Raw genomic sequence first — 56614 nt, 5'->3', positions numbered from 1 at the left:
CAACACCCATCCCTCCCCTTGAGAGATGGGTCTCCCTCTCAATCTAAAGGGACAATCACATTTTCTTGTCCTAGATAAACTCGGTTCTGCATCACACTTGTATTTTCTATATTTTCCACCTCTTTGACAACCTAATAATACATGGGTCTTTCTTCCTGGTTGTCCATTATATTTATCCGATCTTAGAATAATAACGACAAATCCAAGATTATAAGCAACCCCTCTAACCCATTTAATTAAATCTTCACGTGTTGCGAAAATATCATCGGTTGCAAAATGAGATGTATAATCTTGTTCGCAGATATCATGAACAAAATCAGAAAACTCTGACATGAGACTACAATTTAGCTGAGATTCCGCTTGAGAATCCAAGAAACTCAAATAACTAAAATGATGATCTTCCATAATGAACTATAATAAAAAAAGAAATTTTAATACGTAAATAACCCATCCAGGGTAACCACATAAATGCATAAAGAATGCAACACGTATCACAGAAAATGAGTGAATGCAACACGTATCAAAAATTGAAAACTAATTGCATGCTGATATTCATTGCATGATTTACGTTAGAAAATTCACCAATCACACAGTATACATTCACTCACATTAAAAATTCACCAATAACACAATATACACACCAACATACAAAATCTAAGTATGAAACGAAATACCTATTCTGTTTCACAAACATATGGCAAATTGGTGAAACGGGTTACAAATTCCGTTTCACATCTTTAACACACGGATTATGTAATCCGTTTGGAAAAACAAAATTTTGGTTTCTATTTGATGTTCAAGTGTTTGGTCTGTCAAACAAAACATCCATGCAAATAAGGAAAGGGAATTTGAACGAAATAAGTGATTCAATTCTATTTCTAAGACGAGGACAACACGTACACCAATCTTATTCACGACTTCTTTTCTTTGCACATTTTTGTCGGAACTCGAAATGGAATCAAGAAGAAAAAAATGGGGTGTGGGTGTGTGGGTGTAATTTTGAACAGATTATTATGCAAGGTTTATTTACCATTAACGTTTAAAAGTAAGGTTTAAAAGTAATGGGGTGAGGGTGTTATTTTTTTATGAATGGGGTGGAAGCGAAAAAATCATAATTTATGGGAAACGGCATACACTTTCCGTTTCATAAAATATTGTGAAACGGATTCCTTATCAACTCTCATTTATCATCTAACAAACGTACAACAAAAACACCAAATGTATTCTTAAATTAGGTGACTTACAGCATCCCCACAACTAGCTACGAACATGAGTCATGAACATATATATATATATATATATATATATATATATATATATATATATATATATATATATATATATATATATATATAAAATTTTGTAATGATGCGAAAATCACAATTTATGGGAAACGGAATACAGAAACTGTTTCAAAACGTTATGAAACGGATTCTGTAATCCGTTTCATAAAAAAAATTGCAATTTTTTTTATGAAACAGATTACAGAATCCGTTTCATAACGTTTTGAAACGGCTTCTGTATTCCGTTTCATAAAAAAATTGCAATTTTTTTATGAAACGGATTACAGATTCCGTTTCATAACATTCTGAAACGGATTCTGTATTCCGTTTCCCTTACATTTTTACTTTTATCGTGAACCAGCTTTTGTATTCCGTTTGGTAAAATTTTGAAACGCATTAGAGAATCCGTTCTATAAAACATTTCGTTATATAGTTTATCAAACGTAAAACAAATTCCGTTTCACATCAGAAGCAAACAGAAACAACTTAAAACAACTTAAGGTGGTATGAAGGCTAACCTGGATTGACGGAAGTACCACTTAGAGAGGAGATAACGCAGTTACTCACAACCACCTTCCTTCAAAGAACCAACCTTCAATCACAATAACGACAATGCAAAATTAAGACACTCAGAGAATAAACAGGATTCCTTAACAAAAATTAATTGAAAGTCATACAAACCAGAAGAGGGACCACCACAGAGACAATGAACGAATGAAGGACAGCTCTCAGGACCACGGACCACAATGAAACTGAGCAAAATTTTAATAAAAGCAGACACTGGCATGGAGAAGAAACGGGATTAGAACGAATATTAATAGTAACGTTGGGGATGCAGGGACGTTGACGCAGTAAATGAAATTTACTGCGTCCCTACCCACTTTCACCCATTCTCACGGTATATTAAATAAGGGCATAAGCGTCAATTTTGGGGGTACAGGAGAACTCTTGGAGGTGCAGGGAGAAGGCCCCCTATCTTTGATCTAGTCGCTACTTGGGACTACCGACTTCCTATTCTCTCACGTCCTATCCCTAAAATTTAGGCCTTTATCCAGGAGCACTACTCAAGAGTACTCTCTTGAACTAATTTTCCATGGGCCACACTTAATCACTTCCACATATTGGGCCCATCCTGAATGAGTTAGGTCTTGGGGCAGCTAGGACACCCAACCCAACGGGTCAAACCAACTGGACTAAATCCCCACCTTTGGTCAGCTCGGGTCGGAATCTGACCTCAGATCTTGATCGGTACATAACCCTATCCTAACTCTCTGCCGAGGAGCTTGGCCCAAATCCTGCTCAGATTTCTTGTTCGTCACCTCGGTCTATAACAAATATTTAATGAAACTTATGATAAATATTTATCAGGTCAGAATCAAAATAAGCACGTTGAGATCGACCATTTTATAGACAGAACAATTAGATATGTCAAAATGTAGGAGAATACATGGATTCATCAACTTTTTAGCCTTACAAAAAAGTTAGTCGAGTTAGACTTACTATTTTTAACCTAATCCGTGATAAACAAATTTGTGTAAGTTAGGTCGGATATCCCTAATGTTTATTAAAATCTTTTTCAAAATTTTTTTCATTAAATTGTTTGGAAGGGCCGACTAAATTGCCGTGGGTGGTTGTAGGTGGTTGTAATTTATTAATCTAATGATTATATATATATATATATATATATATATATATATATATATATATATATATATATATATATGCGCATGTGGGTACATAGTCATTTTTTATAATAAAAACTCTCGTCTTATTCTATATGTTATTTTATTTGGGACACAGGTCGGTGAACACGAGTTTATAGAAAAGCCAAGGTGATTCTATTAGCTAACCTACATATATCTCCAAAAACTATCAATATGTATAGAAAATCAACCTACACTTTTTATTTGAAGGAGTGAGGAATAACTAAATTGGAATGCCCATTATTTTTCTTTTCATATATTGATTATATTGAGTTAAGAAATGATAAGATAAAGATACGAGTTAATGTGGGAATAATGTATACAGAAAAGAGAATGATTTATTTAAGGAAAAGTTTATTTATTAACGGTTTAGGGTCATTATATATAGAAAAAATTATATATTGTTTACTTCATTGAAAATGATGCTTTACTTCATTGAAAATGATGCTTTACAAGAATAATTTAAATTTGAGACTTTTTTGTGGTGTAAATTTATTATTATATATCATTCATAGATTTAATAGATTAATAATTTAGGTAGGAATAGTTCTTAGTGTAATACATATATAAATAGGGCTCTTTTTTTTTTATTGATTTGTATCTCGAGAAGTCATAAAAGATGCTTCACCTTTCAGCTTTTGTCGAGCAATGGTGGTGTATTATGTAACCTATTTTTTATTTTTTTCGAAAATTAAGGACTGATTTTGTTGGAAGTGAATTGTTGGGAAGGAATAGGATTTGCAGCTTCCATAATATTTGGTTTTAAACCAAAACAAAACTTCCTTTATTCATTACAACTACCTTTCACTCAAACTTACATTATCACCTTATCATACACCATTTTCCAACTAATTAGTAATATACTTTCTTAAATACTTTAACTTAAATCTTACATTTAGGCTTGTGTAGTTGGATCGATAATAGCATACTATTCCTCAACCCATCACAGTATACATAAGTTTATTTATTTTATTTTTTTTGTTAAATATGTTTTTGGTCTCAAGTTTTAGTGAATTTTGAAATTAGTCTCCTTTCGAAACTTTATACCAATTTAGTCTTTCATCTTTAGAAATACATAGATTTAGTCTTTCTTACCAAATTTTGTTAAGTTTATTTAATATTTTAAACGTATTTTATGATAATATTTGAGTTAACATTGAAGCAAAAATGTGTCAAACATTATAAACAATTCAAATACTATCATGAAATACGCTTGAAACGTGAGATAAACTTAACAAAATTTGCTTAAAAGGATTAAATTTACGCATTTTTAATGATAAATGACTAAATTGATATAAAATTTCAAAGAGAAACTAATTCTAATTTTCACTAAAACTTGGAGGAGAAAACATATTTAATTTTTTTTTCATATATGAATTTAAGTGATATATATATATATATATATATATATATATATATATATATATATATATATATATATATATATATAAGTGCGAACTTAAAATTGAATATAATGTATATCATCATCATCCGTATATATGAGAGATAAGATTTAGATTTGTACAATAATTTTCAAAAACAATATATATATATATATATATATATATATATATATATTATTACATTTTTTTAGAAGGACAGATTACATAAAATATTGATAAAATATAAATATAGTTCCAATTGAATTAAAAAAATTACATTGCACGAATGCTTGTGAAAAGGTGAATCTCGTACTCCGAGACGTTTCAGTGAATTATTTGCCAATATACGATAAAAAAAAATGAATATGATCATGTGCTTTAAGCGCAAACCTCGCACCTTAAAAGTAGCGAAGAACAAAAAAACATGACTAGAGGCAACATTTCAGAATCTTTTTGAGAGGTTAATAATTTATTTTGCTAATGATTCTGTGCCGATATACGCATGTCGGGTACATAGTCGTTTTTATGATTTTATCACTTTCTCTTTTATAATAAACTCTCATCTTTTATACTAAATAATCTTCATTTTATACGTCGGGTACATATGTCGGTGGTTTGTGTCCAGAAAATCCGCACAAAATTACTTTCTTTATACCGAAGGAGAGAGAAGAATAAAATAAATGGTGTTGATAAATATGTCGGAATATCAATAAATTTTTGCCCATGTATTAATAACTAGACTGATTGATGTTAAGTTATAAAGAATGAAAATGAATTTTAGAGTGACTAAAAAAATTAAAATTATCCAGATAAAGGTATATTGACGTAGGAATTATATATATATATATATATATATATATATATATATATATACTATGAAATAAAGCGAATAATAGAGAGAATAGAGAATAAAGAATAGGGAGCAACTCATCTGTGTGTATTATTATTGTTAGAAAGAGTCCTATTTATAGATACAATATGTAATCCATAAAAGAAACAAATCAACTTAGTTAATACAAATATTTACCATAAAGAGTAATGAATCATATGAGTAAATGTATCAAATCAATGGACAATCATTAATTCATAACACTCCCCCTTGAGTGTCCATTGATAAAGAATGTGCCTCGTTAAAACCTTACTAGGAAAAACTCTTTGGGATAAAAAAACCTAGTGAAGGAAAAAGAGTACAACATTCTGTATTCTTTAATACAATATTGTTCATCACATATTCTATTTCTCCCCCTCATGTAAACTTACATCATTAAGGTGACATAGTCCGAATTTGTGAGTCATTTGCTCAAAAGTTTTTCTTGGCAAAAACTTTACAAATAGACTTGTCATATTTTCAGATGAACGAATTTTTGGATATCTATATCATCTTTTCAATTGAACAATACACTATTGTCTTCATATATGGTTGTTGATTCCATCTTTCTCGGGGATAGTCACAAGTTTCTTGCACATATTGAATTAGAAACCTTAACCAAACATATTCACAACTTTCCTCGTAATTTTGTATGATTAGACGATGTTGCTACTATGGTTTGTTTCATATACCTTCATGAAACCATTGTGCTACCACATGTGAACAAACATCTTGTTTGTGATCAACCATTGTGACATTGTAAGAATATGTAAAATAACATGCATATCCATAACCCATTGGTCTGAATCTGAATCATTTGGATGGAATAAGCTCATATTCGTAGTACCCTTAAAGTAACGAAGTATATGTTTTACTCTAAACCATTTTCTTCTTGTAGTTGAAGAACTATATCTTGCTTAACAAATTTATAGCAAATGCAATATTAGATCGGGTATAATTCACAAGATACATTAGTGTTTCTATGACACTAAGATATGGTGCTTCTAGACCAAGAAGATCTTCATCATTTTCTTGAGGTCTAAGAAGAGTCTTTATCAACATCTAACGACCTCACAACTATTGAAGTGCATAATGGACATGACTTGTCCATTTAGAACATTTTAAGCACCTTAATTATATAAGCTTCTTGACGTATAAAAAACACCTTTATTTAAATACTCAATTTCTAATTTCAAATAAGACTACCCTTCAAAGATCATTCATCTCAAATTATTTCTTTGAGTAATCAATTTCCTTTGTGAGCTCATTAGGAATTCCAACGATGTTTATGTCATCTACATAAACAATAATTACGGAAAATTCATTATTTGGATCTTTTCATATAAATACAAGAACAAATAGGATCATTTTTATATCCTTCTTTTAATAAGTACTCAATAAGACGGTTATGCCACACACGTCTTGATTTCTTTAATCAATAAAAGAGCATGTTCAATTTTATTGAATAACCCTCTTTAGAATTTGTCTTGTTGGGCAAATAAAATCCTTCAAGGATTTTCATATAAATATGATTCTCAAAAGAACCGTATGAATAGGTTGTAACATCATCCATTAGATGTAAATGCAAACCTTATTGTGCAACTAGGATAATCGAATATTGTAATGTTGTTGCATCCAATACTAGTGAACATGTTTTTTCACTAATCAATACAAGGTTTTGTGAACAACCTTGAGCAACCAATTATGCTTTGTATCTAACAATTTCATCATTTTTAATTTGATTTTTGCGCAAAAATCCATATGTACCCAACGGGTTTCATAACTTGAGGTGTGCGAACTATATGTTCAAAAACCTTTCGTTTAGCAAACAAATATAATTATGCTTCTTTGCATATTTTCATTTTGGCCAATCTTTTCTTTGCCGACAATCTTCGATGATCATTGCTTATTGATCCTCATTGTCATTCATAGCATTCATCGCTATGTTATAAGTAAAAGTTTCGTCAATGTTAACTTTATTTTGGTTCCATATTCTATGATTCACGACATATTTTATTGAGATCTCATCATTTCAACCATTTCAAGTACTTGAGGTTCTTCTGGAACCGAACCATTAATTATGTCAAATGAATCTTTTGGGATTTCAACCTTTTCGATTAGGTCATTTTGCATATTAACTCACTTTCTCATTCAAGAGTTTTTATCTTTGGAACCAATAGATCTGCCACGCTTCAAACATGTCCACATGAGTTTTTCAACCTTTTTTTTTCGTATCATAATAACTGATCATGTCAAACAAGGCAATCATTTTGGTTTGTAAGCTTCTAGTTTACCATGACATGCATTTCAATTGTACTAATAAACTTGTAATACAAACTATAAGAGAATGTTGATAATTTCTCCAATACACTTTCTTTTTCAACTCAATCATAGAGATATAAAGATATTTCATATCTTTTTCATTGTTTGTCTCAATTTAATATCCATTTAGACAAATATCATTGAAACTTAATAAGTTTCTATTCAACTTCTTAGTAGAAGTATAATAGCTCTTCTAGAGTCTTCAAATATATTTGTAGGACTATAAATAATACTAATATCGATGTCTCACATTATCAAACAAAAGAAAAATTTATTACTCTTGAGAATTGTATAAGTTGTTGCACTATCAATAAGACGCATATCTTTTGGTACTAGTGCAAACATTCGTTTTTCATATAAACGTAAATATCAATATGAGATTTTTTTTAACACTCTCATAATCAATGAGGTGATCAATGCTTCCATTTGCTTTAGCAAAGAAAATAACAATATCAAGATGAGTAGCATCCATATGGCCATAATCAGAATCACCATCTTCATAAGCAAAGTGTGTTTCTATGTTCTTCTCATTATTTGTAAGATGCTCTGGTGTACAATAAGTACAACTCAAATGGCCTTTACCATCGTAATGATAATATATACCTTCATCTTTTTGTCAATATTTTCACATTTTCCTTTTCCTTTTTTCACATTATCGTGCCACTTCTGGTGACAACATGTGTCTTTGAAATTTTCTTTATAACCATGTCCAAGATCAAGATCATGATCGATCATGAAAATATAAATAAAATGTTGTTGCATTCACTTCTGGGAATGGAGCAGAACCAATTTGGACAGATTTCATGATTTTTTATCAAAAGCTCATTGCTTTGTTCAGCCATACAAAGGCATGAAATAAATTCATAATATTGATTGCTGCATTCACTTCTGGGAATGGAGCAGATTAGGCGGATCTCATGATTTTTCATCAAAAGCTTTATTGCTTTGTCCAGCCAGCCATACATAGGCATGAAATAAATTCACAATATTTGTGAAATCTCTTTTCACAATATTTTTGTTATGAGCAAATTAGTTGCTTAGATGCTTTATTTCTTTATTTAATGGTATCCCAATATCCATTGCATCTAAATATATTTCAAAATTTAAAATCCAATATTAGGAATTCTTCCTTGTAATATCAAAGGTCACAAATCCAAATTTTGCAACGTTTCGCGTGTTTAGAATTAACACATAAAATAATAATATTATTAATAATAATAATCATCATCAAAATAATCATAATAATCACCGTCATAATAAAAATAAAAATAATAAGACGGAGATGAAAATTGATAAAGTTAAACAATTCTTATCGCAAGAGGAAGAATATAAGTTAAAATTATAATTTGAGAAAGGATTAGAAAAAGCTTGGATTGAGACACACAGAGCACTGTCGTTATAGAGAAAAAGCTTCCACTAGTCCTCAATTGGTTGAAGCATCGTGTTGATAACGTATTATGAAATAAAGCTAATAACAAAGAGAATAGATAAGAGAGAGAATAGAGAATAGAGAATAGGGAGTAACTCATTTGTGTGTATTATTATTGTTAGGAAGAGTCCTATTTATAGATACAATATGTAATCCATTAAGGAAACAAATCAACTTAGTTAATACAAATATTTACCATAAAGAGTAATGAATCATATGAGTAAATGTAGCAAATCAATGGACAATCATTAATTCATAACAATATATATATATATATATATATATATATATATATATATATATATATATATATATATATATATATATTAATCATAAGATAATAAGATATTTACTATTATTTTCTAATTCAATTTATAAGTGAATAAATAACATAAAACAATTATATAACTTTTAATCATTAACAATATTAATATTGATATAAAACAATTATCGTTTTCAAAAGTAATGAATGTAACTATGAAAATCAAAGATACTTCTTCTTCTCAAAAATCAGTTCACGTCGAGACTAAAACAAATAATTCATTTAAAGATATAAAGTTATTAATTAAGCAAAAATTTGTAAAAGAAATGACTACATTATTTATAGAAAAAAGTGTAGAAAAAAACATAGAATGGTAGAGTATAGAAGAGATGTTATTTGTCAAAACAAATTGAAAAGGTATAACTCTTCTATTCATCAAATTAAAGAGATATTTGAGTGAGCGAATTATATTAACTAAGACAATCAATATGATTAGAAGAGGTTGGATCGTTATTAGGTTGTACCTAATCAAAATCCTTTGCAAGTAATACTAATAGTAATAATAAAAATAAGAATAATATAATAATTATTAGAACAATCATAAATATATATGAATCAAAGAATATTAATAACAACTTGTTAAATCAATCAAATATAAATAAGAAACAAGAAAGAAAATGAGGGAAGGAGTAGAAATATACGCTTCTCTTCCAATATACAACAATCTGTCAGATCAATCGAGTAGAGCAAATAATCTATGAACCTTATATGAGTACAGAGATGAGGACAAAATACTTTTATATGAGCTCTATTGTTTTTTTTTATTCTCTTGAAAATAGGGGTATATATAGATAGTATAGCATTTATCCATAAAAATAGTAGTAATCGTATAATAACATTTTAATTATATATTTTTAAATTATATTAAATATGCATTCAAAATTGTTTTAATTCATTAGATAGTATCTTTAACAGGATACCTTAGCAAAGAGAAGAATATTAGGAAGTGAAGATAGACAAATTGGATAAGAGAATGTTGGTCCCTTTTTACCCAAAACAAAAATCAAGTTACTTTCTCTTCTTATAAACTAGCTCACATTGAGACTAAGATAAATAATTCATTTAAAGATATAAAGTTATAAGATTGGTTCGGTGGGGTTTAGTAGGGAGGATAGGAGAGGTTGTGGATTCAACTCTCCCGCTAACAAAAAATTAACAACTAACAATTATTGATAATAGAAAATTTTAAAAGTATAACTATAACTATATATAACATTTCTTACTCTTATCTTGTGGAGACAAAAATGATTTTCTACTAGATTTTGTAATCTTGAAACTAGAAATAGAAGATAAAAGAATGTTAAAATTCGCGATGAATAGTTGATACTTGCAGGTAGCAGGTATTTGAATACTTGTGTATAAACATGTTAGATTGCGATATCATACTATCTGTACCCACGAACGGGTACCCGTTACTCGCAAAAAATTAAAATTTAATTTATGATTTATTAAACTAAATTTAATTAAAATTAAAGTTATATTTTATTAGATTAAATTTAATTAAAATTAAAATTTAATTTAATTTATATTTTTTATATATTGTTTTGTAATTTTATTTAAATTTTATTTTAAAAATTTATAAAATATCATTTTTTAAATATTTGTAAGTATCCACGAATTCCCACAAGTATTTTCTAGGCGGGCTATCTGACGAGTAAACAGACAGGTTGTGGGTGGATTTTTTGGTTTTGAGTAAACACTATCTGTATCCGATCTGACCCGTTGTCATCCCTAGTATTAATCATAGTATTTGATATTTCTTGTGCATATTAATTTTTTATGCATGGTTATATATCTAGTCCGGTTTCTCTACTATCTTTTTTTTTATGTTATCATCGGCTAAACATTAAAAATATATTATTTTGATATTTTAAAAATATTTTAAAATTTTAAAATTAATGACCATCGATATATTTTAATGACCATAAATGTATTTTTAAAATTTTAATATAGTTGACACTCTTTTACCTACGAAGACCTCTGCACTATCAAACTTGATGAATTTGAAATATCTCACGTGACTTTTTGGGATGTCGTTGTCCAGTATTATAAAAAATATATTGATGTACATTAGTTTTAACATTTTTAAAATGTATTAATAATATTTTTAATATATCAAAATTAATCTATTTTAAGGATATGACATATGGACAACATTATTAAATTAACAGACAATTTAGACTTTAAACTCGACACTTTTTTACCATAGAAAATTTTATAATAATTAACAATTATATGGGAGTGAAACGAAATAGTGATAGATAGAAAGAAATTAATAAAAACATTATTAAAATACAAGAGATAGTTACTCGCAACTAGCTAAAAGTTAACTGAAGTAGTTACTACTTCATAAACTAAAAGCTTATAAAATAATACTCTAATGTTTATACAGAAGATTTTGTTATGAATTAATGATCGTCCATTAATTTGATATAATTATTCATATAATTGATATAATTGATTCTCATATAATTAATTTATTACTCTTTGTGTAAATATCTATATTAACTAGTTGATTTATTTTCTTTATGAATTATATGTTATATCTATAAATAGGACTTTTTCTATCAATAATAATACATAGAAAAGTTACTCCACATTCTCTCTCTTATTCTCTGTTCTTCCTTTCCTTCTTCTCTCTATTATTATCTAGTATTAGCTTTATTTTATAATACGTTATCAGCACGCACGATGCTCCAACCAACTGAGGATTCTATGGACTAGTGGAAATTTTTTCTCTCTAACGATAGTGCTCTGCGTGTCTCAATCCAGGCTTTTCCTAATCCTTTCTCCATTTACAATTTTACCTTATATTTTTTTTCTTGTGATAAGGATTGTTTGACTTTATCAAATCTCATCTTCGTCTTATTATTTTTATTTATTATGACAATGACAATGATTATTATTATTATTTTATGGTGATTATTACTATTATGATCACTAATTTTAAACATGTCAAATCTTACAAATTTTGAATTTGTCATCTTGATATTACAAGGAAGAATTCCTTATATTGGATTTTAAATGTTGAAATACATTTAGATGCAATGAATCTTGGAATACCATTAAAGAAAGAAATAAAGCATCTAAGCAATTAATTTGTTCATGCGACAAGAATATTGTGAAAAGAGCTGGACAAAGCAATAAAGTTTTTTATGAAAAATTATGAGATCCGCCTAATCTGCTCCATTCCCAAAAGTGAATGCAGCAATAAATATTATGAATTTATTTGATGCCTTTGTATGGCTGAACAAAGCAATGAGCTTTTGATAGAAAATCATGAAACATATCCAATTGGTTCTGCTCCATTCCCAAAAGTGAATGCATCAACATTTGATTTATATTTTCATGACCGTGATCATGATATTGATATTGATTATGGACATAGTTATAAAGGAAATTTCAAAGACACGTTTTGCCACTAAAAGTGGCACAGTAATGTGAAAAAGGGAAAAGGAAAATGTGAAAATATTGACAAAAAAGATGAAATTATATATTATCATTACGGTGGTAAAGGCCATTTGAGTTGTACTTATTGTACACCAAAACATCTTACAAATAATGAGAAGAACAAAGAAACACATTTTGCTTATGATGGTGATTTTAATTATGGCCATAGGGATGCTACTCATGATATTATTATTTTCTTTGCTAAATCAAATTGAAGCGTTGATCACCTCATTGGTTATGAGAGTGTTAAAAAAAATCTCATATTGATATTTATGTTTATATGAAGAGGATATGTTTGCACTAGTACCAAAAAATATGTGTCTTATTGATAGTGCAACAACTTATACAATTTTCAAGAGTAATAAAATTTTCTCTTGTTTGATAATACTAGATATCAATGTTAATATTATTTATAGTACTACAAATATATGTGAAGGCTCTGAAAGAGCTATTATACTTCTACCAAGAAGTTGAATATAAATTTATTAAGTTTCAAGGATATTTGTCTAATTGAGACAAATAATGAAAAAATATATGAAATATCTTTATATCTCTACGATTGAGTTGAAAAAAAAAGTGTATTAGAGAAATTATCAAACTTCTCTCATGGTTTACACATATATTAGTACAATTGAGATGCATGTCATGGTAAACTAGAAGTTTACGAATCAATATGAATGCCTTGTTTGGCATGATCAATTGGATGGTTTGTACTACACATATATCAGTACAATTAAAATGCATCTCATAATAAACTAGAAGTATACTAATCAGAATGAATTCCTTGGTTGGCATGATCAGTTATTATGATGCAAAAAAAAGGGTTGAAAAACTCATGTGGACGCACGTTTAAGAGTCAAAAGACTTCTTCAGACCAATGAGTTCTCATGTACTATACGTTCACAAAGTTGATAATAAAACCATCACAAGAAAAATTAGAAATAAGTCAATCTCATTTTCAAAACGAATGTAGGGTGGTATTTGTCATCCAATACACCCACCTTGTGAATCATTTCATGGTTTTGATTGGTGCATCAACTAGATGGTCACATATTTGTTTATTATCAACTCACAATCAAGTATTTGCAAAGTTATTAGTACAATTAAGAGCTCACTTCCCAAATTATCCGATTAAGAAAATATGTTTTGATAATACTAGTGAAATTAAATCTCATGTCTTTCATGAGTATTGTATATCAATTGGAATTAAAGTTGAGTATCCAGTAGCACATGTTCATACTCAAAATCGGTTTACGGAATCATTACTAAAACGTCTAAAATTGGTTGCAAGACTAGTACTTATGAGAGCTAATCTTCTAATGGCTACTTGGGGATATACTATTTTGCATGTTGCATTATTGATTCATATCAAACCAACAAGTTATCACAAATACTCTATTATGCAGTTGGTTTTTGTCAATGACCTAATATTCTCATGTAATAATTTTTGGGTGTGGTGTATATGTTTTTCCCACCAAAAAGGACTATGATGGGTCCTTAAAGACAATTGAGAATATATGTTTGATATGATTCTCCCTCAATACTAAAATATCTTAAACTACCAATATTTTGACCTATTTACAATTCAATTTTTCGACTGTCACTTTGATAAATAAGTTTTTCCAACATTAGGGGGAGAAAGAAAATAATTGGAAAAGAATATTGGTTGGAATGAATTATCATTATCTTATCTTGATCCTCATACAAAAGAATGTGAATTGGAAGTTCAAAGGATAATTCATTTACAAAAATTAGTCAATCAATTACCAAATATTCTTACTGATAGAAAGGGTAATCAAATCATATAATCAAATCATTTACAAGTATATTTGATATTATTTCATAACACGCTTGAAGCGTGGTAGGCCTGTTAGTTCCAAAGACATGTTTGAAGCGTGGTACGCCTATTGGTTCCAAAGATAAAAACTCTTGAATGAGAAAGAGAGCTAAAATGCAAGATGACCTAATCGAAAATGTTGAAATCCCAAAAGATTCATTTGACATAATTAATGATTCAGTTCCAAAAGAACCTCAGTACTTGAAATTGTTGAAAGTGATGAGATCTCAATAAATTATGTCATGAATCATATATCATGGAACCAAAATGAAGTCAACATTGACGAAACTTTTACATATAATATATCAATGAATGTTATGAATGACAATGAGGATCAATTATAAATGACCATTGAAGATTGTTGACAAAGAAATGATTGAACAAAATGAAAATATGCAAATAAGCATAACTAGATTTGCTTGCTAAACAAAAGGTTTTTGAACCTATGGTTCGCACACATGGTAGTGTGAAACCCGTTGGGTACATATGGATTTTTGTGCAAAAATCAAATTAAAAATGATGAAATTGTTAGATATAAAACACAATTTGCTCAAGGTTTTTCACTAAACCTGATATTGATTTGTGAAAAGACATATTCTCTAGTATTGAATGCAACAACATTGCAATATTTGATTATCCTAGTTGCATACAAGGTTTGCATTTACATATAATGGATGATGTTACAACCTATTTGTAGGGTTCTCTTGAGAATCATATTTATATGAAAATCCCTGAAGGATTTTATTTGTCCAACAAGGCAAATTCTAAAGAGGGTTATTCAATAAAATTGAACAAGCCCTTTTATTGATTAAAGCAATCAGGACATGTGTAACATAACCGTCTTATTGCATACTTATTAAAAGAAGGATATAGAAATGATCCTATATGTTCTTGTACTTATATGAAAAGATCCAAAAATGAATTTGCCATAATTATTATTTATGTATATGACATAAAGATCGTTGGAACTCCTAATGAGCTCATGAAAGCAATTGATTATTTAAAGAAAGAATTTGAGATAAAGGATCTTGAAAAGGCAAAATTTTTGTTTGAGATTACAAATTGGTTAAACAAAAGTGTTTTTTATACATCAAGAGGCTTATAAAATTAATGTGCGTAAAATGTTCTAAATGGACAAGTCACATCTATTATGCACTCTAATAGTTGTGAGGTCGTTAGATGTTGATAGATGTTCTTCTTAGACCCCAAGAAAATGATGAAGATTTTCTTGGTCTAGAAGCACCATATCTTAGTGTCATAGAAACACTAATGTATCTTGTTAATTATACTCGACCTGGTATTACATTTGTTGTAAATTTGTTAAGCAAAATATAGTTCTTCAACTACAAGAAGAAAATGGTTTGGAATAAAACATATATTTCGTTACATTAAGGGTACTACGAATATGAACTTATTTCATCCAAATGATTCAGAATCAGACCTAATGAGTGATGTATATACATGTTGTTTTACATATTTTTAAAGTGTCACAATGGTCGATAACAAATAAGATATTTGTTCACATGTGATAAAATAAAAATAATGTGTTGGATTTCCTTCTCTCCTTCAATTGATCCCAAATCCGCTTAAACAAAACAAGGAAGCACTCACCTTTTCATCCGAAGAGAGTTCATACGGGCGGAAAGAAACACAGCGTTACAGTTAAAACTTTGCTTTCAGTTAAGGAGTAAAGACATAAAATGTGACGTGGAAAGTAGATGCATGCAGCTACAGCTTACAGCTACACATAATCCAAATATTTCCTAATAAATAACGTGAATCACTACCCGTACAACTATTTATTTTCTATAAAAGAGTGCAGTAAAACTTGTTTCTTTTAGAAACCACCAACTGCACCAAAACCTTTTGGATTCTTCTAAACAATCTTTTAAATAATCCTAAACCTTTCTCTCTCCACAATCGCAATCAACACCAACCTAAAGCACAATTTTTTTATTAGCGCACCGAATAGAAAAATTCGCATTTTCTTTTACAATAACTTTAATTCGTACGTTATTAAGATTTTTTATTTCTATAATATTTTTCTATAAATTTTAAAACCAATATTTTTATTTCTTTCCAATTTTTTAGTTTTTTTAAATGGGTAAATAATATTTATTTATAAATGTTTTATTTTCAATTTTATAGGAATTAAAATAACTCTTTTTTTGCAAATATCAAAACTAAAATTTATTAAATAATACGAGAGTATTGAATCTGTCCAAAAACAAATAATTCAGATCATTCACCTTTGGAGTTACTTGTCATTTTTTCTGTAAAATTTCTATTGTAGGCATCACTTTTATTTTCACGTACAAAATAAATGTTTTCATCTCAAATCTCTTGAACTAGTATCACTAGGTAAATAATCACATTTGGTTTTAACTCAAGATCAATCATAATTTTATCTTATAAAAATAATTCAAAAGATAGAAAAGAAATATATATCTAAATTATCCTAAATCTAATTTCTAATCAACACCCCACATGTAAGAAGTCTACTCTTTTAATCTAAGATTTAATACACGAATTTGATTTTTCTGCTGAACTTTGTTGTGTATATTCTATTGAGTATTAAAAATATATTATTTTGATAATTTAAAAAATAATTTTAATATATTTTAAAATTTTAAAATTAATAGTTATTAATGTATTTTGGAAGCAAAGGAACAACAGAAAATCAAACTCTGAAGTACACATATTTCTGATAAGAACAAAAATATACACATTTATGATGAATATGAAGTAGACACGTTTTAAAACTTAATATACAAATAACTATATTTTAAAGTTTTAGATATAATATTATATTAAAGTTTGACCTCAGCGCATGCGTCATCTCTACGTAGAGTACCCATCCTAATCCGAAGTATACATCGTCATAACTTTTAAATGAGTTAAGACTAAATATTGAATAAAATATAAATTTAATCTACACAGAAGTTTCTCTATCAGGAAAACCATGAACGTAACCAAATCTTACATGTTACGGGTCAATGCAAGTATTTGAATTTCTTTCTTGCATCTCTGTACAATGTTTCTAATATTTAAAAACAAAAAAGAAATTATGTAAATTTTAAATATAAGAAAAACCCTCTGAAAACTCGAAAAACAAAATTATCTAACTCACAATGAAAAATAGCAATCTGCAAAGTGGAGATATCTTACCTAAAATCAACCATTTATTTAGCTTCTTCCCACCGTACTTTTGGGTCGCATTCTACAAATGTCAATTTATGTATATCCTCTCAGCCACGTCTCTTCCATAGATTTTTTTCTTTTATTTTAAAGAACAAAATATATTTTTTAATTTCTTAATTTTAAGTTAAAATTAGATTTTTTAAGATTTAATCTAATTTAATCAATCAACTTTATAAATAAATAAATTTAATTTTTTTAATTAATTTTGTTAAATTTATTTAATATTTTTTACATTTTATAATATTTTTTTGAGTAATTAATTAAGAAACATATTTTAAAAAAATTATTAAAAAAATTAAATTGATACAAATTCATATATTTTTTAAAGTTAAAAAACTAAATTGAATTAAAATTTAGGAAAAAAAATTTATTACCATTAAAATCATATTTAAAGTCATCTTCACCGCAAAAGTTATACAAATACCAAATACATGCATACATGTTCTTAACTTTAGTTTTCTGAATTTGGTCATGGCTCTTCTAATGCAATATACCTATAATACGTGCATTTTAATTAATGTCAATAAAAGTATTTTTTATTTTTAAGATGCTGGTTCAAAGTTCATATTTTTAAATTTTATATCGCGATACGTGTTATCTTATGATACTCCTATTTAATATTATGATTTGGATCTGTCACTTAATTGCAAATGGCCCACTAACACTTATTCAAATTGAAATTTCCCCGGTAATACCTTTCCAAATTGAAAACGCAATCCATTTTGCTTCTTTAAAAGCTCACTCCGAGATCGGAGTGAACACAACACTGAACACAGAGTATCAGCTCAAAGCAGAACAAACAACATAATCCAGAATGAGCACCGGCGCCGGACAAGTAGTGTGTGTTACCGGAGCTTCCGGTTACATTGCTTCCTGGGTCGTTAAGTTTCTTCTCGAACGCGGCTACACCGTGAAGGCCACCGTTCGCGACACAAGTATGTGTTTTTTTTTTCTTGTCTTCTATAATTTTTGTTTCCGTCGGTGATTATTGTGGTGATGCATTACTATTTGGAAGACTGAAGATTGGGTAATGTGTGATGTGCAGGTGATCCCAAAAAGGTAGATCACTTGCTTAGCCTCGATGGTGCTAAGGAAAGGCTGCATCTCGTCAAGGCGAATCTTCTAGAAGAAGGTTCCTTTGACTCTGCCGTTGAAGGTTGTCACGCTGTGTTCCACACTGCTTCTCCCTTTTTCGACGATGCCAAGGACCCGCAGGTTTGTTTCGATTGCAGTTCGATTTATTCATTTGTTTTTCTCTATGGCTGTGTAATAATTTGTTTTTACTTTTATGTATTTCAGACTGAGTTGTTGGATCCAGCTTTGAAGGGGACTCTGAATGTTCTGAAATCGTGCGTGAACTCGCCCACGCTGAAGCGCGTGGTTGTCACTTCTTCTATTGCTGCAGTTTCGTTCAACGACAGGCCCAAAAACCCTGATGTAGTGGTTGACGAGACTTGGTATTCCGACCCAGAATACTGTAAGAGAAATGGGGTATGTTCTGTTTCCTCTCATAAACTTTCATTATATCTTAATCCTTACTACTATACTATATTATATCACCTTGTTCTTCACATTTTTTGCTATTTCTTGTTTATGTTTTAGATATGGTATAACCTCTCAAAGACTTTGGCCGAAGATGCTGCCTGGAAATTTGCGAAAGAAAACAATATTGACTTGGTTACAGCCAACCCTGCATTGGTTGTTGGACCTCTCTTGCAACCAGTTCTTAACACTAGTTCTGCAGCAGTTTTAAATTTAATTAATGGTAATTTTACTATTTATGCATTATGCTCTAAAATTTCTATTATTTGGTTTGCATGCATCTTGATTACACAATGTTAATGATTTTTCGACAAACTATGTTATGATGTTTTGCTGAACAATTGAAGAAACTGTTTGATATATATACAGGTTCGCCAACATTTAAAAATGTGACTTTGGGATGGGTGGACGTGAGAGATGTTGCAATTGCCCATGTTCTGGCATATGAGAATGCTTCAGCTAATGGAAGATATTTACTAGTTGAGAGAGTGGCACACTTCGGAGACGTTGTGAAGATTTTGCATGATTTGTACCCAACATTGCAACTTCCACAGAAGTGTGTAGATGATAGGCCATATGATCCAATATTCCAGGTTTCCAAGGAAAAAGCAAAGAGCTTGGGGCTTGAATTTACTCCTTTGGAAGTGAGCATCAAGGATACTGTTGAAAGCTTGAAGGAAAAGGGTTTTATCAAATTTTAAGTTGTTACCCTTTCTTGAAAGAAACCTTCTTTAGTTCTACACTTGGTTTCTTATGTTCATGCTTATGTACAATAAGACTTATATCAGAACTGCTAAGTACTGAAATAAGTTACTCTTATTGTGTGGTTTGTAAGAGTTTGCATTAAAGACTGTATCCTTGTTATATTATTATGGATTGTTATATTATTATGGATTAAGTATGTTTTTATTTTCTAAAATTGGAATTTATTTTTATCTGAAACTTAGATATATTTGGAGAAGTTCAATACTCATCGATAATTGAATATTATAAATATATAAAAGTAGTTTATGTTAAATTTGGGATACCTATGTATGTGAAAAAGCATAAACATTTTAAATAATACTTTTCATTGAGTTTAACTGAGTATAAACATCAAAATCATGTTGTCTCACCCAACTTAACCAACTGAGAAAAAGAATGTAACTTTTGGTAGCTAAACTTCTCATTTGCTCTTTATATTTCATTTTCTTATTTTAATATATAAATTTCAAATAATGATTTATCGAGTATAGTTATCAAAATCTTGAAAGCATATACTCATGCACATTCAAATATGAAAGCTATAAACACTTAATACATTGTCTTATAATCAAAACAATACAATGTTTCAATTCATTTTTTTAATGTAGCTTTTAAGTGTAATTTGTACAAAAATGAGTTGAACATTTTATCTTCTTGCATTAGAAAAAAGAATTATAAGAAAGAAGAGATATGGTTTTCGTGAACACAACATCAATTTCATTTATTATAGTTGATTACCTCATTTTAAACATCAAAACAACAAAATTCGAAACATACATAATTTTAATCCAAAGACACACTCAAGAAATCACAAGAGCAATTGAAAGCAAATGTTAAAGACAAATGATGTTCATTTCACTACTCCTTATCCTTAAACTTGGATATTACACCTATTTGTGCCTCGCCGAGACACCTCTCAATGTTTATTTAACTTTTCATCAATCTCATAGAGGAAAATGTCATAGTGTTCTTGCCATTCCACTTGCCAATTATATACTCTATCCAATTAATTATTCATTAAAGACATTTCAAATAGAGATAAAGGTTTCTCTTCAAGAATACGTTCGTGTAATATTATATTGGGAAGACCGTATTTGAACACAAACTCATCACTTTCTTAACCCAATCTCATGTGATGCAATACACTCTTGTTAATATTGTTGGAACTGAACAAAATTGTGAAACTTCATTAATTACATCCACTTTGTTGTATTCGAAAACTTTGAACTAAACATTGTGTATGGATAAGATAAAGGCTAGCTACTCAATCTTCATAATATTATCAACCACTATCCCTAACCCTAACCAATCCATTTGGATGTTGTTATGCATATCTTTAGTTGTCATCTACGTATGATTATTCATTCTAGGAAAATGAATCCATGTTATCCACAAAGGCAAAACGTAGTTGACTTTCTTCATGTCGCTTTGTCTTGAACATTGAGACATTATGAGGGATATCTAAGATAAGCTTTGTAGACTCCGTTTTATCAAAGTTTTACACACTAGTCATGATTTTCAAATATTGTAGCTTAAACCCCACTACATCCTCTACTTCCAACATTATCATTAACCTTTTTACGTTAGAATGAATAACTTGATTGTTCACTAAGGAAGTATCATGAGTCAACGGAACAATGTAAAAAAGAGAAGATAACTTTTTAAAATATATAGTTTGACTCTGTCACCTTAATTTATTTTGAAAAATTACAGAAAAATTGGAAAAAGAAAGCATGATTTATGAAATTGATTGTGTTTGGGAGTCATTTACATGTACACAAGATGAACTACCTTACTGTGTCAGTTCTAAAAAGAACTTTAATTAAATATGCAAAAGAGATATTATTTTTTAAAATATTTAATTTTCCTAAAAAAAAGAAAAGAAAACATTGTACGAAAAGAAAAAAAATGAAAAAAAGTACGATAAGGATTAATCTTCACTTACTCTTAGGTATTTTCATTCACAATGAAAAATTAATATTTTTGAAAGTTCAGATGAAAAATCATTTGGAATTATGTTGATTTTTTTGAAGGTGAACTTGATAATAATTGATTTCACTTCTACGTATTTGTATTCCTAATGAAAAATAAGGGATCATATAATTTTTAGAAATTGTTTGAAAAATGATTGTGGTATATTTTTAAAAGCTTGATAAGATCTGACTTTACTCCTATGTGTTTTTTTTTAAAATGAGAAATCAAACATTATGTAGTTTTTTAATGTTGATATTTTTAATATTTTAAAATTTTTTTGGGTACTTTTTATAAAAATAATAGTACTAGACACTAGGAGACCATGGACAATAAGACAAGTACTCATATATTTTATTTTAGCAATGTCAGACAATTGTGGACAGTCACACAAACATTAAAAGGGAGAAGTAGAGAAAGATATTTTTGATTATTTTTAAGAAGGATGTCAAGTACTAAGACGACATAGACAATCACACATATATTCGTACCTTTATTTTAGGATATGGGATGACATGAACGGTGATACAAACATCCCAAAAAAAAGAAAAAAGAAAATTTTTCATTTCTAATTCTTACTATATTTTTTGTGTTTTCTATTATTCATTATTTAAAAGAACATTATTTTTATTGTTATTATTTTTTTAAAACATATTTTTTTATTTTGTTAAAACATTTAATGCTTATTTGAAAATATGGAGTGCTAAAGAAAAAAAAGAGTGAAAGTATAAATAGTGAAATACGATAAGATTGTGAGAAATAAACGAAAAGTCTAACCCTTAGAAGAAGTAAAAATAAAGTGGTGGCGCGAGATAATAAAACTGATGGTGCATTGAGCAATTATTGAGAAGTGTGTAATCAATATCGGGTTGCAACGAGTAAATATAAAACAGGCCTAAGAAAGAAACAAAAAAATGGTGGTAAGAAAAAATGGGTGCATCGAAGCAAGACCAAAATGACCAATTCACAAATATCAATGTAACTAAATATTTGTACTTATTATTTACGAATATCAATGTAATTAAATATTTGTATTTATTATTAATGAATATTAATGAAATTAAATATTAGTACTTATTATTGTTAGATTACGTAGCGAACCTCTGCATAATCTTTTATTATTAATATGCAAATAAATGATAGTATAATTATTACCTTAATCATAATATAATCACAATCATAGTTTTATGTATACAGATAACTAGGGCCTACTTTCATGTATATATTTCACCACTGTAATAACGAAGTATGCAAAATCTCTTACAATTATTCACGAATATCCACTAAAATTATTTATTTAGTATCCATTACTGATTTTACTTTCGGATTTGTTTAAATCCGGATTAAGAACCCAAATTCATTCTTTCAAAACTCCATAAGTACACAGTGACTTCATGCTCATTTCCTTTCTTTCATGTTCTTCCTTTCAACTTTTCTACGATTTTTTTTAAATGATGTACTATTTATGTAGATGGAAGAGCGAATGAGTTTAATGATTGTTTCAATTGATTTGCACTAATTTGAGAGCTTAGATTTAAAGGTGAGTATGGATGGAGAGTCCTCGTTGAGTAAAGGAGATTATTTTAGAAAGACATATTATCATACATGTAATTATGGAAATGCCCCACTTTTTTTCATTTGTTTTCACTAGTGGACGTGGTGCATTTGAAGGATATGGGGGTGGATGTGGGAGTGTTGTTCGATCGTCATTGGTGGAGTTCATGTGAAGACAGGAAAGGTAATTTTCTCAGGCCATTTCCACTAAAAGAAGAATTAATTCTCCTTATATTATAATGATACATAGTTGATTCTTGAACACTATGTATTGAAGGAAAATTGATTCTCGTGCTTGTGTTTTGTTGAAAGAATCAATTCCCTCATTTACATAGAATTGTGGTGGTGTTGGTGTGCACATTGATGGTGTGGTTTGTTGGTGGTGGTAGTTGGTCACATTGTTGGTGGCAATGTTGGTTGGTGGTGTGGTTGTTGGCTACAAACATCAAGATCAACGTGGAGGCTTGGTTGCCCTTACATGACATGCCTTCACCTCTCATTGCCACTTGCAAACTTTCACAAAATTTTCTCTTATTTTGCTATACTTCCTAGTATCCTTCTCTTAATTCAAACAACCTCACTTCCTAGTATCTTTTGTTTATGAGTGTTCTTCAACATGACTCTTTCTATTTTGATTATGATTTCTTTACCTAGATGTCTTTGTGCTTCTTACTCCTCTCTTGCTCTATTTCATTTAGTAAAATATTTAGTTATATGATTCACTTTGATTCTTATAGTTTTTTTTAATTCAATTAAGTCTTATTATTTTTAAATGGATTTAATTTGGTCTCTTATGTTAAATTGACGTTATATGTGTTTAGTCATATGATTCACCCCTATATTTATCATTCTCTTCTTCTTTCCCGAGGTCCCCACATCTCTTCCTCCTTTAATTCTTCCTCATTTCTCCTTCATCGTTAATCTTTATTCTTCACTCCTTCATTTTTTCTTTGTTTAGGCTTAAATAAATCATTGGTTCCAATTTTCGTAAATTTTGTTCACTTTAGTCCTCATTTTTTGAAATGTTCAAAAAGGTCTTCATTTTTGTAAATTGTGGTCAATTTGGTCATTTTTATAAACACCCTTTAAATTGTTAAAGGAAGGTGAACAATGATCGTCACATGTCACTTCGTATTTTTTTAAGATTTTTTTAAAATTTTTAATTTTTTTTTTAATTTTAAAAAGGTTGTCTACGTGTCAAGTCAACATTGTAACACGTGGCAGTGTTATTGTCACGTGTCAAACCAATGTCACTACCACGTGTTAAGTTAGTATTATTACCCCATGTTAATGTCTTGTCTCTTATATTCAATTTAGTCTTAATTTTTGTTAATTTTGTTTAATTTAGTCATAATTTTCGTTATTTTTGTTCAATTCAGTCATAATTTTCGTTATTTTTGTTCAATTCAGTCCCAATTTTGTTCGTCTCTAAATTGACCAAATTTAATTTTTATATAAATGATATAGTCAATTTTTTATTAAAATTTACATTTATATTAAATATTTCTTTCATTATTTTTATACTAAACCTAATCAGGGGTGGCAAAATGGGCTAACCAGACCCATTTTGACACGACCTGATTTTAGCCCTTTGAAAACGAGACGGATCGGGCCAACCCGACATGTAAAAACGGGTTGGAAGGTTGAACTTGTCTCGTCTATAGGCGGACTAGCCCGCCCCTTCCTTTTTTTCTTTCTTCTTCTTCTTTTAACGTATCCCTTTCTCTAAATTCATTCAGAAAAATCCCCAGTCCATGCACAAAATTATCATATTTCACAATCACAATCAAAAATTCCCAATTCGAAAAATTATCAAAGCAACAAATCCACAACATCATTAACAGGTTTACAACAACAAAAAAATAGCAAAAAACGTGGTGCAAAGAAGGGAAACGAATAAACCCAAAAACAAACAAGTTCACCATCGTGTGTCACCTTCTTGTTGCCATGGAGACTCCCTCTTGTTGGGGAATCTTACACAACCTTAGAAACCCTAAATCATAAATTGGGGCAAATGAACTGAATCAGAGAAATGAAATCAAAGGATTTAGGAACCCTAAATCATAAATTGTGTTTCGCCGTTATGAGTGTTGTCATCGTGGGTGAGGTCGCCACTGATGACAATGTTCGGAGTCGCGTTTGTAGTGGGATAGCCATCAAAGTCGGGCTCTATGTCGACGGTGTGGTTTTGCTAACGGAACTGATGTCGCTGTGTGTTAGGATGCAGTTGTGGCTGAGGTCGTCGTCGGTGACGTTGTTGAAGTCATGCTTTGTGAATATGCGAGGAGAATGAAGAACTTGTTTTGTGGCGCTTGAAGAATGAATGAAGAAAGATTGGGGAAAAAAATTAAAATGGAAAGGTTACGGGTTAGCCCGTCTTGTGGCCTTACGGGCCAATCGGGTTAGCCCGTCTTGTGGCCCTACGGGTCAGTCGAGTTAGCCTGTCTTATGGCCCTATGTGCCAGCGAGTCAAGCGGGCTGGATTCCTTCGGGTTAGCGGGTTCAAATATGTAACCCGATCTACCTTTTTTGGGTTGGGTTCACGGGTTAATCTATCAGGCTTAATCTGATTTGACATCCCTAAACCTAATTATACTTTTGGAAGAAAATAATTATACTTGTGTTTGATTTTTGCTACATGTAAAAAATAAGGTTAAAGTTAATTTAAAATTAAAAGAAAAATTCTTCATTATTTTTAAAATTAGAAGGTTAATTCTCTATTATTTTTTAAATGATAAAGAAAATTCTTAATTATTTTTAAAATTAGAAAGAAAGTTCTTCATTACTTTTAAAATTAGAAGGAAAGTTCTTTATTATTTTAAAAATTAGAAGGAAAATTCTTCATTATTTTTAAACTTAGTAGAAAAATTCTTCACTATTTTTAAAATTAGAAAGATAATTCTTCATTATTTTTAAACCAATTCTAAACCTTTTTACATGTAGCAAACATGAAACATAAATCTAATAATTTCTTTACAATAATATAATTATGGTTGGTTTAAAAATAATGAAAGAAACATTTAATGAAATTTAATTTAATAAAAAATTTAGTGTAACATTTGTATAAAAATTAAATTTGGTCGATTTGGAGAGGAACAAAATTAAGACTGAATTAAACAAAATTAAAGAAAATTGAAACTAAAGTGAATAAAATCAACGAAAATTGGGACTGCATTAAATATGAGTCACGAGACACTAACACGTTGCAATGATACTAGCTTGACATGTGACATTGACTTATTATGTGGCATTAACACTGCCATATGTCACAATAATGATTTGACACGTAAATAACTTTTTCTAAATTTAGAAAATTAAAATAATATTAAAAAATTAAATAAATTAAATTAAATTTAAAAAATTTAAAAAATTTAAAAATTTTAAAAATATGAAATGACACTAACATTCATTGTTCAACCTCCGTTAACAATTTAAACGACATCTAAAAGAAAGACCAAATTGACCATAATTCACAAAAATCAAAACTTTTTTAAATATTTTAAAAAATAAATGTAAGGCCCACTTATTTTCTGTCCCTAATGTTTAAGGGCCTACCCTAATCTGTTGGGCCTAGGGCTGGCCTATAGGGTGCCTAAAACTTCTAAACCAGCCCTGACCCTCTCATTCTGCCCACTTTCTAGAAGTTGTTCCTATTCCCTCTTAGAACTACAACAATGAGCTCTGCTAGGGTTTGGCTTCCGTTCCTTGTCAAGCTAGTAAACTCTGTAAGACCCGTGAAATTTAATTAATTAAATAATCAATTAATTAATAAATGCAGGTGGTGGGAACTTTGATGTCATTAAATGTTAAATGGTGTGACATGGAAAAGTATTAGCTTAAGTGGTTAAGAGTACTTGGTTTATGTGAGAGGACTTGGGTTCAAGTCCTATGTATGTCAATTGTGTGTTATTTGATTTATTATTATTTTGATAATATATTTAAGTTTGTTAAGTGATAGTATAATCTTAGGATTTTAATAATTATCACTAAAGATGAGTTGGTTGGATGGTTGCGTATTGAACTGGTGTTCGTATCACGAATTCTAAGAGTCTAAGGAGAGAATTGAGTGTTCTAAGAGTCTAAGGAGAGAATTGAGTGTTATTGGGAGAAGACTTAAGAGAAAAAATTAGGCTGGGAAATTGGAGAAGAACCTTCAAAGGCTACAAGTTTTGTGCAAGGATTCCAAGTTAGGGGAAGTGCCTTGTGTGTGTATTTAGATGAATTACGTCATGACTTTGGGTCACTACTCTTCTCAATTGCATTCTTGAGTTTTGTGCAAGGATTCCAAGTTAGGGGAAGTGCCTTGTGTGTGTATTTAGATGAATTACGTCATGACTTTGGGTCACTACTCTTCTCAATTGCATTCTGTGTGACAAGAATTTCGTATTGTATGTGCTCGGATTGAGAATTTGGTTGGTTTGAGGTTGTGTGCAAATCCATGTTATGCGTTTCATGATTAGAATGAGGGTTTTGGGTATTGAATGGTTATGATTGATTAAATCTTGGGTTTTGGTAGTTCAATTGGATGTAAACATGTACTGGTAGGTTGATTGTTGATATGGAATGCTTAGTATTGTATCTAATGCGTTTTGAGTATGTTTATGGGTGATTTCGTGCCTGAACAGGAGGAGAACTTCTGCAATTTTCGCCCAAGCGAGTCACTCTCGCCTAAGCAAAAACTGCAGGAACCCATTACTGGTCTTGGGTCGAGCGTCTCGCTCAGGCGACCAAAACTTGGTTTTGAGCGACAGATACTCTCGCTTAGGCGAGAATGGCTTGCCTAAGCGAGGTCGCGACGAAATATGTTGCGTTTACATTTGAATCCTCATCCAGGCGAGGGGCTGAGTATTTGAGCGAATGAAGGTCTCGCTCAGGCGAGAAGAGCCCGCCTAAGCGAGATGACGTGTTGAAGCCACTATTTCACACTCGCTCAAGCGAGGTGGGTTAGCTTAAGCGAGGCAAAGGGACTAGCTTGGGCAGACCCTCGGCTTAAGTGAGAAAGATTGAGAATTCATGCGTGTGGGTACTATTTGCACTGGTGTGTTTGTGTTTCCTACATATTGGGAATTATATGCATGTGTTGTGGGTTGGGCTTGAAGGACTAAGTCCATATGATCTGGGACGTGCTTGGTTTGAGTCACGAGCAAGGAGTTCGTGATGGGTGGAACACATGCGAAACATGAACAGTTTAGTTCATCGGAGGTACTCTTGTTGGGATGAGTGAGCGAGGGAGTTTATCTCATGCTCAACTTGAGAATGCTATGACCGAGGGAGTTCATAGTAGGAAAGGCGGGTATGCGTGTCTGGGTCCGAGCGAGGAGTTTGGATGACGGGCGAAGGAGTCCGTGAAGCAGGACTACGAGCGAGATAGGCTTGTAGGTTGGACCATGAGCGAGGAGGGTCGTGGAAGCACAAGAAGTCCCATGATTTAGAGTACATGCATGAACTCATATTGATGATGAGTGTGGGAAAATGAGGGTTCTTGTAAATAAATAAATAATTATGAATTGGCTTGTGGGTTTATTTCCATATTTATTTATATCTATGTGCATAGCTCACCCTATCTGTTTGTGTGTGGCGATGATCGGGTAATTTATTATCCGGGAGTAGATGATGTTTCAGGTGAGCCAAGGAATGCTTAGTGGCGGAGAGTGGGAGTAGAGTACATGGGCTTTATGTATAAAGACTTTTATTTAATTTTCATGAACTGATTTCGATTTTCATTACTTCTATTGTAAAAGTGAATTATGAGTCTTTTATGGATCATAGCGGATATTAACTTTAAAGGTTTTGAAATTTCGCGTATTTTTGGGAAATTAATTAATAAATAAATGAGGTATTTATTTCTGTCTTGTTTAATTTTTTTTTAAGTAATATCCTACCGAGATGTTACAAACTCCATTTCTATTCCACGTAAGTTGGTTCTCAACTCATGCTTTCTATTCTCTCGCTTATTCTTCGTAGTTCCAACTAGAGTTCTCTTAGTAACCTCGTTTTTAGTTCTGATTTTAGTATTTTTAGCTCATAACTCTATTCCTAGAACTATGGTAACCCTCTATTGAGTGCCTGTGCTTTCTACTAGCATATGTCCAAGTAAGGGAAGCTAGGGTTCACATGTTTTTACTATATTCTATCTATTTCAGCTTTATTTCGTGTTCATATGACTTGTGTGCTAATGTGGTTGCCTGGAAAACCTTAAAATATTGTTTGAGATTGAATGTTTGGTTGCTGTCTGTTGGAACAGTGGCGATGACTGGTATTTTTGCCCAAGCGAGCTTGTCTCGCCTAGGCGAGAATAGCATAACCTTACCCTGGTTTCTGCTTGAGCTCTTGCTTAGGCGGAGAGCTTTCGTTTTGAGCGATGATACATCTCGCTCAAGCGAGAGGCTCTCGCCTAAGCGAGAACTCGTGGGAGCCTGATGGGTTTCGCTGCAGTTGTAGCTCAGGCGAGGGACCTTACCTTTGGGCAACGAGTAGTCTCGCTCAATGTAAGTCCTAAGAAATTTAAATAATTAAATAAATAAGTATTTAATAAATGCGGGTAGTGAAAGCCTTTATGGCATTAAATTCTAACTTTCATAATGTGAAAAAGTATTAGCTTAAGTGGTTGAGAGTACTTTATTGTGTGGAAGGACTTAGGTTCGAATCCTATGTGTGTCATTTGGGTGATATTTAATTCATTATTATTTTTATGATATGATTTGGGCGTGTTAATAGAGATAAATTTCTAGATTTATAGAAAGTATCATGAAATGCGAGTTGGTTGAATTGGTTGTACACTTGCTTTGAAATTGGATGGTTGTGTGTAGGGATGTCAACGGGGCGGGTAAGGTACGGGTAGTAGTTCCCCCGTACCCTACCTGCTGGAAAAATATTTGCTCCGTACCCGTACCCATATCCGTCGGGTATCCGCTATGCGGGTACCCGTCTATTTTTTTCATATCTGCGGGTATCCATGGGTATCCGCGGGTATTTACAAAAATATTTTAAAAAATAAATATTTAACCATAATTAGTGCTTAGATCAACAAGTCTCCTTTCTCCGTTTGATTCTTGAAAAACAAACAAATAAAAAATCACTACCAATTTATATTGTAGTTTATTTTTGAATAAAATATTAAAGAAATTACTAACTTCATCAATGTCCACCTCTTGCAACATTGTATAAAGTTTCATGTTGTCCAATTTTAATCTAGAAAAGCCTTAAAACATAAGAAGTTCAGTAAAAATTTCTAACAATCACTTAATTAAAATATCTAAGTAAAAGTGTTAATTTCATTACCTTCCATGTTGGTCCATAACCAGTCTTAGAGACACATCAATACCTCCACAGTATATGGAAGTAATTTACTCATTTGTGGGGTAAGAATCTGACCACCATTATTGGATGAAGACTCATAATGTTGTTTACTAATATATATATATATATATATATATATATATATATATAAAAGATAAAGTTTAGCGGGTACGGGTATCCACGGATACGGATAATATGATACACGTACCCGCCCCGTTAACATGTGGGTATCAAAAATACCCATACCCACGGGTAGCGGATATCCATTTTTAATATCCATTTCCTACCCGTTGCGAGTTTTATCCGCGGATACCCGCAGGTACGGATTTTTTTGACATCCCTAGTTGTGTGTTCAAACCTTGGGTAAGTAAAATAACTTTTTTTTTGCTAAAATCAAATTTTGGCATGGATGAGAAAGGGTAGGAACCCTAGCCGGAGGAGCAGATGGAGAGGCTAGATAAACCCTTAGTAATGGAAATTGAAGTGCCATGAATACACTCTTAATTGGAATTTCATTTTTTTTTATTAAAAGTGATTAAATTGGGTTAGTTAAGGGAGGGAAGAGAGTAATTAGGAGAGGAAAACACTTCTGAATTTTGTGTGTACTAGGGGAAGAGTCTGTCAAGCATCCATTGGTGAGAAAGAGAGAGGGAGAGAAAAGTGCAGAATTTTGGGTGAGCAAGAGGAGACCTTGTGGATCAAAAAGATAGTCAAAGTTTTTGGCAATTGGAGCTCGAATACCAGGTTAGGGGAGTTCCAATATGTGATTTTGATGTTTATTATATGATTGTGTATGGGTTTGATGATCACGATGCATTTTCTACCATTTTTGCTTGAGTTTCTTTGGGTTTATGGATTTTTCCAGAAATCGACTAGCGATGTTGAAGGCCCACCAGGCGACACATGTTGTAAAGCCCTATTTGAGGGTTCCCTAATGAATCGTCTAGCGGTGAGACGCCGTCCGCCAGGTGACGCGAACTAGGTTATCTAGTTCGCTGTCTTTTGATGTTTTTGTGTTGATTTATATTGTTTGGATGATCCCTCGTTGTATACTCGAGTGTAATTTGATGTGCTTGGATAATTGTAATTAAATTTTATGACCGTGATATGAATTGTGTATAACTTTGGGAATTTAGGGTTCATGTTGGGGTTGGTGATTAATAAGCATTGATTTTGTAATTTATGGATGCATTGGTGTTATGGAAATAATGTTAATATGAATAAAGTACGAAACTTATATGAGATGTGCACTTGAAACTATATCAATATGTTGTGTGTACTATAATTGGGATTGTGTGGGATCACGACGGGTGCGGGGGAAATCTGGCAGAACCCAAATTGTCACGTACCGCCTAGCGGTACCTAGACTGCCGCCAGGCGAAGAAACAGGGCAGAGGACATCTCGAGTTAACTTTACGAGTTGCGTTTTGTGGGGTTTTGCGGATGATTTCTGCGTGACTTGGGTTAGTTGGCAAGGGTTTTATTCCCTTGAAACAGGTGAGGGAGCAAATGGTAGTGAATATAAGGGTGAGTTTGAAGGGGATCAAATGCATGAAATAATTAAAGGATATTTAGACAAAATGTGAGGAATTGTATGCTTTGAATAGTAATTATGTGCTCTCTAGAATGTTGATCAATAATGGAGATAATAGGTATTCATTGATAAAATAATGTAGTCATGACTGTTCACATTATATCTAAGTATAAAGCACAACTTGAATCATGAAAATTGTCATGGAGTGTAATTAATGAAAAGCAGTCATTAGGGCACCTAGGGTTGTTGATGCAACTGATTAAGGGATGGTTAACTGGTAGCATGATGATTGGGTAGTAGAATGTATCATAGTTGTTTAAGGGAATGATAATTGATTTGTGGATGAGTTACATGCGTGTATTGCGTGTTAGATATAGCATGATGTCTTAAATATTGTGAGTTTTGCTAAGGTTGATGTATTATGTAATTAGGGTCCCTTAAGACTTGAAGAAAATGCCAAAACCAGTAGAATTGCGCTAATGGTATGGCGTCTGGCGGTGTGAGATGCTTTGACTAGGGTTGTTTTCGCCAGGCGTTGACGGTGTGACAAGACTACTAGAGGGCGCTTGGCGATGTGAGATGGTCTGGAACCAAGTTTCGCCTAGCGACATAGGAGGCGCACCAGGTGGGTTTGGGTGCAGAGTTGGCTCGTGAGGGAGGCTTTGACACAACTTTGGATGAGGGACACAACATGATGCTTTGGTTGGGGGCCTAGTTACGAGTGTAACTTGTATTGGGGTAACACGTGACCACTCTAGGTTGTAGCTTGGTGGTTTAGGAAGCTCAGTGGAGTGTGCAAGATTGTGGCTCGTATGGTGAGGTTTTGGATGATTGCCCTCTTCAGTGCATCTGATTGAGTTTGGTAGTCTGGGACAACTACAAACTTCAATTCATTTTGGGGAACTCCACTTGGTGTCGCGGATTGTGGCTGTGGCAATTTATTCCTGCGTGTGGACTATTAGGTGGTGACCTGTAGTCGAAGGGGCGAGTAGACACTCGTGCAACAAAGATCAATCGGTGTACTCACCTATGGGTGTAGAATCAAGACGTCTAACGTAAGGTTTGGAAGTTAAGGAACTGGGGAGTGAGGGATGCTAACACGGGTTATGGTTATGAAATGCTTAATTTATGTCATGTTGTACTTATTTGTTTATATTGAGCTCACCCTATCTATGTATGTTTGGCGATGATCATATAACTCGTTACATGGGAGCAGATGTTGATGCAAGTGAGCGTGAGGATATTGAGAGATGGAGTAGGGAATGACCATGGGGATTTTACTAGTTTTCTTCTTGGAAGATTTATAGACTATTTTATATTGGCTTTACAAATACTTTATAGTTGTAATACTTGGACACCGCAGTTTTATTTAGTTTGGCGCGTTGAAATGAATAATTTAAATTTTCTCGCGTTTTGGGGAAAGAATTTGATAATAAATGAGATTTTTTATTATTTTATTTAGTTATTTTATTTTAAATAAGTAATTTTCGGTTAGGACGTTACACTCAGACGAGGAGGTCTCTCCCAATCGAGAACTCGCGAAATCTACAGGGCTCTCTGTTGGCAGTCTCGCCTAAGCGAGGGCCTTTAGCTTGAGCGAAAGACCTCTTTCGCCTGAGCGAGGGTCCATGGCCTTAGCGAGACTGGTGTAGGAATTTACTCTATGGTTGTTCTTTTCCATGTTTTTGGTTGTTGGTTGTAAGATTGGTTGGAGTACCCTATTTAAAGTATGAAGTATGTGAATATGCATGTAATATCTGATTGTATGGACTGGAATTTATGAGCTTGGTATGAGAAAATGTATGGATCATGGTTGGTTGGTTGGTTGAATATTGGCATGAGATTGGTATGCATGATAAATCTATGGTTGGTTGGTGAGGCATGACTATGGTATGGGTTGGACGTAATTCCATGAATCTCTTGGTGAGATCTCATGGTGGTGCCTTGTGTGATGAATGTAATTCCATGGACCTCTTGGTGAGAAATCAGGGTTACGTAGTTCTTTAAAAAATCTTGTTTGTTTAAAAATGTTGATATTTGGTATTTTGAAAATTTTGTATTTTTTGGTGTTTTTGAGATTATTTGAAAAATAGTGTCACACGATGTGAGCGACCGGATATACACCAAAAGAAAAAAAAGGAAACAATTTTTCGATAATAATTTTTTCTTAAAAAAAGAGTGTCACATGGTGTGGGCGATCGAACAGACACAAAAAGAGAAAGAAAATTATTTTTAGTATTTTTTTTTATTTTTGTGAATTTTTATGATTTTCAAATATTTTTGGGTTTTTAGGAAAATAACGTATATAAAATGAATGTGAGATTAAATAAATAAATAAAAACTAGGTGAAAAAAAAGAAACAAGATGCATGGGAGGGTGCAAGATGTAAATAGTAGGGTGCAATGAGTAAAAATTGAAAAATGAAGTGAAAATAAACGGAGGGTGTGAACTGAGAAAAACAGGTGCAATCCGCAAAAGCATGAAGGGTGTAAACGTGAACAGTGGTGGTGTAATAGACTCAGACAAGAAAAACACAAATAGTTCTATAAATCACACAAAAAAGGGGCGGAAATCAACTAAGGGGTGCATGAAGAAGGACGAATCTGAAATCTAGTCCTAGCCCAAGTAAATGCGATGAGAAACCCTAATTAATCTAACCCTAATCTCTTCTTGATTAGCAAAGCAGATCCCCAAATCACATGGATCCTTTCGCATGAACAAAGCAAACATCACCATCCATCTATGTTGCACCCATTCTGATCGGTGATGGACCCTAGCGAAAATGTCGACCACTGCTAGGAGCTTAGCTGGCAGCGACACATCTTTCTCTTCCTTCCTCCCCAACGCGAGATAGGGGTGACTTCTTGCTCGTGTGGCCACTCGACAACTCCGAACTCCCTCACGGTTGCAGGGCCCCGCCCACACGAGGAACTACGTCAATGATTCCAGCCGTCGTCGGCGTCCACGCAGGCACCCATTCATCTCCAATCCTCAGTCTTTTTCTTACGCGAGAGAGAAAGGTGTCATAGACTCTATGGCTCGTCATCATCGTGCCAACCACCGCGATTGGGTTTGCAACCGTCATGCGACCATACCCCACCGTTTAGAGCTCCGACCCTTCGACAGCACAGCCGTCGGCGATGGTTTCTCCTATTTTTGTTTTGTTTTCTTCCCTTTTAAAAAAAATGCTTCTCTGTTGGAACTTGTCGTGTTATTTTGATTTTGGTTTTTATGCAGATGTGAGATGAAGAGGGTGATGGGTATGCGTGGTACTGGAGGAAAATGATTTTGAGATTAGATGATGAGTATAAAGGGAGGTGTTCTAATGGCCAAATGGGTGCTGCTTTTGGGTCTCAGTTTTTTTGTTGGTTTTTACAGGTGGAAGACATGAGCGTGGAGTTTGTAATAGTGGGGGAACTAGTGAATGGATGATAACCATTAATGCAGGTGTGAATGAAGTGTGTTTTTTTAGGGAAGGAAATGGAGTAATGGTGATGAAGGTGAATGTCGCTGTCCGAGAATGAGTGAATAGGGGAATGAGGAATGTAAAACGTGGTGTTATGATCAGATGGATGTAAATTTGCTGTTGTGTGTATTCTGGCTGCAGGTTGAAGTGGTCGGGTTCTGGGCGTTTTATTTTATTTAGATTTATTTGGATGCAAGGTTAGAAGCACATGTAAATACATGTAGATGGAGGTGACAACAACTCCCACATAATCAAGAATCAACAAAATAGAACATAACACAACAACACATCATAATCGACATCATATTCCATCAAGTGCACAACAAACCACATATACTTCAAATCACATTTACGCAACCACTCAAAGACTCTCAAGTAACAGACTTACCTCTTGTGCCTCTTTCTCTCGTGCTCGCCCACCTTCTTCTTTGCTTTTTTTTTTTCGTTCTTCTTTGTGTGCTCCTTTTCACCTTGTTGCTCTCTGCTTGTTCTCTTATCAGCCCTTTCTTTTTGTGTGCTCTTCCCTGCGATCCAATTTTCAAAAATCTTCCCCAAGACCTCTTGATTTCCCTCTTTTTAATCAGTCAATCCTCTTTCCTCTTCCCCATGAGTCGTTCCCATATTTCCCTTTTCATTCATCTTCTGTATGGGTATTTAAAAAATTGTGAAAGCATGCAACCGATCATCTTCCTGCCACTCTACAATAGCTATACTGCCATGACTGCCTGCCAATGTTGCTGGTTGCCGTAGTGATGCACAAATACTTAAGATTTCCCATTTCATGTAGAGACCCAAAAGTGTGCAAAAAGGAAAGAGTTGACTTTCACTAATGGGATGACTGGGCAATAGATGGACTTCTTTTTCTTTTTTTTTCATCTTTATCATAATTTTTTTAATTTCTAATTTAATTATTTTTTTTCTTCTTTCTTCTTTCTCTTTTTTCCTTACACATATTAAAAAAAAGGGTTAAGTATGTTTTTAGTCCCTAAACCTTGGTCAAAAATTGGAATTCGTCCCTGGTCGAAACTTTGATAAATTTTGGTCCCTAAACTTTAAAAATGAATGAATATAGTCCTTTTAATCTAATTACGCTGATTTTTTTTCAACATGTGGAATGTGTTTCATGTTAATATTGGAGTTGTTTACGCCGTTTGACACATTCTCGGCTCAATATTTACTGAGAAATGCGTTTGAAACCTAAAAAAAAGTTAACAAAATTGGGTTGAATGCGTTTTAACTCAATTACGTTGATTTTTTTTTTCAACATGTGGAATGTGTTTCATGTTAATATTGGAGTTGTTTATGCCGTTTGACACATTCTCGGCTCAATATTTACTGAGAAATGCGTTTGAAACCTAAAAAAAGTTAACAAAATTGGGTTAAAAGAACTATATTTATTCATTTTTAAAGTTTAGGGACCAAAATTTATCAAATTTTCGACCAGGGACGAATTACAATTTTAGGTCAAAGTTCCGGGACTAAAAATATACTTAACCCAAAAAATAATAATAAAGACAAACCGAAAAATAAAATAAAATAAATCAGTAATACTAATAAAAATAAAGAATAAAATAAAAACAAAAAATAGCCGAGATAAGATAAAAATTCAAAATAAAAATTAAAAGATAAAATAAAAATAAAGTAAAATAGACACAATAAATATAAAAGTAAAAGAAAATAAAAATAAAAAATAAAACGAGAAAAAAATTAAAATTGAAATAAGATAAAAAGTAAAAAATAAAATAAAAAAATTATATATTTGTAGTCAATTCAATGTTCACTATTTTGTATTTTTTTTTTAAAATTCACTAGTGCAAAATAAGTATATTAGATCGGTTCTGGAGCGCATATTAGATCGGTTCCACAACCGATCTAATATACACTGATGTAATATGTCAAAGACATATTAGATTGGTTCTGAAACAACAGATCTAATATCTTTTACTGAAAAGAAAAAAAAACATTTTCGAAAGTGACCATGTGAAGGGGCAAAGGAGAAACGAACCACCAAAGACCACCAACAAACCACCAGGGCAAAGGAGAAACGAACCACCAAAGACCACCAACAAACCACCACGGACCAACACCAACGAACCACCAACGAACCACCATGGAGAACACCGCACCCCAACCGCAAACTTGACTAAGAGACTTCATGAAACACCATGGGGACCAGCGACACACATTCGGTAAAGCAGCGGCATCACAAATTTGCTTCATTTGCAAAGGAGATGATAAAACACCAAGCACCGAAAAATAACAACTACAAAAAGAGCTTTCTCCACAAACAAAAACCCTAGGCATGAGAAAATGAGGGAAAAAAACACTAACTTGTTGCATTGGTTGTTGAAGAGTGGCATGGAAGAGAAGAAGAAGCTTGTTGAAGCACGATGCGATAGTGGTAGGGCACGGCGACGGTGGTCATTGGCGCTTGGAAGAGAAGAAGAAGCAGTGGAGGCACAAGAGAAAAGACCAAAGCAGGCATGAGAGAGAAGACGAAGTTCGGTTCTTTATATAACCGATCTAATATATACATATTAGATCGGTTTTCCCTATAACCGATTTAAAATACTTTTCATTATTTACAAAATTGCCACCGTGTTTTAAATTAAATCTGTTCCACTTCAACCGATCTTATATCCTGTTCTAATATCTCCATTTTGCACTAGTGATTATTTTTTAAGTCAAATTTTGTTATCCGGACAAAAGTGGGTAATGACAGAAGGCTAACCTTGTGTGTGGTAGGGTGAACCCCATTGACAATGACTCTGCAGATCAATAGAGGCTACCACAAGTGCAAACTTAATTGTATGATAAAATCTTTTTACTCTAACTTACCTTTCTGTTTGCTTGTGTTTGTCTTGTGTGTGGTTTTTCCTTCTTGCAATGATCATCGATTTATTGATGTGAGCAGATGTGGAAACCCCTAGTGGTCACTAGGGTGATGGAAACTCTGCAGTGTACTCAGGCTGTGACTGAATCTCATTCCTTTGAGTACTCCTAGTAGACACTGTTGCTTATGTACTAGCTCGTCCTATGAGCAAACTTTTTGGACAACTGTTAAACTTATATGTTTTATGTTGTTAACAACACCGTTGTGTGTCTTAACTTTGTCTTCTAGTACCTTCTAGATAACTATAATGGTTTATAATGTGTATATCTTGGTGTTGCTCTTTTATATTATAATTTGTGTGATGTTTCATTTATAAAATTTATTATCTATTAAATGGGACTTACAATAAAACTAAAATAAAAAATTTTACAAAAATTAAAACCAATGATTAATTCCTTTATTTTACATAACTTGCCCATTTCTTCGCTGTTTTACGTTTCTATTCCTATTGTGCCTTTCACAATATTTAATTCCTAATGACTAAAAAAATAAAAAAGAATAGCTGTTGCAAGATTGTAGAGTTGGTGAAACTGCTAATCACTATGCATCGACCAAAATGTTGTGTTTGTTGGGTTCTACCCATATATTTTAAATGAAAAAAAAAAAAATAGTCCAGTCCAATCTTACGGCTGGACAAAAGAATTAGGTTAAATTTAAAAATGTGAAAAATAATTTAAAATTTAAATAAAATACTTTATTTCTTTAAAACTAAGTGACAATTGAAATTAATTTAAGACCAAAATACATTTTAATAATGTCATATTATTTAAAAAAAATTTAAAAATTATATTTATTATTTATATAGATAGGTGCAAAATTGATGATGCACTTGATTATAAGTTTAAATTAGTATTAGTATATCTTCTTCAGCTTGATATTTTTATTTTATTTCTATAAGACCAGTAAAATAATTCGACTAACATTTTCGCAGATTGAGATCACGCAAGACAGATGTTCATCAAAAAGCCAGAGTGAACAGAGAATCAGCTCAGAGCAAAAGAAGAAAACCAGAATGAGCAGCGGCGCTGGGCAAGTGGCGTGCGTCACCGGCGCTTCCGGTTACATTGCTTCCTGGATCGTCAAATTTCTTCTCCATCGTGGTTACACTGTTAAGGCCACTGTTCGCGACCCAAGTCGGTGTTATTTTTTTCTTCTTTAATTTGTTGTTTTCGTGGGTGATAATTTTTCGTCACGGTTGTGGTCACAGTGACGCATTATCATTTCGAAAATTAAAGATTGGATAAAATGTGATGTGTAGATGATCCCAAAAAGGTAAATCACTTGCTTAAACTTGATGGTGCCAAGGAGAGATTGCATCTCTGCAAGGCGAATCTTCTAGAAGAAGGTTCATTTGACTCTGTCGTTCAAGGGTGTCACGCTGTGTTTCACACTGCTTCTCCCTTTTATCACGATGTCAAGGATCCGCAGGTTTGTTTCATTTGCAATTCGATTTGTGCATTTTTTTTTTATGTGTGGCCGTCTAATATTTTGTGTTTTTTCTTTTATCGATTTTAGGCTGAATTGTTGGACCCAGCAGTGAAGGGGACTCTCAATGTTCTGAGATCGTGTGTAAACTCGCCGGTGCTGAAACGCGTCGTTTTAACCTCTTCTATTGCTGCAGTTGCGTACAATGGAAAGCCTCGAACCCCTGATGTAGTGGTTGACGAAACATGGTTTTCCGACCCAGATTTCTGTAGGGAGTCACAGGTATGTGTCGTTTCGTCTTTTCTTGGAAGTATACGAAGATTCAATGACAATACTAGCAGTTCATAGTTGCTTTCTTTTATTGCATACTTTTTTATCCTTGATTATTTTTTTTTTCTCCAACCCTTGAAACTTGATAGACAAGTTGCTCAAGAGTGGGATCATGAAGACCAATTCATTCTCCATCTTCATTGTCATTATCTTCATCCCCTGTCCCCCCTAACTCATTGCACTAATCAATGACATTTGAGTATAATAAGTGGTCAATTTCATCCCTAATATTGCATATACCAGCTAATATTAAATATACCAGCAAGTTGATGAATATGCTTTTTATGTAAACCAAATCGAGCAAATTTTTAGTAGAGCAGCAAAGGGAGCCACAACCGCCGCGAGCATACAAAATTTTGTCCTGTTCCATCTAACCTGTCTAACTTACCAGCCAAAGGTGAAAGGCTGATCCACGGGTCTAACTTCGTTTTTGAATTAAAAGTTAAAATAAAAAATATTTTAAAAAGATTAACTTTTTTATATTGTAATATTTCAAGATATAAATATGTAATAGTTTTGCAATTTAAAACATTGACACAATTAAATTCTAATTATTAATTATAATAGAATAAATATATTTTAATTAATAATTAAGTTTAAAAAATATGTATATAATTATATATACTTAGAATATATATATATATATATATATATATATATATATTAACAAATTTAAAAAAAATATTAGTGGACCACCTCGCCAACCTATTGGCTAACCCATTGGCGGGATGGGTGAAGATTTTCAGCTTGTTTTAGTACATCGACCAGTGCCTTAATTTTTTGACGGGTCAAAACGGCCTGATTTGCCCCACCTTTAATTTTTATTGTCAGACATGGTTTGTTCCCAAACAGACATCCACACACACAAAACATTAATAGAAACCATTGATAGAAAAATCAAAGTACCTCACAAGGACAACAACCAATATCTTCCCGCGAGAATGTCTCCTATTCTTTGATTTCCAAAGCATGTAAGTGCACAAATGTTTTTCGCTATATAACTAATGTTCTACCCAATGGTTTGAAAACCCGAATAGTTTGTATGTAGCAGGCAACTCCAAGAACGCTGTAGCAAAAAAAGTCTTAAGTTTCTTCAACAAAGCATACAAGTAAACAACAAAAGTCAAATATAAGTTTCCTAGATTGGAATTATGAGTCATCTTTTAAATACAAGTCTTTTTTATTATTTTCACTTTTACTACATTTATAGAATGCAATTTTGGAAATTGAAATCCCAAAAATCTCCCTCCAATTTTAACGTGTCTGTTGTTAGGTGTTTTTTGGAATCAACAGATGCATAAAACCTTATGTATTCACAAGACCTCACAATGGCTCCAAAGGATTAGTAATGATTATCTTTTTCTCAATATCTGTATATAGAAGACCTCTTGAGAAGAAAGGTTAATGATGATAGTAAAGAAAAAGCTCTTAATGCTCTTGTAATCTTTTGTAATCCTTAAGCCTTAAGTTTTTGAGCAAAAACAATGTTGTGTTCATTGACAACCTAAAAAAGTTTTCTTAATCTTGTATTCCGTCTTAGAACATTAACTCTCTTTTAGTGAACAAACCTTGTGACCATTTAGATACCACCCTTTGTATAATCAAAGTATTTAGCTAGGAGTGATTAGGTCCAAATAATATTCACTGTTTAGGTAGGAGTGACTGCCTGTTTAAACAATAGTTAGTGTGTAGCCGGGAGTAATTGTAGTTCAAATAATATTGTGTTTAGCTAGGAGTGACTGAGGTTGAAAGAATACTCGTTTTGTATCGGTAAAGTTAGTCAACCAATGGAACTTGATTGTGTTGATAAAAAACTAGACATAGTCTGAGTTTTCAAACAAACCGGTGTAAAAACATGTTGTGTAGATCTCTCTCTACCCTTATGTCTTTGAATTTCATATTATTAATCTGCAACTAACTAAAGGAGAGTTTTGAGAAAAGCTTTTGAAAAGTATTTTTGATAGTGCATTTGTCAACTTGAAGTTGCGTTTGACAATCTTCATTACATGCTACTCTTATGAAAAACTTCTTAGCAGTATGTTTTTCAAGTTAAAACTTCATTTGATCACTAGTTTCAAATGCTGACTTGTGAAAATTTTAAAAAGTCATAAATACACAATTCAACCACCCCTTCTTGTTTACTTTACATGTTTTCACAACTTCATCCGATTAAATTCAGTTTGTTGGTAATATTTATGCACTCTTTATTCACTTATTTTGATGCATAGTTGCACTAATAAACTAACTTGTTTTTAACGGCTTCCTTTTTTTGTTGTGAGAACAACTTAATAGTTGTAATTTTAAATGCATTAGACAATTGCTACTGAGCTATCATACTTATTTTTATTCAAATGTTGACAAATTGTTATAATTTGTCATTTATGTTATGTTACCATGTTCTTCACATTTCTTGCTATTTTCTATTTATGTTTTAGATGTGGTATACACTTTCAAAGACTTTGGCTGAAGATGCAGCCTGGAAATTTGTAAAAGAAAACAACATTGACATGGTTACAATTAACCCAGCAATGGTTGTTGGACCTCTCTTGCAACCAGTCCTTAACACTAGTGCTGCTTCCATTTTAAATGTAGTTAATGGTAATTACTATTTATATATTATGCTGAAAAATTTATAGATTTGTTTTGTCTGCATCTTGATTACACAATGTATTTTTTTCAGCTCAAACTATTTTGTGGATCAAATGAAATGAAAAGGAAAAATAAAATAATGAAGCATAAATTAAAATGGAATATGAAAAGGAGGTTTTATAATAAACACAATCTAAATGTACAATTGTACATTTGAGATATCAAATATGTGTATTTTAATCATATAGTTCTTGTTGAGCTACATGGTAGTATTAATATGTTTCCTTTATCTAGCTTGATTAGTGTCTAAAGTCAAAAGTTGATGTATTCATTTTGTAATAAAAAAGAAAAGAAAAAGAAACAAAGTATGGCCTATAAGCCCCTTGTTAGAGATTCCTCTCTCTAAACTCCCAATATCAGTCCAATACTCCACACCTACATTATGTCCATCCTTTTCTATTTAACAGACTTGCCTTTCTCATTCCGTAACCACATTTTCTCTCTATAACATACGTCCGCTTCTAATTTCCACTCTCTTCCATGCTTGGCTTGAGTGTTTTGGGCCTTCATGTGTGGATCTAAAAAGGTCTCTACTGTAGATTTATAGATCCTATCCTTACCGCTCCCTATAACTACTGCCATTTGCTCTAGGAAGAAAGGAGGAAAACGCTCTTAGACTTTTGTTGTTGGCTCCAAAGAAGTATCTTCTCCAAGATAAGCGACTTTTCTGTTTCTTTGCCATTATGTTTTCCTTTTCTCATAGTTTGATGCTGCTTCCAAGATAACAGGATCAAAGTCTGTTATAAACATATCAGGTGGCAACGTTGGTTTTGAAGTAGTGTCCTTCGTTGCTCATTTGAGCCAAGAGGCATAAAACACTGGGTTGATTCAAGCATTATTGGTAGCTGAATCTTATAAGTAACTTCCCTGATTCAAGAAATAGACTGTTAAGGACCATATTAGGGAGAAGAGAGGTTACTGTTGATCCTTTGACAAATATAGTGTTGCTGCCTACATGGGAGTAACTTAATATACACCCAATTTTCTACCACATTCCTTCTATGTGCATCAGTATATTTCTTCATGTTTTATTGAGCTCGATGTAGATGAAACTTGAGCTACCTCAAAGCCTCATCTCGATCAACCAGAACTGCATCATAGATTCAATTGCCTTTTCACCAAGTATTGCATCACAGTTGAGGCCTTCCTACCATACATCATCCCAAAGGGCACCGTACTTGTGGAAAAAGGAGATGAAGTATTATTACTTGAATTTAGATGTGATAAAAAATCTGAGTGTATGCTCAGCTGATGTATGTGGTGTGTGTGTGTGTGTGTGTGTGTGTGTGTATATATATATATATATATATATATATAAAGATTAGTTCAAGTATGTCTCAAAGAGGAAGGTTACACCCTATGTTCCTTATGTGAAATCCAGGTACACCAAAAAACAGCTTTATGTTCCTTGCTAAGTGTTAAAACAACTTGTATTTCTCAATATGTGGAAAGTCAAGGTCCATGGGTACTTGACTCAAGTTCTCTAATCATATTCATGGTAATAGCTCTTCATTCTCATTTATCTATTCTAAAAAAATTCCCCACCTTGTTATTGTAGCTAATGGATCCAAAGTTGCATATCAAGGAATTGGTCAAATTCCTTTATCTCTTTTAAATCGTAATTTTGCCTTGTACATTCTATATTGTTCTTCTCTAATCCAATTAACTCACTCTTTAAATTGTTTTGTAGTTTTTTTGTCATATAGGAACATGGTACGAGCTATCTAATTGATGAAGGACATGAATCATAAGGACTTTACAATCTGAAAACAAGCATACACTTGTCCTTTAAGCTTTTTTATGATGGTTTGGGTCATCCAAGTCTAGCCAAGTTGAATATAATAGCTCGTAGTGTTAAGACACAACTGTTAGAATGTGAATCATGTCAAATAGTAAAACATGTTATGTCATCTTTTCCAAAATAAAATGAAAATAGATGCAACTCAATTTTCTCTACCATTTATTCAAATATTTGGGGACCTAGTTGTGTTAGATCTTTTGACTTTAGATTTTGTAACCTTTATTGATGACTTTTGCCATTATACTTGGATTTATTTTAATGAAAGATAGATTTAAACTTTTGTTCATATTTATGTCTTTATTGAGATTAAGAACCAATTTGAAAAAAAAATTAAAGTCTTTCAAAGTGACAATGCTAAAATATGTTTTCTTGTTGAACTTTCTTCCTTTTGATCCACACAAGGTATTTTTTATTAGTCCACCTATGTCTACGCACCACAACAAAATAGCATTACAGAGAGGAAGAATACACATGTCAAGGAAACAACATGCTCTTTAATGTTGAATACAAATGTTGTACACTATTGGACAGATGCAATTTTCACTGCTTGTTCTTTGAGAAATATAATGCCTTGTTTACTGATAAATAAAATGCCTTCTTATTTTGAGAATCAAATTCCTCACTCCTTTTTTTTCAAATGATTCCTTATTTTATGTCTCTCCTAAGGTATTTAGTTGTACTTGTTTTGTGTATATTATCTCTCTAGGCTTAGACAAACTCTATACAAAGGCTATTAAATGTGTTTTTTTGGCATATTCTCACATTCTTAGATATATCAAGAAGGCTTCAAGACAGGGATTGTTCCATAAAGATAGAGGAAATACTCAAGTTGTTAGTAAGTGAACTTTAAGCCTAACTCAACTCCACAAAACCGGCTTGTAAGATGAGCTTTGCCTTATCTTGTGGGACTTCCAACACCCCCCCTCACGCTGAGGTATATAAATCTTGTGTGTGGGTCTAGAAATAGGTGGTCTGATAGGGCCTGATAGGGGGTGGAATAGAATGTCCAAGAAATCTCGCTAGGATAGGCTTTAACTATGACTCTGATACCATGTTAGTAAGTAGACTTTAAGCCTAACCCAACCCCACAAAATCGGCTTGTAAGGTAAAGTTTAACTTATCTTGTGGGACTTCCAACACAAGTTATAAGGTATTATGAAGTAGATCAGGTTGGTTGTTCATTGAGAGTAGATACACCGCAAGATATTATGTTAAGTTGAAATGTATATGTTATTAAACCAATCCTTCAAGAGTTGAAATTTTGTCAAGTTGACCTTATCAAGTTGTATTGTGATAATTAAGCAGCCCTTCATATTGCTTCAAATCCTATGTTTTATGAAAGGACCAAAGACATAGTGATCAATTGTCATTTCATCCAGGAGAAGTTTTTTCCCGAGAAACTATGTATTGGACTTATCTGCTTTAACCACCAATTTGTATGTATCCTCACTAAGTCCTTAAAAGGACCTAGAATTCAGTTTATATCTTTTAGGCTTGGTGCATACAATTTATATGCTCCAACATAAGGGTGAGTTTAAATTTATGTTTTGTTATAGTCAACCCTCTTGGGTATGACCTATTCTTTTTCAGTATGTCCATTGAGGACATCCACTTTAGCTACCATGTCCTCTTTAGTATCTACAACCTCCTCCTCTTCCTCATGGTGCTACCATTGATGTTGACCTACTAACTTCAGCTGAATTTTCATCTTTTAACAAGGTAGGCACTCGGAAAAGTCTATTGACTAAGTTGTTCATTGAAGGAATGTAATCACTTACTAATATTATTTGGTCATGTTCATGATCAAAATTTGAGTGTAGACTTCTTAGATTGAAGACCATGTCTAACTTGTCACGTTTTTTTGTTGATACCCTCCAATGAATCAACCACAAGGAATTACTTTAATTCTTCTATTGATTCCCAAGCCTTTGCTACACTAGAGGGGAAATAGTGATGAGAAGAGAGGGAAAAAGATCCCTAACCTTGAGGGGAGAGAGCTATGTGAAACAAACTAGGAGAACAAGGGTAGAAACATGCCTTGAAAGATGCTCTAACAAGATGGATGACAACGATCCAATTTGATGTCACTAAGGTGACCTGTAGAACACAAACACCTAGTAAGGAGCTAACTATGATGGTGCATGGCAACTCGTCAAGGAGTGTCTGGTCATGCAACCATTGGGGTTGCTCTTCTTGAGGCACAACTAGTCCTGACTTGGCCGGACAAAACGATGGTGGACATGCTGTCCATTATTGGATCCAACTAACCTGAAAGAGATTTTATTGAGGAAGAAAGAGTGTATTGGGCCCTTTGAAGGTGCTATTGGGTGAGATTAGTTGAAGATAAAAAAATTCATCAAGGATGTATAGCTTAACATTGTGGGGAAATTTTATTTTTGTTGAACGTAAAAGCGGAGATATACTATGCAAAAATTGCTCATGGGTTTTGTGACTTTATTTGGATAAATAGGATGCTAAAAGGATTTATTTATTCTTCACCAAGTGTCTATAAAGCTATTATGCATGTCTTACTCTTTCATCAGCATCCATAACGTTCAAAATTTACTTGATATGATGAATAGTATTAACAAATTTCACAAAAACTTACCTTATACCATATTCAAACCAAGTTGAGGAAGCATATAAAGCTTTGTTGAAGTCAAACATTGACTCTAATGTTAGCAGGCTGGGAATGACTGACGACATCAGCTTGATGGGGGTTACATAGGATAGTAATCTCAGAAAAAGGAAGCATACAGCATCTTACTATCTTTTTGAGTTATTTAGTTGTCATTGTAAAGAATATTAGTATTTCCTATTTGCTTCCAATATATTTGATTTTTCGCATCACTGCACAATTCTTAGATAATTGAAGAAATTATTCCATCACCATGATACAGGTGTGCAAACATTTCAGAATACATCTTTTGGATGGATCAACGTGAAAGATGTTGCAAATGCCCATATTCTAGCATATGAAAGTTCTTCAGCTAATGGAAGATATTGTTTGGTTGAGAGAGTCGCACATTACTCAGACGTTGTGAAGATTTTACGTAACTTGTACCCAGCATTGCAACTTCCAGAGAAGTGAGTATGATTTATTTTGATAGTTTCAAGAATGCATAGAATTCATATATAACGTGAAAAAAAAAAAAATCCCGGTGTTTTGTACCTTACTATCTGTGCTTCATTTACTTGTTTGAAAATTGAATTTGGTGTCAGAAACGCAATAGGCATTGATGATTTGAAGCTATACAAAACTTGGATTCTATTGGCTAAAACAGCATAACTTTCCTAAATTAAGACTTTACAACTATCAATTTGTCCTAATTTATAATATCAATCTATTGTAACTTGTGTTCATAAAAAAAATTGTTTTAAGTTGCTAAAATTACAATACATTACTGTACAACTGGTGGGGGACAATAACTCTCCTCTTAGCTGGAGATTGGATATCTACTGACGTTTCCATACATGAATATTTTATGCATTCCCTATGTTAATTAGGTATCCTGGATCTGAACATGTATTGGTTTGTGCATGCAACAATACATATTCAACTTCTGTTGCATATTTGAGATACTTGATGTGTCACCGTAAGCTAATGGATTATATGTTCCTGAGATAGGGCCAAGAATAAAAATTTCGCATGTGATGGTCTTTCAAATTTTCTTTTGGATGAAAATCTCTTTAGATTATAGGGTCCAACTGACTCTTCATTCGGTCTACATTTTGTTTTGCATTTGTATAACTATAAATAATTCAATTTTTTCTTGTTTTTATTTTTTAATATCGTTTCACTGTGTCAACAATATTACCAGGTGTGCAGATAATAAGCCATATGCGCCAATATATCAGGTTTCGAAGGAAAAAGCAAAGAGTTTGGGGATTGAATTTATTCCCTTGGAAGTGAGCCTTAAGGAGACTGTGGAAAGTTTGAAGGAAAAGAAGTTTATAAAATTTAATTTGTCACCTTAAAGATACAATTTTGATTTGTGATATCTCCCTGAGGAGGAGAAAACCTGGAAACCTTCTCTACATGTCACTCGGCTTCTTGTGATGAATAAACTTACAGTAAAATAAGATAAAATTCAAAACTAGTGTTAAGTACTGAAATAAGCTATTTTTGGTCTGGATTGTGCTAGTGACAATTAAGTTTCTAACATGCGGTTGAGTCTGCACTATAGATTGCATTCTTTATATATTATATTTTATTGAAATAGGGTATTACAAATTGGGGGTTAGGCTTGAATCGCAAGTGTCGCGTGGAGGTTGCAGTCGAACGTAACAAATCTCCCTCGCAATCCATGGGTTTTTTGACCATCGTAAAAAAAGCCTCATATATATATATATATATATATATATATATATATATATATATATATATATATATATATAAAAGGACTAATACTATATCTGAAAACAATAAAGCCTATTACATATATAAATAAGGACTAATACTTTACCTGAAAAACAACACAATTTCACTGCATCTTCTCTTCACTTCTACTCTCCTTATTCTTTTATTTATCATGGGTTAATTTTACTCTTTGAGAGTATTTTTTGTTAGTTCTGAAATTTTCGATAGTATTTTTTGTTGATTCTCAAATATATTATCAAAACATCAAGATGATTGAAGATAAAGACATCAAAATTCAAATCAACAAGTATCACAAGCCGCTTGAAGATATCAAAATAGAGAATATAATTTTGTCTGATAAGTTTGTTTTAGAACTTTTGATTGAGAAACTGTCATCATGATTTTAGAAATATTGAGGGGAATAGGGCTTAAGCCACTTACAAACAAATAAGTGTTGGTAACCCAACATTTGTGTTTGGAAATTCCATGAATAAGGTTTGTATGGGTAAAAACAAATAACTTGTTAGTTTTGATAATACTAAATTGAAAGTGATTGAGATTGCATTATTGAGAGGTTAAACTTTGTAATTAAAGTTCTTTGTGGTGTAAGGACTTTAGTTTAAACAAAGTTTTTAGTGATTTTCATATTCTTTATGGGTGGTGTATGATTTGTAATATATGCTTGATGAAATTACCTATACGAGTGTCTAGTGGGGCCACTTATATGAGATCTTGGCATGACCTTATAACTCATGAATATCGAGCACTTGCATGGCCTAGTAAGCACAACACAATGATAACAACAAGAACTATATGGGTTTATTTTGATTAATAAACCGCTAACACATACCAAGTGTTTTGGTTCATATAGTTTGTTATGCCAACTACATTGTGTTTTAAGTTTTTCAATACAAGACTGGTTCATATAGCTTGCTATACCAGCTTTGATGTATTATATCCTATGTGAGACTAGAAATTTTCTTCTTTTTTCTTTCTTTATCTTACATTTTTGCAATATGTTGAGGATTGTTATTGAAATAGGGTATTATTACAAAAGGTACCCTTTTGTATTTGAATAGAATGAACCTTCCGATAGAAACCTGAAGTTCTTAATATGCTCCTTGATATGCTTTGCGCTCTCAATCTTCATCTTCAAAATGGTGGAAATTAGTTGCAATGCTTCAGTTGTAGATATCTCCATGTCACGTGGGGGGTTAGGCTTGAACCACAAGTGTCACATTGAGGTTGTAGTCAAATGTTACAAATTCTCTTCCATGTTCCATTTTTTTTGTCCATCATAAAATCCTTCTAAATCTATAAATGGGGGCTCATACTTCATCTAAAAACAACATAACTTCATTAAATATTCTCTCTACTTCTACTCTCCTTTCTTATTCTTTAATTTATCCTGGGTTAATTTTAGTCTTTGAGAGTATTTCTTGCTAGTTCTAAAATCCTCGGGAAATCCAAGAAGTTTATGTTGTATTTTGGTGTACTTATGCAATACACCTTGGATAAGTCCTTAAACGTAGTGAATCTACACGTCTCAAAATTCTACTTTGCTCATGTTTTTGTCAACTTTTACAACACTATGTTACTAAAAAATGTCTGATACAACTAGCGTTCTATATATTTCCCGTGTTTGTATACTTGCTAGTTCAATCTTGTAAACCGTATGAACGTAAGATATTTTAAATTCAGGATACACAATGTGTGCGTGTGCGTGTGTGAGCATAAGCATACTTGAAAGAATTCATATGAAAGAAAGACAAATTTTATTCAATTTATTCATTTGAAATAGTACATCAATCTTTGTATAAAGAGAACTTTAACCTTAAGGTAATAATTATAAAGATATCTCTAGAATCTTCTAACAACCATTAGCTTCTACTAATACATTTAATATTCCACCAATTTCTAATAATGTATTTATTATCCTACTTACAACATTCATCTTGAGTTGGTGAATGGGTATATATTATTCCCAACTTGCATATAAGAATTTGAAATCACTTAGTGGGAAGACCTTTTGTAAACAAATATGTTAACTGAAGCCCAGGCTGGACATAGAAAGTAGAGATAAGATCATTATCTAGTTTCTCTTTAACAAAGTGTCAGTCTATCTCTGTGTTTGGTCCTTTCACGTTGAACTCGATTGTGAGGAATGTTAATAGTTGGTTTATTATCACAATAAAGCATCATAGGTACTTCTCATTCCACTTTAAAATCATTTAGAATAATTCTTAGCCATAACAATTCACACACCCTTTGTGCCATAGCTCGGAACCAACCTTTGCACTAGACCTTGCAACAACATTTTGTTTCTTACTTCTCCATGTCACCAAATTTTCATCCAAGAACATGCAATATCTTGTGGTAGATTTCCTATTTGTGATAGACCTTGCATAATATGCATCAATATACACTTCCATTTTTAATTTTCACTTATATTGAACAATAATCCTCTTCTTGGACTTGTCTTCAAATATTAAAGGATTTTATTTACAATTTGTAAATGTCTCTCCTTTATGTCATGCATAAACTGGCTAACGACACTCACAACATATGCTTTGTCCAATCTGAGGTGAGCTAAGTAAATGAGATTCTCAACAAGTCTTAGATATTGACCTTTATTTGATGAAAAACTACCTTCATCACTCTCAATTTTATGGTTTTTGTTCTATAGGAACTCTAGTGGTCTTGCAATCAATCATACTTGTTTCTTTGAGAAGATCAATAATATGATTTATTTTGGAGATAAAGATGCTTGTCTTCTAGTAGACCACTTCTATCTTAAGGAAGTACTTCAACTTTTCTAGATCTTTCATTTTAGAATGAGCAGCAAGCTTTTCTTTCAAGATTTGCTTCTCATGTTCATGATCTCCTACAACAATGATATCATCAACATAGACCAAGAATTGTGTAAGTTTACCTTTTGGAAAATCCTTGATGAACAAGGTATGGTCACATTGACTCTGTCGATACCCCATGGAGATCATAACATGAGTGAGTTGTGCAAACCAAACACATGGTGACTACTTAAGTCTATACAAGGCTTTCTTCAACCTACATACTTTATTCCTTTTTAGTCCTAAAACCAAGGAGAATTTCCATATAGACTTCTTCCTCTAGTTGTCCAAGCAAGAAAACATTTTTACATAAAATTGTTGCAATTCCTAACCAAATAAGTGGCTAGTGAGAGAATGATTCTAATTGTATTCATCTTTGCCGCTAGAGAAAATGTCTCCTCATAATCAACACCATTAGTCTAAGTAAATCATTTACCAACTAACCTTGCTTTGTAACGTTCTAATGTGCCATCAGATTTATACTTTACATTATAAACTCATATGCATCTTACTACCTTTTTATCCAATGGCTTGTTAACAATTTCCCATGTTTGGTTCTTTTTTAAGGCACTCATATTTTCATTCATGGCTTAAACCCAATTCTCATCCTTCAATGCTTCTTGAACTAAAGTAAACTCTCTAATTACATTAATGGCAGAAAGGAAACTTTTGTGTTGCATAGATAAGTTTTTAGTAGTCACAAAGTGAGATATACGATACTTGGTACAATATCAAGTTCCTCTTCTCAAAGTAATGAGCAAGTAATCAAGTTAAGGTTCACAATTAATTTTCAAGAAATTTTCCAAAGGTTCAAGGGTTTTAGAAGAAGGAGCACTTACCTCGAGGTTAGATGATTGGTGTTATTTCTGGATCCGATTAGGTTGTTTTTGTGTCCTCTAATATTTCATACGGAAGAAGTCCTCTGGATGACTAATTTTTGGAGTTGACCCTAACTTGAGGACAAAGTTGGCCTTAGTCAGAGCAACTTCAGAAATATGGCTAATTTCTGGAGCTAACCCCTATTCAAAAATAAAGATGTCTTTGTTAGGAACTAACTTCAAAGATATCCATATGAGATGTGCCAAAAGTATCAAAAGTAATACGAAATGGTTATTGTATGAAAGGGATAAAAGATTATTCAAAAGACTCAACTTCAAAAGAACTCTACCCCTGAAGCTAAGAATATTTCGTAAAAAGAATTAGTTTCATAAAAAATGACATTCATGGAGGTAAAAACCTTTTGACTCAAAGGATGATAGCAATGATATCTCTTTTTATTATATGTATAACTAACAAATATACATTTAACAACTTTAGGATCTATTTTTGCATGAAATTGGCTATATATGGACAAACACAACACATTTAAACACTAGACTATAAAGACTAGAAAGAAAAGAAGCAGATGCAAAAAAGGAAGATATTAACTCAATAAGAATCTGACCATCTAAGAATCGATAAGGTAATTGGTTAATAAGATAGGCCGCATTGAGAATAATATTGCTTAGTGCAACTGGCATGTTGGAATAATATGATTCCTTAGTTCTCTTTTAATTAAAATAGAATAACAAGATAAAAGGCTCTCGATGTGGCATCATTAGGAACAAGGACAACTCTAATGGCAGAAGTTCCAACAAAAAAGAGTTTGATGACAACTCCAACAATAGCTCTGGCGAGGCTCTATCGACAACTCAAGCGATTGTTCTAGCAATGGTCGGATAACGACCCAACAAAGGTTCAACAAAGACTTGATAAAGGTCCAACGGAGGTCCGACTAAGGTTCGATGATAACTCCAATGAAAGTCCAATAATAACTCTTGTGGACATCGAATGAGGTTTAATATTTTCATTTTAACACGTCTATTTGTTTCAACAAATTATTATTGTTTTTAATTTCCTTAAAATTATAATTATTATTTTAAGTCAACAAACCTAGAGTTGTCAAAATGGGTTGGAACCCGCGAGCCAACCCAGCTCACCATGGGTTCGGGCCAGGTTAGGTTAAAATTTTTTTATAAATTTCAATACGGGTTGATTTTTGACCTGGTTCATCTAGAACCCGACTCACCCTAGTTGAACTCCTGATGAGTTGAGTTGACTCACCAACTCGTAGATAAAAGGGTCACACAAGTGTTTTTTATTTTTTTATTAAGTTGGGCTTTACATTTGGGTCATATTAGGTTATTTTTTTTATCCAACACATAAATAATTTATATTTTTTTATTATTTTGGTTTGTATTAAAGTTTATTTAGATTTTAATTAGAATTACAATTTAGTTTTGACTGAAAAAAAAATTATATATTTTTTTTAATTAAGTGAACCCGTGAGCCAACTCATTTAACCCGCCAACCTGTGGTGGGCCGGGTCAAGTTCAAATTTTTTTGATTTGTTAAAAGGTGAATCGGTTTGAGTTAGCTTACTAAATCATCAACCCGTAGAAGATTAAACCAGGTCGGATTGGATTACCTATTTTGACAGCTCTAAACAAACCTATGGACTATTTCATAACATTAATATCATGTTAAAAAACTCAGATTTATTTATAATTTTTACAACCACGTCCACATATTTTTGGAGTTATTTGTATTAGTACATTAAATTAACTCCACTGTGGTATCTCTAACCATTAACTTAATGTTCTTTTAAATGTCCTACTTATTTATACAATTTCATCTATTTAAGTTCAAATTTTAATATTAATCATTATCATTTAGTCCTTCTAATAACAATAATAATATAATATTAAAATAAAATTATTAATTAATATAATTAAGGTATAAAAATTATTTTTAAATTAAAATAATTAGATTTTTCAGAATAAGATGTAAACACTAAGATTATAGAAAAAAATTGGAATTAAAATTTCATTCTTTTTTAAAATACAACAGCTAAAGGTATAATTAATTCCAGAATCAATTTTAAATTCAAGAAAAACCAAACAAATATACTTTAAATATGAATGAAATGTATATGTTATATTAAATTATCCTCTTTCTTTTTTTAATTCATATCTTTGATAAATGACATCTTTTTGTATTTTTCATAGGATCCTTAACTTTTTTCATAAAAAATCTTTAATTTTATATTTTAAATCTGTTATAATTATTATTTTAGTTTTAGATAATACAATATTTTAAATAAAATTGAACATAAAATAAAATATTTAAAAATTTCAGAAATATGAATATTATCTTATTAAAAACATAAAAAATAGATGAATAGTATATTTTAAAATAGGTAATAAACATTATTTAGCACAATCTGTGAAGATAACTAGCAATTTCCCAATTTTTTTTCCCAAAAAGCACCGTTGACCACTTTTTTTACTTAAATAGTAGCATACTATAGTTTAAATTTACATGGATGGCACGGTTTTTATTTTCAGTTGAGAATTCGGTCCTCTGGCAGTCGAATTTCAACTTATGATGCTTTTTTTTTTCTTTTTATTCTAAGTCAGAATTCGGTCCCAAGGATCTGAATTCTGAACTTGTGGTTTTTTTTAAATGAAATAGAATTAATTTTTTAAAATTTTTGTAATAAAATAGATATAAGATTTATTTTTTATCTTTTATCTTTTGTAAAAATTTTACATTAAAGGTTAAATATATATTTTTTAGAAATAGATATAGTATTGTATTTTTAGTCATTTTAGGTATTATTTGAAAGAAAAAAAAAATAATAAATATTTGTTGATTTAAAAATAGATTTTATATTGTGTAGTAAGTTATTTTATGTGTAATTTGAAAATATAAACATCAATTTAATTTATTTTTTTTTAATAATTTGTGTAGTATTAATTTTTTTTAATAGGAGTAATTGGGTGTTGTGTTTGGAATCTTTCCTTCGTGGACTTTCATTTCATTGTGGGTTCTGTATGTGGGGAGTAATGCTGAAATAAGTGGGGAGTTTTTCTTAATATTATGAACATCGCTAACAGTTTTGTTAATGTAAAATATGAAACTTGAGTGTTAAGACAAAATGTTTGTTATCATTGTATCATAGAAAAAAAACTATTTTCATTACCACGAAATTGAAAAGCAGCTGTTTTAGATGGTGTAATGAAAAGATGTCCCTTAAGTATGTATGAGGTATGTGAGGAGTCTTGTTGGATAAAGTTGTGAGTTATTCTTATTATTTTGAACATTAGTTGCAGTAATTCAATGGAAAGTATAAAAATGGAAAATATAAAACTTGAGAGTCAAGAGAAAAATGTTCATTGTAATCATATGATAACACAATAATATTTCTAAGACTACTAAATGTTAATTGGATGGGGATAATGGAAAAATGTCTCATAACTAATGAATGAGGTAGGTAGTGACTAATGATGGATTAAGTGGGGAGTTACGATGGACATTTTGATATTGAGTTATGAACAACAAAAGTAAATTATTTCCAT

At 32.0% G+C, this 56614-nt stretch overlaps 2 protein-coding genes and 1 long non-coding RNA gene across 3 annotated transcripts; all 3 read left to right on the top strand.

The window, feature by feature from the left end:
- Positions 1 to 18493: 18493 nt before the first annotated feature.
- On the top strand, positions 18494 to 20258 carry LOC114193633 (cinnamoyl-CoA reductase 1-like). Its single transcript, XM_028083512.1, has 5 exons — positions 18494 to 18732; positions 18843 to 19012; positions 19097 to 19288; positions 19400 to 19562; positions 19709 to 20258. Exons 1-5 carry the CDS (start codon positions 18612 to 18614, stop codon positions 20038 to 20040), a joined length of 978 nt encoding a protein of 325 aa, XP_027939313.1. The 5' UTR covers positions 18494 to 18611; the 3' UTR covers positions 20041 to 20258.
- A 14634-nt stretch (positions 20259 to 34892) lies between these two features.
- Positions 34893 to 36036, top strand: LOC114194753. Its single transcript, XR_003606431.1, has 2 exons — positions 34893 to 35584; positions 35679 to 36036. It is a non-coding gene; the product is annotated as an uncharacterized LOC114194753 (long non-coding RNA).
- Positions 36037 to 39645: 3609 nt separating this feature from the next.
- Positions 39646 to 49225, top strand: LOC114163483 (cinnamoyl-CoA reductase 1-like). Its single transcript, XM_028047796.1, has 6 exons — positions 39646 to 39933; positions 40059 to 40228; positions 40316 to 40507; positions 42991 to 43153; positions 47906 to 48092; positions 48827 to 49225. Exons 1-6 carry the CDS (start codon positions 39813 to 39815, stop codon positions 48981 to 48983), a joined length of 990 nt encoding a protein of 329 aa, XP_027903597.1. The 5' UTR covers positions 39646 to 39812; the 3' UTR covers positions 48984 to 49225.
- The last annotated feature ends 7389 nt before the right edge of the window (positions 49226 to 56614 follow it).

This window comes from Vigna unguiculata, chromosome 1 (assembly GCF_004118075.2).
Source record: "Vigna unguiculata cultivar IT97K-499-35 chromosome 1, ASM411807v1, whole genome shotgun sequence".
Classification (NCBI taxonomy): domain Eukaryota; kingdom Viridiplantae; phylum Streptophyta; class Magnoliopsida; order Fabales; family Fabaceae; genus Vigna; species Vigna unguiculata.
This window is presented reverse-complemented; position numbering and strand designations above follow the sequence as displayed.

Bases quoted from the DNA above. Each gene is read 5' to 3' on its own strand.
- LOC114193633 (XM_028083512.1), top strand. From the start codon at position 18,612: ATGAGCACCGGCGCCGGACAAGTAGTGTGTGTTACCGGAGCTTCCGGT. The intron at 18,733-18,842 runs GTATGTGTTTTT...TGTGATGTGCAG, and splicing joins GGCCACCGTTCGCGACACAA to GTGATCCCAAAAAGGTAGAT. The intron at 19,013-19,096 runs GTTTGTTTCGAT...TATGTATTTCAG, and splicing joins ACGATGCCAAGGACCCGCAG to ACTGAGTTGTTGGATCCAGC.
- LOC114163483 (XM_028047796.1), top strand. From the start codon at position 39,813: ATGAGCAGCGGCGCTGGGCAAGTGGCGTGCGTCACCGGCGCTTCCGGT. The intron at 39,934-40,058 runs GTCGGTGTTATT...TGTGATGTGTAG, and splicing joins GGCCACTGTTCGCGACCCAA to ATGATCCCAAAAAGGTAAAT. The intron at 43,154-47,905 runs GTAATTACTATT...ACCATGATACAG, and splicing joins CATTTTAAATGTAGTTAATG to GTGTGCAAACATTTCAGAAT.